This window comes from Colias philodice, chromosome 23, assembly GCF_061535455.1.
Source record: "Colias philodice isolate Cphi_HAF_F1 chromosome 23, ilColPhil1 Martin Lab GWU primary, whole genome shotgun sequence".
Taxonomy (NCBI): domain Eukaryota; kingdom Metazoa; phylum Arthropoda; class Insecta; order Lepidoptera; family Pieridae; genus Colias; species Colias philodice.
In genome coordinates this window covers 761,527-833,615 of record NC_143108.1, presented here as the reverse complement: position 1 = coordinate 833,615, position 72,089 = coordinate 761,527, and the positions used below count along the sequence as shown (strand labels likewise).

General features: G+C 33.8%; 6 protein-coding genes and 2 long non-coding RNA genes across 9 annotated transcripts in view; 5 read left to right on the top strand and 3 right to left on the bottom strand.

Annotated features, from left to right (window-relative positions):
• Positions 1-3,778: 3,778 nt before the first annotated feature.
• LOC149477855 (protein glass-like) lies at positions 3,779-13,326 on the top strand. Its single transcript, XM_089709780.1, has 9 exons — positions 3,779-3,901; positions 6,045-6,244; positions 7,478-7,589; positions 9,754-9,888; positions 10,205-10,606; positions 11,021-11,235; positions 11,751-11,834; positions 12,091-12,195; positions 13,254-13,326. The coding sequence occupies exons 1-9, from the start codon at positions 3,779-3,781 to the stop codon at positions 13,324-13,326; spliced, it is 1,449 nt and encodes a 482-aa protein (XP_089565906.1).
• A 1,543-nt stretch (positions 13,327-14,869) lies between these two features.
• On the top strand, positions 14,870-37,928 carry Oga (O-GlcNAcase). Of its 2 annotated transcripts, XM_089709759.1 has the most exons (22): positions 14,870-15,169; positions 15,273-15,324; positions 16,026-16,254; positions 17,090-17,194; positions 17,781-17,943; positions 19,939-20,067; positions 20,454-20,597; positions 21,061-21,175; positions 21,511-21,590; positions 22,173-22,324; positions 22,968-23,313; positions 24,345-24,451; positions 24,862-24,941; positions 25,507-25,675; positions 26,153-26,327; positions 26,619-26,672; positions 27,764-27,969; positions 28,754-28,842; positions 29,171-29,310; positions 29,625-29,773; positions 34,831-34,996; positions 36,338-37,928. In XM_089709759.1, exons 1-22 carry the CDS (start codon positions 15,103-15,105, stop codon positions 36,460-36,462), a joined length of 3,042 nt encoding a protein of 1,013 aa, XP_089565885.1. In that variant the 5' UTR covers positions 14,870-15,102; the 3' UTR covers positions 36,463-37,928. The 2 variants fall into 2 exon arrangements, with proteins under 2 accessions (XP_089565885.1, XP_089565884.1); XM_089709758.1 differs by lacking the exon at positions 36,338-37,928 and having other exon boundaries at positions 34,831-35,550.
• On the top strand, positions 30,072-30,794 carry LOC149477854 (uncharacterized). The gene is made up of 2 exons (XR_016317481.1): positions 30,072-30,306; positions 30,610-30,794. It is a non-coding gene; the product is annotated as an uncharacterized LOC149477854 (long non-coding RNA).
• A 5,002-nt stretch (positions 37,929-42,930) lies between the features above and the next one.
• LOC149477852 (uncharacterized) lies at positions 42,931-45,685 on the bottom strand. Its single transcript, XM_089709783.1, has 4 exons — positions 45,498-45,685; positions 44,563-45,248; positions 43,673-44,009; positions 42,931-43,074 (listed from the first exon to the last, which is right to left on the bottom strand). The coding sequence occupies exons 1-4, from the start codon at positions 45,609-45,611 to the stop codon at positions 43,009-43,011; spliced, it is 1,203 nt and encodes a 400-aa protein (XP_089565909.1). The 5' UTR covers positions 45,612-45,685; the 3' UTR covers positions 42,931-43,008.
• Positions 45,686-46,168: 483 nt separating this feature from the next.
• Positions 46,169-56,059, top strand: Nelf-A (Negative elongation factor A). The gene is made up of 11 exons (XM_089709769.1): positions 46,169-46,378; positions 49,078-49,332; positions 49,699-49,876; positions 50,477-50,638; positions 51,213-51,299; positions 51,603-51,730; positions 52,493-52,645; positions 53,465-53,530; positions 54,027-54,176; positions 54,815-54,914; positions 55,310-56,059. The coding sequence occupies exons 1-11, from the start codon at positions 46,169-46,171 to the stop codon at positions 55,573-55,575; spliced, it is 1,755 nt and encodes a 584-aa protein (XP_089565895.1). The 3' UTR covers positions 55,576-56,059.
• Positions 56,060-59,901: 3,842 nt separating this feature from the next.
• Positions 59,902-62,143, bottom strand: LOC149477850 (uncharacterized). Its single transcript, XM_089709658.1, has 4 exons — positions 62,048-62,143; positions 61,374-61,523; positions 60,526-60,679; positions 59,902-59,975 (listed from the first exon to the last, which is right to left on the bottom strand). Exons 1-4 carry the CDS (start codon positions 62,141-62,143, stop codon positions 59,902-59,904), a joined length of 474 nt encoding a protein of 157 aa, XP_089565784.1.
• Positions 62,144-62,466: 323 nt separating this feature from the next.
• LOC149477849 (uncharacterized) lies at positions 62,467-63,798 on the top strand. Its single transcript, XM_089709657.1, has 2 exons — positions 62,467-62,545; positions 62,858-63,798. The coding sequence occupies exons 1-2, from the start codon at positions 62,467-62,469 to the stop codon at positions 63,796-63,798; spliced, it is 1,020 nt and encodes a 339-aa protein (XP_089565783.1).
• A 6,538-nt stretch (positions 63,799-70,336) lies between these two features.
• LOC149477848 (uncharacterized) overlaps positions 70,337-72,089 on the bottom strand; it is a 2,245-nt gene continuing 492 nt past the window's right edge. The window contains exons 1-3 of the long non-coding RNA XR_016317512.1: positions 72,058-72,089; positions 71,873-71,934; positions 70,337-71,798 (exon numbers count right to left, since the gene is read on the bottom strand). The exon at positions 72,058-72,089 is cut by the window's right edge and continues 492 nt beyond it. This is a non-coding gene — a long non-coding RNA (uncharacterized LOC149477848). The remainder of the gene's footprint in view (positions 71,799-71,872; positions 71,935-72,057) is intronic.

Genomic DNA, 72,089 nt, shown 5'->3' with positions numbered 1-72,089 from the left:
TGGATGTTGCAGTCACGTTATTTTTATTTTAGTTTATTAAATTACTAATAAATTAAATTAATATATTATCTATTACAGTGTATCTATTAGAATGCATATCCAATTTATTTAAATTATGTAAAATCTGCATCGACAAAGCGATTTAAGAGTAATAACGATGAAGATTCTTCTCATTAGAAGCGACAATCGTATATAGTCGGGTGCTAGTTTAAAATATGTATTACTATTTTTTAAGATTAAGTGAAACTTATTTAGGCGTTTAGAGAGTAAAATTTCAAGATCGCGTCATGGCTATACCGTCACGTCATGGAGTAAAGCGATGATTTTGGTATCTTCGAATCTTGCCAAAGAAGTTTCACTTCTGACATGTTCCAAGTACACACACGGTCTTTTTTCAGTTAAATTAATAGTGGCATTCAAGAAAGAAATGAATATCTTGTTCATAAGTTGTAAAGATTTCAAGTGAGAGAAAAAACTGAAATTTTCGCACATACACATTACTATTTAGGAAGGCAATATAGATAAATAACATGCATGCAACAGCTAAAACATAAAAAAAAGGATTAAAAAACCGATATACATAATTTACTGAAACGAAGTTTAACATTTTTCAGTATTTTAAATTTGATTAACTATAAAAAATTTCCACCGGAAAACAATTAATTTTTTGGTTACTTATTATATTATACTACTTATTATTTATATTACTTAGTTACATGTTGGTGCTATTTTGTCGGCCATTTCACTCTAGAGTCTAGGTACATAACATTATATTATTATTGTTACCTACCTTACGGGTAATTTACATGAAACGAACATAGAGCTAGAGCTAGAGCAAGCAAGCTTGTTTCGTGATATTTTAGTGTAAACGAAAATTCTTATTCAGTGTTGTTCAGTACATATTAGAACATTGCATAGAATCTTTTCGAACGCATACTAAGAACAACGAAAGAACGCTCTGCGCCTGTTTAGGTACCTACACAAAATAATATTTTGATATAGTGGGGCTAGAATTAACAATCGCTCGTTTGATGTATCTAAATATGTAGGTACCTACACCGTTAGGCGAAGGTAATTTTTTCACTAATTCTAAAAACATGACGTGGGATGGATACATATAATAATTTAAAATAATTAAATGTGCCAAGTTCAAATAGAAATATGGACTATAAAATTGTATTTAATAGTATTTAATTGAACGATCGAAAGTGTACCTTATATCTAGTAATAATCTTGAAATCGAATAAAATTATAAATACAAATTATAAATCTTTACAATGGGGAGTGTTTTGACGAGTTGTTTGAACTGATACCTGCCGCAGAATTCCACCATCGTTCTGCATGACACAAGGCAAAGTTTCATGCTCACCACTTAGATCTTTAGCGAGTACAGTGCGCTTTTCTCGTAACTTTAGGTATATCACGAACTACCAAATTATGGAATAGCCTTTCCGCGACGACTTTTCCTAATGGCTACAACTTGAGTGCCTACAAGAAGAGAGTGTACCTCCATCTCAAAAAGTCGGCAACGCATCTACAGAAACCCCTGTAGATGAATATGGGCGGTGGACTCGCTCACGATCAGGCGCTCCACAAGCCCGTTTGCCAACTCTAATACATATAAAAAAAATCTATTTAATCATATTTTTGTCACTTCTCTCGTTTTCATATCGTGTCTCTACATTGGTATTTTATTACATGTTTTATTCTTAAACTCTCCTTGACACTACGTATTTACAGATAAACCACGACCTACGCAATAATTTTTTTCTTACTGTTATGTAAAATTCGTTATAATTAATATGGTATCCCATTGAGGTATTACTTGTTGCATGTAACGGTTTCATCTGTAAGGTTTCTTAAATTATGTGCATGATTCGTAGGATTAAAAGACTTAGGTAGATTATTGAATAGTTTTATAAACTTGGTTTAAAACTTTAAAATATCAATATAAGTTTATTAATTTTTATATGGTTGATATAAAAATATCTAGCCAACATTAAAAGCGAAACTGTTAAAATTCGTTTATTAGTACAAATCTCCGTGATTTTAAATTCATCCACATTTTTTGAATTTATTTAAATCGTTACACTACCTACTTACAGATTCATAGGTAGTATAAAACAAAGTCGCTTTCTCTGGTCCCTATGTATATGCTTAAATCTTTAAAACTACGCAACGGATTTTGATGCGGTTTTTTTAATAGATAGAGTGATTCAAGAGGAAGGTTTTAGTATATAATTTATTATGTTTAAGACAAAGCGGAAAGCTAGTTTAAGTATATATAATAATATTTTAATTCGACTATTTATAAAATTGCCAGTTCAAATTAGGTATATTATTATCGCCACCATTTTAATCGCGTGGAACACGTAAAAATATTTAATTTATCTTTAGTCTGAGTGGTAATCTAGACGTGCCTAGACTAATTTAATCTATGATTATACGTAAAATACCTATTTTATTAATAGTCTGGCTATTATTTTACTACGCTTTATTGAATTATTTGCGTTTATATGCCTACGCAAAATACTTAATCCAAACATTTTTTTAAATATTTAGTCAAAATATATAGGTACTAGAAGTCCGCCCCGGCTTCGCCCGTGGTACATATTTCGCAATAAAAGGTAGCCTATGTCCTTTCTCGGGTATCAAAATATCTCCATACCAAATTTCATGCAAATTAGTTCTATTAGGCGTGATTGAGTAACAGACAGACAGACAGAGTTACTTTCGCATTTATAATATTAGTATGGATTAATATCTATTTCAAAATAAGTAGGTACGACTTAGATTATCTATTTATTTTATACAAGCGGTCCGCCCCGGCTTCGCCCGTGGTACATATTTACGTTTTCTCTACATAAGAACCATCCCCGTACTTCAAGGAATATAATAAAAAAATAATTATCGAAATCGGTCCACCCGTTCACACGTGATGCCGTGACAACGCGGCACTACTTTGAAAACGTAAAAAAGTTGTTGTAGTAACATAACTACTGAAGATGGACATATGGTATCGCGGACTTTCTTGTAGATATTGATCCATTCTATAATACCGTAGAACATTTTTTTGTTCTATCTTCAATAGATTCCGCAGCGCAGGCGATGACAGAATTTTTATTAAGGAATTTTTTACACCTTGGGTTACATTATTGCATTTTCAGTAAGGATCTCTATTTTTTTTGAAAATGCAATATAGCCTATGTTGCTCAGTGAAGATGCAGCTTTCTAATGGTGAAAGAATTTTTGAAATCGGTCCAGTAGTTTATGCGTGAAAACCATACATACATACATACATACATACTTACAAACCTTTCCTCTTTATAATAATATATATTAGTATAGATTATAATTTATAATATATTTAAATTTCTCGCGGATACCTAGAGATAAAGGTACCTAAGTGAGATCAACAAACGAATAAGCAGCAGCAAATAAAGACATCCTAAAAATACAAAATAAGAAACGAAATGAAAAATTTGTTCCAGTTTTTCATCAACGTACCCCACCCAAAAACTATAGCACTTTGCATTACGTATCTTTTTTATTCTAATCATAATTTTTGTTTTTATAAAAGTAACGATAAAACCATAGCTACACTACTTTCTCATTTCGTACCTCTTTTTATTGAATTGTTTTTCAAAACAGCATCAATCAACCCTACATCTCAAATGTAATTCGCATCTTTCAACTTCTCACCCACCCCCTCAGACATGGCAGCCCGTGACTACAAGCGTCGGAGAGACCCGCCCTCCGTCCGCGCATAGGCGGAGCCATGGACTGCTATGTGCCCAACAACCCGCAGTTCGGGGAGTGCTGCGAACCCTCCCTGTGCTGCGATCCTCTGCAGCCGTGCACCTGCGACCAGCTGAGGGAGTTCCCTGATCAGTGCTGTCAGGTATTGAGAATTAATAATGAGAAGTGTTAATTGTGTGTGTGATTATTCCTTTCAGTGATAATATTCATGAAAGTTAATAAGATGACATATAACTATACAATCGTCGCGGAGAGTAGGTAAGAATTAAAATCGAATTGAAATCATAGACTAACTACCAATAATATGTGATTATTTATGTAAGTATCGATTTTGCAAGTTGAGATGAAATCTTTAATCTTATAATAACCAAAATGGAAGAAATTTCAATAATATCTTATTTAAAGATGCGATAATTTACAGGTTTCAAATTTTTGATTATCTATAGATACAATATATAGGTAATAAAATCTTAGGAAAGCACAATTTCAAATTCATCATGTGCTTTAAAAAGAAGCCATATTGATTGGGAAAAACCATATGATACCTATTCATAAATGTTTGACTTTTAAATAATGTTGTCTATATATTGATATTACAAACGAGACACGTGGTTTTCCTTAACGTCTTGAAATAATTATCTCCATAAAATCTTGATTTTTTACCACAAATATACTGAAATTGTGGATAACGTCACATAAAAAAACCTCGGAACGAAGCAATTAAAATTAATAAATCTGTTCATAAATTAATAAAATATAATTCATGAGTCGCCAATTTCATCCTCTTTTTATGTAGTTTTGATACAGAAATACATTTATTTCACAATGGAATGACGATGATTTTTATTCGTAGCGTTTTCGTAGCACTCGCGTAGTTCCTGGGACCAACAAAACGAAACAAACCAGCTTTATAATATTAGTTTAGATATAATATGAGTAAAAAATTTCCTAAGGATTCCTAACGAAATCCAGAATCCTCAGATTAAATGGTATATAGGTAAAGTTGTAATTTGTTAAATAAAATTTGCCTTATCATCTCTCTCAATCTCTCTTTTGAAAACCAAGTACAAACATAATAGACATAAGGTAAAGCTTTAGTCATATTTACTTTTAACAGAAAATCTATATAGGTCGTTAAATAAAAGTATGAAACATTCATGATTTGAAGGGACATGAAACTGCTATGTTCATTTCAGCCTTTCGTTCAAGATACTTTAACTGTTACGGTACTCAACTAACATACCTAAGTACTATGTATTTGATATAGCGTACTTAAATTCAAGAGCAATTTTCCAAGATTTTTTTAAGTTTGTATTTTTAAGCTATTGCATTGCATAGCTTTTATCTCAGACTTTGAGCGCAGCGATCGAATATAAACATTCCGTAACGAAAAAACCTAACGCCCTCACTACAACCGGCACAGCGATGCGATGCTATGTAATAGCTTTACCGCGGCAGTCCTCGAGTGCCACACAATTTTTTCCCGAATTTTAATTTCCCGTCGGCCAATTCGTCGGTATCGTGAGGCAGTTCTCTTGTACGTTTATTCCTATTCTATTAAAATAATAGGTACCTATCTGCTTTTTTTTGCGAATTATTAAGATAGATATAAAATGTACATTATGTACCTACTCCCCTATAGATCTTCTATAATATCTAGTACCATCTATCTACCTATGATTATTTATATCAGCAATGTGGTAAGAGGCAGATAAGCTAGAATTATTGTCGCATTCATATAATAAGTGATATTCCAGAATTAATTTTAAAAAGATGAATTTCATCTACCTATATGAGAATCACGTATTCTCTATTACCGATACTTACTACGACTTTATTTTTTTTACTATTAACAATATTTGTTAATATTAATTAATGATAGATAACACCTGCACTTCCTTGAAATTTGACCTGACGCATCTACGGTTCCACAGTTAAGTATTCTAAATCTTGGTAATCATTTATTTAGCAACAAATTTGAATCGGCATTTTACGGAGAAAAAGTTCAAATCAGAGCTCCAGTATGGTCAATTAACTGTTACTGTATAGGTAGATATACCAATGACTTTACAAGTAAAAAGATAAAGGTATGCTTCAAAATGTTGCCAATTACCCACATTTAACTTCGGTATTTTTTCGCTCTCGATAGTTGAATCATCTAATCATGTGTAGGTACCTACTACCTACGTTAATGTGCCATCTTATAAGTTCGAATGTGGTGTTGTATTATTAACCTATCTACACCTTTTTATAATTTCATTGGGATTAAGCGTATAAAATTACAGCAGGAGCAAGAAAACTGCTGTCCCGAAAATGGTGAAGAGCTGAACGCGCTCAGCGACTCCATAGCTCCCTGCGATGTCAACCTTGGCGATGTGAACGAGCCGGGCTGGCCCGCGGAGGACATGGGCTCCTTCTCCCTTCCCTCGTTGGAGTTGGACCCGCTGCCTTCGCTGTTCCCGTTCTCGCCATGCCCGGGGTATAAGTGAGTGATGAGTAGAAATACATATATAGAAATAAGCTTTTCGCCCGCAGCTAAAAGCCAAAGGAAAACATAGTTATGCGCACAGTTCCCGGTCTCGTTGGATTTTCGGCATAAAAACTATCCTTTATGTTAAACGAAGTTACTCTTTATCTGTGTGCCAAATTTCATGGAAATCGGTCCAGCAATTTTCGCGTGAAGGAGTAACAAACAAACATACAAACTTATGTAATTATTATATAGGTAAGATATGCGTGAGTGACCAAGAGAATACATTAGTAATAGGGATTAGGTAACTACTTAGGGAATAGTTCCCATCTTACTTATTAGCTTACTAGCTTTCCGCCCGCGGCTTCGCCCGCATTTTCAAAGATAAACCCGCATAGTTCCCGTTCCCGTGGGATTTCCGGGATAAAACCTATCCTATGTGTTAATCCAAGTTACCCTCTATATGTGTGCTAAAATTCATTGTAATCGGTTCAGTAGTTTTTGCGTGAAAGAGTAACAAACATCCATACAAACTTTCACATTTATAATATTAATAGGATTACTTATTACTGATGTTATTTGTTACCTACACATGAACTTATTTGTTACTAATGTTATTAAAAAGTGAAAGTTTGTAAACTTTTCACGCAAATAATATAACTGTAGGTAATTCTAGTTCCTATAGGTATAGGATCTATATAACATTTTGTATTTTTTAGATATACTTAGAGATAAATTATTGCCAGGATTAGTAGGTAACGACGTAATACATAATATTATGTACCTTCTTAAATATTATCTTATTGTCGAAATATTTTATTCTGGTGTGCACTGCTGAACTCTTTTGTTTTTGCAAAATGAGTATGAGTAGGTAATAGATATTTTTAATTCTGCCGGGTTGTAATCCGGCGGGATTATTATTGACCTACCTACAGGTGTAGGTACTTAGTGTCGATATTACTAATTAAAACCAAAAATTTGGCAAACCCCGTGGTAGAGCAAAATGTAGAGTCATTAATTTATATACTTTAACCAATGTCAAAACAATAGGTACATTTTATAATTGTATAGGTGTAATCTCTCAACCTAATGTAATCTCATCTAAAACATTCAAACTGAAAACCGTCCAAAACTGAAAGTACCATGACTCGCCACAGTAATAATTGCCTATAACCTCCTAAAACGTAAGGTACTCATAATTCAACACAATAATTGCCTATAACCATATCTATAACATCAAACCCCTAGCAGGAACAACACCGGTGAATGCCGGGAACGCGGCGGGGAGGCAGCCGACGTCCTCCTCTCTCTCAAGCACGCGGTCGTCCACGGCGACTGCTCAGAGGGCGTTCACCCACAGGTATTCATCTCCCTCACTCCTATCTACGTAAACAGGGGAGAAAGAGATGGCCGCGATTCGGAAATGAAATATTAGGGGCGGTATGATTAATCAAATTTAATCCAAACTTATGTACTTTTGCGGTTTCATTTGATTAGTTGGTAGGGTTGTATTGACTGGTTTTGTACGGATTTGAATGGTTTTTGTTGAATAGAAATTATTCGTACTTATATCGTAATAAATTTAGGTCTTTAGTAGATTGTAGATTACTTTCTTCGTAAATAAATAATTTTATTATTTTAGCATTGTTTATAATTTTGTGTCAAAAATTATTTAAATAAGGGAAAAGGATAAAGAATAATCAGTTTAGTAAACATAACTAATAATTTAAGTGAAATTAGAACGATTCTGCGCTATTACGTCATAGTTAAGTAGTTAATTGTTTTCACTTTTCAATAAATTTTCCTAAAATTTATATTATTTACAATTATAATATATGTCGGAGAATTTAAATAACTCTCCATAATTAATTATAATTAGGTAGATATGTGAAATAATATTAAATAATGACTCAGTGCGCACACCTTGCGCGGTCGATGGTAGTACCTACCGAGACTATAATATCATCGAGCTATGCATTTCATATCAATTCAATATCGACATTATGTACATATACAGTACACTATAGAGTACATTATAATAGGAAGGTATAGCCACTTAACAACTACTCTGTTATGATTCTCTCACATATATATCTAAACATTTCACAGTACCTAACCATATACATAACAACACACAGACATAATAACATTTAACATACTCTAATTATAGATTTTATCAATAGGACGCTTCATTATAGGGGGAACTGGGCGTGCCACCACACCCACCCATGATAGAGAATATGCAAATTCCAGCTATAGTCGAATGTCGATACAGTTACATTAGTTCACCTATTATTATTCTAGAAATTGCTAGAACTTTCTATAATTACCTAGTGCATTCAATGAACGACATAAGACCTCAGATAATATAATAATCATTATGTAATTTGATCACAGAAGGCATGAATTAATATTACCTACTAAAAAAGTACAATTTACGTGATAGTTTCATTACGTGTACAAACGTGTGTAGATAAACATTTAACAAGCTTTAAAACGTGACATTGCTCGCTCTCTTTACCAATATTGTTGGAACTTGAAAGAAGTCTAGAATTTAAAAAAATGTATAAAAAATCTGTTTTTTTTACATTAGTTGCATTTCGGTGCTATTAAAATATCTTTGCTAGGTACGATTTTTTAAAGTTTAAATTCATCTTGTTTTTAATTAATAAACATGTTCAACCCAAACCACGTTAAAAAGGTCTCAAAATTACTTGTCAATAGGTATTATATTTTATTAAATGTTACGCGAAATAACAAACACAGAACAAATTGGTTTACGTTTTTGCAGCATTCAAAAGAATGAAACATTTCTCTTAGTACCTACAAGAACAAGAAAAACACCAACACGTAGGTACCTTTATGCCTGTTTATATTTTCAACCGACCTAAAAAAGGAAGAGTATCATAATTTGACTTTTTTTGAAGTGAAACTTCTTTATCAGGGTTGGAAAAAAATTTAGTATACCTAAGTAACATTTTTTCGTTACGCGTAACATTTTTCCGTTACGCGCCATCTTTTTCTTATCCCTACCACGCGTGATTCGACGTATTTCTGTAAAGTTGCATACAGTAAATTATTTTTTGAAAAATAAGGTCATAAAGAAGTTTGACTACTTACGACGTGTGTACACTAGGTAGTACCTACACGCACACATTTTTTTATTTTAACTTTCAACTGGGATAACATATTTTTATGATTTGTTTTTGATTGAATACCTTCTGGTGTATCTTCCGGTCGGTAGGTAGGTACTTGGTTGGCCCTGTTGAAATATAACGTTCTAAAAAGTTCAGTTTTTTTGTAAAAAATAATTATGCTCTCCTTAATTTCATCTTCATCTTTTAAAAACCATTGCCCCCTGTAGTTACATATTGTTAATTCCTTTGCTCTAGTTTTTTTAATAGGTACTGTATTTAGTATGCAAAAGAGAATATTCCATTCATTCAACATCATTCTATTTAACCAGTTCTATAGCCATCTAAAGGCAGTTTAATATTCTCTCCTAAATTTCTTCCTAACTCCAGATGATGGTGAACAGCGGCAGCGGGTACCCGTACTACGAGCACTACGGTGGGGCTCCTATCTTCCCCACCATGAGCGTCAATGTCTCCATGAACATGACGATGCATGGCTGCCAACCAGATCAGCTGTGTTCACAGGTAGATCATGTATGAATGAACTTGGCTTTAGGTCTGGCTAATAGATAAACATTTTAAATTTCAATATAACTGAAGTAGGTATTATTAATGATGAAGATGAGATTAGCTGAATAATTGTCATAACATCGATACGCAATACTTAGGAAAGCATAAGAAACAAAGAAAGAAAAATAAAGTTAAATAATGTAATCTAAGTAGAATGTTCAGAAACTCTTATTAACCAAAATTATTTGTTACCCACCAATATAGTTTTGAAAATTCCGATATTGGAATGCTGTGAGCATCATCCAACTTTAAATATTATTTTTTACACCAGGTACAATGGAACCAGAACACAGCCGCGCCCTCCGTGAACGTCGTGTACCCGCCAGCTCAAAACGTGATCCCCACATCCTACCCATCAGCCACCTACTCCTTCACCGCAGACTTCCGACCCCCCAACCAATCAGACCCTTTAATAACAGCTACATCCACCTTCAAACCAATTCAAATACAAAATGCACAGAAAAGTAATCCCAACTACGCCATATTCCAGCAGAAACCAAGTTTTTCAGCACAGAAATCTTTAGGTACTGTTTTAAAGAGGTCCCCCGGGAAGATGTATTCGCAAGAAGGTCAGAAGGACATGCAGAACGGGTATCTGTTGAACCACCAAGGGCAGATGCATCAGCAGGAATACGGGTATACCTCGTGTTTGAATGGATCGGGGAAAGTTCAGGTTTGTATAGAAATGATATAAGTAATTTATCTGCCTGTGTTATATTTTCGATAGTTTATGAACATTTACGCAAACTTGAAGATGATGCATACAACTTGTAGAACTATTACAATCATATCATAATAAGCAATAGGTATCAATTTCTTTTCTTTTTACATACAAAATGAACGTAGACGTACCCGTACGATAACTATAGATTAAAAACAAAAATTCAAGCGCATTAAAGTCGTGGATAAAATATACCTTTTTTGTAATCCAGACTAAAATCCATGTCTACGTCAAAATATCCACATCCAATCGACTATAGCAAAAGTATTCCCATACATCAACCCATACACCTATCTCCACAATTTTTCGATTTAACTGTAGCAAAATTACATAACGTTTCATTTACCACAACTAAACCTCACACAGGTTGGCGCGCTCAGTGGTTCCGACGAAGATGAACAAAAGCCCAACCTCTGCAGGATCTGCGGTAAAACCTACGCCCGACCCAGTACCCTAAAGACACACCTCCGTACGCATTCTGGTGAACGGCCGTATAGATGTGCTGATTGCAATAAGAGCTTCTCTCAAGCTGCTAACCTTACAGCCCATGTACGGACGCATACTGGCCAGAAACCTTTTCGGTAAGTATGGATACTGGGTAAAATATGTAATTATTATTAGAATCGCATTATACATTTGTCACATAGTTTGAGTATGTTAGGAGAATCATTATTTCGATAATTACAATATCATGTTAATATTGGTGTTCCTATAATACACTGCATGTAGCGACACCTCGCTATGAATCGCGCAAGCGAAATGTAAATGTAAATTACAAGTTTCCAACATCATTTATCGGGGCCTTAACGGCCGGCCAGTCGAGTAGACTGGTCGAGGATCCTCCCTTTTTCTATGGAGGAATTCCACCTTCCTTCCTCCACACACAAATAAAGAAAAGAGTAGAATAAATTCGATGGCACTGGCGGGATCACAAGTGGCTGAGTAGACAGGCCCCGGGATGAAAAAAGACGCGTGTTTGAGTTTCAGTCCCGCCTCGTGATCGTTTTTTTTTCAATTCTTTAAAAATGTAATGTAGTAATGTAGTTGTTAAAATTTTCGAATTTATTCATTTTATGCCCTAAATATTTTGTTCTAGGTGTCCTATTTGCGATCGAAGGTTTAGCCAAAGTTCCAGTGTCACTACTCATATGAGAACGCATTCTGGAGAACGACCTTATCAGTAAGTAATGTATTTTTATTTAATGCATATAATCTAAACATAATAATTAATAATGCTATTTTTCATAATATACCTACCTGCATTGTACCTATATAGCAAGAAAGACGAATTTCAAAGTTAAAACTACCTACTGAAATACAACTCTTCACCATATCTAATTGTATCTAAAATAAATATTTTTAAAACTATATTTTTATTGTTTCGTTCCATATGATTTTTTAATAAAAATTCTTAATAATTGTATTATAAAATCCAGGTGCAGATCATGTAAGAAAGCTTTCTCAGACAGCTCCACGCTGACGAAGCATCTACGAATCCATTCAGGGGAAAAACCTTACCAGTGCAAATTATGTTTACTCAGGTTTGCTTGTTTCACTATTCATATAAATAAGTTTTAATTTTTGTATCTGAACTAAAAAAAAATCATTTTCATAGTAGGCTTATGTAATGAAGAAAAAAAATTGTTTAAATGATTTTTTTGTTGGCAATCTTTATTTCCAACTAACTGTGCTTCGCGGTTTCACCCGCATTGCTCCGCTCTTGTTGGTCTTAGCGTGATGATAATATAGTATAGCCTATAGCCTTCCTCGATAAATGGGCTATCTAACACCGATAGAATTTTTCAATCGGACCAGTAGTTCTTGAGATTAGCGCGTTCAAACAAACAAACAAAATGCGGGTAGTATTGAAAGTCGAACTACTTTAGAAACAATGACATGCATTTTGCGTAAAGTCATAAACAATCACAATATCCTATTTACACAAAGGAGAATGGGCATTTTACTATGGAAGTTGGGCCTGAACCCTTGAGTTGGACCAATACACATGAGATATTGTTTTTATAATAGATCATAACACATACATAACGGGAAAAATATATATAAAAAAATAATCAACCGGGTTTTTGTACAGTCACATCAAGTTTTATTTCTTTGTGTTTAATATTTTTTGCAATAAATAACTGTTATAAGACAATGACAATATCTTTATGTTACTCCAATTCACTTTCACTTACAAATACGTACTAATCTTAAGCCTTCTAATAACCGAAATACACTAATATTATGTTTTGTAACAGGTACCTATACCGTGTTTATTATAATTTAACGTAGTTAGACGTTTTTTGTGGTTAAACTCAGTCACTCCAGTGACATTTAGATTTATACTTACTTCACTCGAATTAAAAACACCGTTATTGTGCGCAAAATAATAGCCAAATAAATAAAACTTTTTGCCTTGACTGTACAAGAACCCGGTTGATTTATTTTTTTATTTTATTTTTTTCGTATGGTATGTGTAATGATCTATCACAAAAACAATATTTCGTGTGTATTGGTCTTAGCCCAAGTTTCAGGCCCAATTTGCCCATTCTCCTTTCATATCTTTACGAATAAAATTCTATATTGCCTTTATTTTCAGATTCTCCCAATCCGGCAATTTAAACAGGCATATGCGAGTGCATGGGAACATGTCTGGCGGCATGCTCGGCTGACACATGCATTGCTGCACGATGCATGCATGCAGGCTAAATATTTAATTGCTATTGAAATTGTGCCAAATTTCAGCGTATCGACGAAATAAGCGAGTGTGGCTTTAAAGAAGCGAGTTCATTATTTAAATGAGACTTTTAAAGTGACGTGTCATAGACTATTCATCGGTGTACGCCTTGTGTAGTGTGTACGCTACTTTTGTGGAAAAAGACGTTTTTATAGTTAGCTTAATAAAGCGTTTATATCAATTTATAACTGATGTGATTTCAAAATCGTCTTTTTCCACAATATTATAAAATTCTCATTGTTAAATTTGTAGTTGTATTAATTATGCCAAAATGTAGATATTCGTATATTGTATGTAACCATATTTTATAGATCTCATTTCATTAGATTGTATTTTAAGATTTATACTCTATTCCATGGACCAAATATTCTATAAATTGGTTTCTCAACTGTCAAAATGACGTTTCCCGCATATCTGTGTGTATTTTTCTTAGTATTTTTACATCGTTTAGATTCCAAACTAGATTCATTTAAAACAAATATGCCATGGATAAAGATGTATTTTCAGGGAATTATTGGGGAATATAATATTATTATATCATTTGTATCTATGTTAAACATAAAGTCGGTTAATAAAAATTTTATAAAATTGTCTGCAATCCTTGGGATTTCGGCGCATTGTAACTGTTACTTTCGTGATTTGGATTAAGCATTCCTAAATATATTTTGTTTTAAGCATATATTATGATGCATTATATTATTATTATGTTTCTGGTCAAGCATAACCATCAGTATTAGCAATTCTAGTATTACTACGTACATAGTACAGAATAGTGAATTTTGAATAATTTTGTATATATTTATATAAGATGTAAATAACGTTTGAAGTATTACATTCTAGTCACTTTTAATATTAAGATTAGCACACTTGGTTGTATAGATTAATATGATACTCATTAATATTGTTAAGTTATATGTGAATGCTGTTTTTAAATCTATCCGAATTTATCAGTGTACAACATCAACATAAATAGACATACGTAATTTTCGTAAAGTGGATAATTGAGTGACTATATTAAATTAATACTCATATTAAAATATAGCATGCTTACAACTGAATCAACGCTTAAAATGTAAAAATGTAAGTTTTATTTTAGACGTCTTATGAGATGCAAAATAAAATAACCAAATAAATAAAATTATATGTACTAAATTGTTCAATTATTTTTTACACAACCTTCCTCCTCCTCCAATAATTATTAAATATAGCCATGCATTGGAAACCTAGGTAAATTCTTAAAATGTACATGCTAAACTGGTGATAGTAAGGTAGTGTACATAAAACAAGCATAAAACCATAAAACCCAAAAACTACAAAAACAGATGCATTATTGCCAAATTATTGCCATAAACATGTAAAACTAAAAGGCTTGTATCTAAGCTATTTATTATTTTGATAGATCTGTGGTTTACGTAGACAGTAGACAGTGGTTTATTTTATTCTATGATCAATGGATAATGGATATCGTTTATGGTTTGACACATCCTATTTGAGTTTTCCTATTTCCACTGAATCAGATTTTATTCATCAATTTACATGTTATTGTTACGCATTTAGTTCTTAAATTCCTCTATTTACTTTAGTTATTAAGTACCATTAAAGTAATTTAGATCAAATAAAGCTATCCATTAAGAATTGTTGTGTTTCTCTAAGGTTTCCCTCGTTAATTTCTGCAATCGTTTTGTTAATTCTTTTACAAAAACTAAAAAAAATGACGGAAAGTTCGGTAGATGATGGGGATTTTAAGCGCAAAGACTTTATTTGCGGTGTTGTTGAAGGTATGCTTGTATATAGATGTCTTTTTGTTTTATCTATTGAATAATATAGTAGTTATAGGTGCGTTAGAAAGACCGGTGTGAATGACCTGATGTTCTATTGCAGGCTTTTACGGTCGACCGTGGACGACTGAGCAAAGAAAAGATCTATTTATAAAGTAAGTATTCAATTTTAATTATTACATTTTTATTGATTATTATCCAGTCCTAATGATATAGGCAGAACTTTAGCAGTAACTACTCTGAATATTTTACACTGCTATCACTAACATGTTTTTTTATTATTATCAAAGTGTATTTATGATATAAATCCATATTTGTAAACTTTCTAAATGTTTTTTAAAATTAATGTTAAAACGAAAGTTAAAGCTAACCATTCTCTTTTATAATATGTATAGTGATATCAATCTTTTGATATGTCTTAAAAAAATTGTAATATATAATCAAATAAATTTCATAAAAAAAGAAAGTACATTATATACCTCATTACTGTCAATCGTAACTCAAAAACTCAAACTAAAAGATTTATTTGTTCAATTAGACTTCTTCAGAAGCACTTTTGAAACATCATTACATATTTTTAACATTTACCACCGATTTGGAAAGCAGTATCTACGGAGAAGAACCAGCAAGAAACTCCATAGTTGCTAAAATAAAAAAATTTTAAATCATGTCAGTTTTACAATTTAATTTTACAAAATAAATATGTAACATCATATATTATAATAATATGCCAAAGAACTGTCCTGTGGTTTTTATGCGACAACCCTCCATGGGTTTTATCGTCCATATATCGTCATAACTCTATTTCTACTAAATAGTAGTTAAATTTCTACTATAATCACATTCTACATTTTAGGCTAAAGAAATGGGGTCTAGACATGTATGTATACGCTCCGAAAGACGATTACAAGCATCGCGCGTACTGGCGAGAGTTATATACAGTTGAGGAGGCTGAGCACCTAACGTCTCTGATCTCGGAGGCCAAGTCGCATGGTATTACCTTCTGCTATGCACTTTCACCGGGTTTAGATATCACTTATAGCAGTCAGAAGGAGATTACTATATTGAAACGGAAATTGGAACAGGTATGTGGCTTGATTTGTTGGCATTTTCTTCTTTATCTTATATATAAAAATGAATCGCAAAATGTGTTGGTAAGCGCATAACTCGAGAACGGCTGAACCGAATTCGATAATTCTTTTTTTATTATATTCCTTGAAGTGCGAGGATGGTTTTTATGTAGAGAAAACGTAAATATGTACCACGGGCGAAGCCGGGGCGGACCGCTAGTTATTTTATAAAAATGAAAATATATGAATTTGAAACCAGGCCATTTTTGTGTGCGCAAAAATTGTTTTGCTATTATTTTATAACTACCTACTTATATGCTCAATAAAAGTTCAAACTGTTTAGAGTGTATTGAATTCAAACAGTTTTCCTAATTCTCAGACATTAGTAGACATGCAAAAAGTATTTCATCTGCAAAAGTATCAATAAATTTAGTTTAATTTTTCAGAAAATAGACTATATTGTAATAAGATTCTCTTTTTCTCTGTAATCTATCTTTTTAATTCATTTATCATTAATATTATAAATAAGTTACAATTTCACTTATGTGTCATTGGGTCAACTGACCGGTTGGCTTGGTTGGTAGTGGCCCTGCCTTCGAAGCCAGAGGTTGTGGGTTTGATTCCCACCCGGGGCAAATATTTGTATGTTGAACATAGATGTTTGCTCTGTGTCTGGGTGTTTAGATAATAAACACTATATAAGTATTTATTTAAATTTATATATGTATGTTTATCTGCCATCTGGTTTCCATAACACAAGCGAAAGCTTAGTATGGGATCAGATCGTGCCGTGTGTGAAATTTATCCTGAAATATTTATTTATTTATTTATTGGGTATGAATTATTCTAGGTTTCACAATTTGGATGTACCTGCTTCTCTCTGCTGTTTGATGACATTGAACCGGAAATGAGTGAAGCTGATAAGCAAATATTCCAGAGCTTTGCTCATGCTCAGGTAAGAAATTACTGTAAAATTATTTATATTGATATTTCATATTATATTTAATTATATCTATTGGCAGATATTGATATATTTTTTCCTACATTGCTAAAATTGTTAAAGTCAAGCATCTTTTATATGTAGAAAAGAATAACAATATTTGAAAATGCTGTGTTTTGTTAAAATGTGGTTTTTAAGTACTTACTTGTTTTAGTATAGCAGTATTCACTTTTAAATTGTAATCAAAAGGAATCTTAATTCTCATACAAGTAGATTTTTAAACTTCTACCCACATTTACTGTGTTTTTACTTTTTACAATTTTGACGTGAAATCTAGACATTTCACAAAAAACCTCTCTGGAAAATATTTTTCCTAAAGTTTTACATTATTTCATTTATTAAGCTATTGCATAGCTTCTATCGCGGGCCTTGAGCGCGGGGACCGAATCCAGAAATTCCGTAACGAAAAACCTCACGCTCCGCACTCCGACGGGCGCGGAGGTGTGGCTTGAAGGCATAGCATGCAATAACTTTACCGCGGCAGTCCCCGAGTGACACACGTCTTTTTTTATTTTATTATTTATTATTATTATTTCTGCAGGTATCAGTAACAAACGAGATACACCAGCACCTCGGCTGTCCCCGCTTCCTGCTCTGTCCCACTCAGTACTGCTCCACTAGAGCGGTACCCACTGTGAATAGCTCGGAATATCTCAACACCCTGGGCACTAAACTGTCGCAGGAGATTGATATTATGTGGACTGGTAAGAGGTTTATATTAGCTGGCATAGTATTTATTTAATTTGTTTATAACTAGCTTTCTGCCCACGGCTTCGCCTGCTGTGTCTAAAACCTAATTAATTATACATATGAACCATTCTCTGCATTCACCCTAATAAAAAACTGCATAAAATCCGTTGCGTAGGTAGTTTTGAAAATTTAAGTAAGTATACACTACTCCTAACTATTCTCTGTCCCAAAAAGAGAAAGCGACTTTGTGTTATCCTATGTAGTGATGAGGAAAAAAACAATAGTATGTAAAAAGAAGCAGTATTATAAAAAATACATAGCTTGCACAAAATACAGCCTTATTGCTAAACAGCAATCTCTACCAGGCAATCTGGCAGGAAAGGAAATGCAAGAAGATTAAAATATAGTGCAAAAATACAAAAAAAAAAAGTATTAATTGCAACATAAACTTAAAAATAAAATTTATACATAATACCATAAGTATTATACTAACAAGTACATAAAATCCATACTAATATTATAAATGCGAAAGTAACTCTGTCTGTCTGTCTGTTACTCAATCACGCCTTAACTACTGAACCAATTTGCATGAAATTTGGTACAGAGATATTTTGATACCCGAGAAAGGACATAGGCTACTTATTACCCCGAGAAATAGGATAGGTTTTATCCCGGAAATCCCACGGGAGCAGGAACTATGCGGGTTTTTCTTTGACTGCGCGGGCGAAGCTGCGGGTGGAAAGCTAGTATAATATACATACACAAACTAAATAGCATTGTGGTGGTATTTAATATCAGGGCAGGATCAATATCATGGTATCAAATATCATCATCACAGCTATACTAGACAATATTATTCATTGTTATCATAGATTGTGGCTTTATTCAAGAAGTATGTCATGTTATTATGTTGCACCATTTTGTGATAAAAATTAATTCAAAATAGTTTTAAAAAAATATGTTATGATTTTGAAGTTAAACAAATTTAACAGTCTTAAATGACCTAAACTTTATTACGATTAGAGTAAGAAATATAGACTACTTGATAGTAATTCAAATTTTGGTTTACGTGCTGTGAAGGAATAAAATTCAAAATACATTTAAAACAACAATCCCATATATCCCTACTAATATTATAAATGTGAAAGTAACTCTGTCTGTCTGTTACGCTTTCCCGCTTAAACCTCTCAACCGATTTTGATGAAATTTGGCACTGACAATCTTTAGACCCTGTGAAAGAAAATAGGCTACCTTTTATCAAAACACCACACGGGCGAAGCCGCGGGTGGAAGCTAGTCTATCATAAATTCCAACATAAGTATGTAAGATCAGACATAAACAAGCTAGCAATTCCTTTCAAAATGTATGAATCATATCAATGGAAAATCTGTTATCAGCAACATGTCAATGACCTTACACCGTTAACTGTTAACTTTATTACCACATGCCAAAAGTGTTTGGAAATATGGTTATGCAAAAATGTACTTTAGGTAAATGTGTGAAGGTTTGATTTTGAATGTCACTTATAGTTTGATTGAATTTGTATAGTCCTGGGTTTCACTCCTGTTATATGCAAAAAGAAACAGTGACTTGGGCTATAATGTTAAGCTGATTCACTTCATTAATTTAACCAAAAATATGTCTTATCACTTATCTGATGAAAACGTTACACAAAATTAATAACTAAAGAAAAAGGTTGTTTTTTTTTATTTATTACCAGCGGTCCGCCCCGGCTTCGCCCGTGGTACACATTTCACAATAAAAGGTAGCCTATGTTCTTTCTCAGGGTCTAAAGATTGTCTGTACCAAATTTCATCAAAATCGGTCCAGTAAGTTATGCGTGAAAACCATACGTATACATACATACATAATTACAAACCTTTCCTCTTTATAATATTAGTATAGAAGTATAGATGATATGTTTTTCTTACAATATTTACTTAACTATAAAATTCGTACAAAACTTTCGTTAATCGACAAGCTTGAATACACATTGAAAATTTTTTCAGGTCCTAAAGTAATATCAAAAACGTTGACAACAGAATGCATTGAAGAAATAACACAAGTGTTGAGAAGACCACCGGTCATTTGGGACAATCTACATGCCAATGATTATGACCAAAAGAGAATATTTCTGGGTAAGACATTTCTAGAAGATATTTTATAGTGAATAATATTTAATAACGAATGCCTGCGTGATTGTTAAATTTTACGATATCAGATATGAACTGCTGGATAATTACTAAAGAAAATAGTATGAAGATAAAAGAACTGAGAAAGAAAAAACTGCTTCTAGATTAAAATTACTATTGAAGAAGCTGTTTTTTTTTCTCTACAAAGTTAATATAATGGTACCCAATTTATTAATTTATTCATGAATTTAAAAATTACTTTGTTAAATTCCAAACTTGTGTGATAGTTCTACAAAAGAATCTGTAGATTGTTAAGCCATGCAATTGAACAGAAAAAAAAACATAATTCACATGTACCAAGTATTATTTTTAAAACTACCCTTACTTTACAGGTCCCTACTGTGGTAGATCACCAGAACTGATTCCACTATTACGAGGAGTTTTAACAAATCCAAATTGTGAATACAACGCGAACATGATAGCGATACGAACTCTTGCGCATTGGGCCAGCTGCAGAATGGATGCGCCGGCGCATAGTGAGATTTTTTTATTGATTTTTTATTATTTTCATGGTTTTTTTTTTGCTTTCAGGGTAATGTTAGATGAACTTCTTAATTTTGGTTATTATCGAAATTTTGAAATATAATTTATGGTGATAGGGTATACAAACATCAACAGAATCTATTTTATATGTTTCATAAAATATCATAATTTCTATACATATAAAAAAATATATAAAAATGGAGACTATTAATTTTTGAAGTGAAAACTTCTTTAGCGGCGTTGGGTATAAAATCTTAAACTAGCGTCAGGACACGTGACCTGATCGAAAAAGCGTAAGACGGATGGATATCAAACATGCTGAACGTTAATAATCAAGTTTTCACTTCTGCCGGCATTCCCGGAGTGCAACCCGTCTTTTTTTATTATGAGAATGATATTAGAAAACTGATGAAAAAAAAATAAAGCATCAATCAATAAAAAATATATCAACTATAGACGAAGCTGTATCCTGGGACATAAAGTTGGAGCGTGAAGGTGACCAGGGTGTCTGTGAAGATGAAGTGCCTCTGGCACTCGGAAAGCATGTTTATCATCATCGGCAGGCTTTGAGGTGAGCTACCTATGATTTATGTCATTTATTTATAAATTATTTTTTTATGTAATATGTTATCTGAAATATCATTTTTAGGAAACTAATAATCTTGTAAAGCATAAAAAATATTTGGAAATATTATTCAAGTTATTATCAAATATTATCAAGTTGAATATAATTTAAAAGTTTCACGAATCAATCAAATCAAATCAAATCGATTAAATACTAGTTTGAAATATGTGGCAAAATTTATTTAAAAGAGATGTCTATTTATGTAAAGAAACTATGTGCAATCTATGTATTTATAGCGACATTCTTTATTATATAATATATTAAATTTTACTTAATTTCAGCCAAGCAATAAATGAGTGGCTTCCAGAGTTCTCTATACCAAAGACAGCTCAGGGGCCGGTCATCAAACCTCAACCTACAGGTACTAACTGTTTTATATCTAAACTCAAATTCAAACATTTATTTATTCAATTAGACTTCTTATAGAAGCACTTTTGAAACGTCATTACATATTTTAAAATTTACCATTTAAGTTTAGTTAGGTAATTGAATACAGTAAATTGAAATAGATATTTTTCTAATTAATTTTATTATACTTTCATTGCTATTAAAAATTATTGATAAAGCTTATTTCTCTCTGGCGCTCAAGCGAAAATTGTCCGAAGCTAAACTCTGCCTAGTAGTGGGCAGACTTTTCTAACAAGCAATACTTTTATTTTATTGAATGTTTTATAGTACGTCGCTCGCTCCTTTTTGGACGATAATTTCATACACATTTGTGACATCATAGATTTATTATTAAGTTTATTGTTTACCATGTTCTTTATTGTCTGATGGTTGTATTACACCCATTCGGGTAAAATACACCCATTTAGGTATTTCACACGTGACATTTTTGCGTTACGCCATACTCGTGACATTTTTAAGGTCATAAAGAAGTTTCACTTCTTACGTGTGTACTCTAGTACACGCATACATTTTTTATTTATTATTGTACCCCCAGAGGCAGCGATCATCCCCATAGTGCCCTCAGTGAACACTTGCATGTCGCTCGTGGGTACGACCAGTACCACTAGTGTGAGCGTCGCGCAGATACCGACCGTCACTACTACGCACTTGCAGGCTCTGCCCGATATGTGTGCACAGCCGCCAACGGTATGTGTGTGTGTGTGTATGTGTGTGTGTGTGTGTGTGCAAAATAAGGGCCGATTTTACAATGCTTGGATAAAATTTATCCGTCCAATGAAGTATTACACGATGATATTAAAATGTCACGTAAACTGTCAAATACGGGCAATTAGAATACGTTTTTAAAATGGTAGTTTTATATATTATTCGACGAATAATTTTTATCCAAGCATTGAAAAATCGGCCCTTAGTGTAATATAATATTTGTGTGTAACTTTAATGGCTAATATTTTATTATTGACTAGCTGTGCTCCGCGGTTTTACCCGCAGTGCTCCACTCCTGTTGGTCTTAGTGTGATGATATATAGCCTTTAGCCTTCATTGATAAATGGGCTGTCTATTATCTAACACCGAAAGAATTTTTAAAATCGGGTCGGTAGTTCCTGAGATTAGCGCGTGCAAACAAACTCTTCAGCTTTATAATATTAGTATAGATTAGTTTGTAACGTTAATCATAATGCTGTTCGTTTTTCTCATTATCACACAAGAATGACTGGACCGATTTGGTTAATATTGATTAATATTTAAATATTCGTTGATATCAAGTGAAGATTTGAATGATTCAATCATCTATATCTGTTAGTTTATAACGTTTCATTCATTTTTCCAGATGTCAACATCAGAAAACTTCAACCCCGTGTCCAACCCGGTCATGAATTCCCTCGTATCCCCGACCAAAGTCATCCTCAACGAGTCCATCCCCAACCCGATCATCCCCATGGCGAATTCCAACATTGCTGTACCATCGGAGATACCAATCTCGACTTTACCCGTACCTATATTAGGTCTAAAACCACTTGAAGAAAAGATAGATGAAGCTATGGAGAAAATAGATGGTCACGATACGCTGTCGAATGATAGCGTGTTGGAAACAAGCTTTAGGGATGTTAGGAAGGACGATGATCAAATTATTGTTGATGATGATGAACAGAGGAATGGGGATATGAGTGTTGGTGGTAAGTTTCTTGTGATTTTGTAACAAAATATAGTTTTACAGGGATTCCAAAGTGTATAATAAATTAGCAAAATTGTTAAAAGGTCTATTACTCTGCAATTATTTACTAAATTAACAATTATGTAACATTGAGTTTTATCTAGACCCGTTAAAATATATTCTTTTGTGTCAACTGCCAAAATTTTTTATTGCTTTAAAAACTTTAAAGTACAAACATGTTATTTTTATATTTAAAAAAGATAAAATTCCACCAGCACAATGCCATTGCTTTAACGATACAGAACAATCTATCAGTTTAAACTCCAAACATTTATTAAACGTTTTGACGTGACAACGTCTTATAATTCGATAGAGCCGGCTGCACGCCCGAAAAAACATGACTCATGCGGCGTTACCTCGCTCTGAGGCGTTCCATAGGCTTGAAGTGCAAGCGAGAGCGCGGAACGAGCGACAAAGAAGCACAATCGGACGTTGTCACGTTCAACTATCGTCAGTAAACCGACTTTACAGACAACCAAATTTTTATATACGCTTTTTTATCGTCAAAATACAGTAAAAGTTCTTTATTCGCGGGCAATAGGTTCCGTAAATGTGCCGCGAATAGAGAAACCGTGAATATGGAATGGTAATTTGTATGGGGTTATAGGGGATACGTTCCTAGGTGACGAAATAAGGAAGCAAATACATAAAGAAATCAGTTTTATTGAAATTTTTGACCATACATATTTATTAATTACCATTTAATTAGGTATTATCTTCAGGTTTAGGCAATGGCTTCGCACTTTTTACTCGTTTTTTAGTCGACATTATAAATTCGTAGTTGTAGTTCAGGCGTTTTCGAAGGATAACAACTGATTTTTATTTTGGTAAATACATATATGTATGTACCGATGTACCGATTCGATCCGCGAATAAAGAATTTTGGGCCGCGAATATAGAAATTAGGTCGCATTTTTTCCACCCGCGAATAGTGAAACCGCGAATGAAGGAAGCGCGAATAAGGAACTTTGACTGTAACTAATTTCTCCGCAGACACACCCCAAACGTTGTCCCCCAGTCGGCCGGTAGAGCCCCTGGATGTGGACCCCCCCTCAACACCTGCAGACTCCGATGTGGTCATGAACGAGCCCTATAGCGAGGTGATTATTTACAGACTTGATAAATAATCGTCCGAATCAAAACTCTGCTTACGTGTCAATTAGGCAGAGTTTTTAATGAAATTATTCGCATAATGAATGCATTTAATCATAATAATCGATTAATCAAGTAGATTCATGTGAAATTGTCCGAAGCAAAACTCTGCCTAACGCGTCAATTAGGCAGAGTTTTCTAATGAGCATTACAATGCTTGGATAAAACTTATTCGTCGAATAATGTATAAAACTACCATTTTAAAAACGTATTCTAATTGCCCGTATTTGACAGTTTACGTGACATTTTAATATTATCGTGTAATACTTTATTGGACGGATAAGTTTTTTTCAAGCATTGAAAAATCGGCCCTAAAACAATCAGATTTATTTCATGTATATTTTGTAATAAATTTCAGAACGGCTCAATGCAAGTGGAGCCATGCAATAGTCCACTGAGTGCCGACATGATGGTAGAGCCTGTGGAAGTGTCTGATGAGTGAGTCATTATTATTTATTTATTTATTATTGTACGATTACCTAATCGTACAGACAATAGGTACATGTTCCCGGAATGCAATGCGTCGATGGTGCATATTTTATTATATTGTATTAATTATTATTTTAAGTTTTAACACACAGTTCAGTTCGCATTCGGACTCCGTACCGGGCGGAGCTTCACCATCTCATCCCATTACAGTTAAAAATAAATATATCTCTTTATCCCAATCTCATATCTTATCTTTTACCCCAAAACTCCCCCTTACAATTATTATTTAAACTCTTATTGTTCTGCCAAAATACAAAAAATACAGACAAAACTTATTCTAAAAGAAAAACAGCACAGAAGGCGGGGTCTTATCACTTATTTACTTTTTATAAATGTACCAATGTAAACTATATTTAATTGTATCGTGTCTTGATTACGTTAATACTTTTTTATTATAATCTCTTCTACAGAGCATTCGAACAATCAGCGAACGCTTTAACAACAGACGACCAGCTTTTTGTTTTATAGCTTTAAAATGGTCACTTTTTTATATTTTTTATTATCTCTCTCATAGGGCCCTAGAACAATCGGCAAACGCGCTAACAGCAGACGATCTACTTCTCCTGTGCGATCTATTCTACCTGCCGTTCGAGCACGGGTCCCGCGGGTTGCGGCTGCTGCACGACTTCCACTGGCTCACTGCACACGCAGCCAGCATCCTGCCCAGGGGCAGTAAGCCGGAGGTGAGTGGGATCCTGCGGGATTCCGGTCATATAGTTAGGATCCTGCTGCATTTTGGTTTAAAAAAAACTTTTTACATAAAAACGGGTAAAAAATCCTAAAATACGAAAAACACCTTCCTCATTGATTCGAAACGATAAAAGAGTGTGAAAGTCGGTTAAAAAAGAGTGTGAATTATTGTTCAATTATTTTAATACAGGACGGCAACGTCGCAAGTCCCATAGGGATGTCAGAAATGCAATAAAGTATCGATATATATCGTATCGTTGTTTTTTGAAAATATCAATATCGATATTGATATTTTTATTAAAAAATATCGATATATCGGTACGATTTGACAGAATATTCGTGCTCTAAATATTACGACATTCGACACGTGACATTCGATACACGTGAAATTTGACACGTGACATGGCATTTGAGACACGTTAACTTTAAAAAATATTACAAAATTAACAAATTTATAATGCTCCCACCAGACTAGCGAATGGCGTCGTCGTCTCCGCCGCTTCTCGTGGTGGGCACACCGCTGTCGGCGTTTAGCTCGTCGCTTAGCTGTAGCTGCTAATAAAGAGCTACATGCTGAGTTACGGCCCTACGTGTGGGACCTGTGTGCTGTGCTCGCGCTGCTAGCGGCCTTCCTGAAGTGGCTCGGTTAGTGTGCACACAGCACTTGCTCAAATAAATGAGGGTAGTTTTTGATTTTGTTAAAATTGAACGAATTGGAAGTCCAATGAAAATATGTGTTTCTGATACAGTTCAAGTAATGTTTTTGGAATACCAAAAAACATTACTTGAACTGTATCAGAAAAATATTAAAAATAATGAAAAATCAAAAAAATATTTTTGATTTTTCATTATTTTTAACTTCAATAAATTGATGTAAAATTATTTATATGTGTAAAAGAGTAATAAGAATGAAGTTCAAATATTGATTTGTTTCAGAGCTCGGCAAATTTCCGGCGAATATTGCAACAAATATGCAAGGAAGTTATACATGTAAGTAATCTTAAAAATCACTTTTTCAATAACAAATAATCAAATAATCGCATGAAACGTGACGACACGCTTTGATATCACAAATTTTTTTATCACAAACTTTAACTCTTTGTCGTCGTTAGTTTTGACAGCTTTTTTTCACTAGAATTTTAAATTTTTTAAATTGATCAATCAATTATATGAATAAAGTATAAAATTGGCCCTTTTATGCCTCCTTGAAGAACACCTTGCTCTTCTATACAGGTCTATCATATCTACAGAAATAAATTTATTTTTTGTTATTTTATTTCATTGTGTTGTGCGATACAATATAAAGTGATTATTATCCATTAATGGTATATTTTAATATCTCGGTTAAATTATATTCGATTCTGTACATAGTCAAATGCATAGGCTAAGTCGTAATATTTGATAACATACATCCGAACTTTTGGTTGATTGCCATAATCTTATTTAATGCTTACGTGCTTGAGTAAGACATTCCTGCAATGTGCATTTTTGTGTGTGTTTGTATGTGAATGTGTGTGTGACCGGTCTTGTTTGGAATTGAATGTACGTGGATTGTTTGTAATTGTGTAAAGTTATTTCCAGTATTATAAAAAAAATTCAAAATGTCATTTTTGAATGTACGTAGAGAGATTTCGATAAATGTGTGTGTGTGTGTGTGTGTGCGTATGTTAGTGTAAAAAGAAATATGAAATATTTATTTTTCAGAATTGATAAGAAAATTACGTCCGCACAATTCGCCATTACGATTTGTGTGTACGATCTATAGATTATGCATTTATTAATTTTGTGTGTGCTACGCAACAAATGGAACGTATTTCGTCGTACGTATGTTTTTGAAGTGAAACTTCTTTATCGGGGTTGGAAAAAAATTTAGTGTAACATTTTTTCGTTACGCGTGACATTTTTCCGTTTCGCGCCATCTTTTTCTTATCCCTACCACTCGTGATTGGACGTATTTCTGTAAAGTTGCGTATAGTAAATTATTTTTTGAAAAATAAGGTCATAAAGAAGTTTCACGTCTTACGTGTGTACACTAGTACACGCACACATTTTTTGTACAATCGTTGCGTGCTTACGCGCAGGGTTCTCTAAAGGCTGGCGGGAGGCGTTCGAAAGCGGCGCGCAAGAGCCGTGGGTGTTCCGCGGCGGGTTGGCGGCGGACCTGCGGCGGCTCGTGCCGCTGGACTGCGGGCCCGACCTGCGGCACGCGCTGCCGCACCCCGCGCCGCCGCCGCACACCACGCTGCCGCACGCCGTGCGACCGTACGCGGCAAGGGACGAGCTGCCGGTGGGTTGTGTACAATAACAGGGACCCTACGCACCATTCGACACTTTGCAATCTTCGCAAAATATAATAATACTAGCTGCATTCCGCTCCGCGTGGCTCCGCTCCTGTTGGTCTTAACGTGACGATGTAAAGCCTAGCCTTCCTCGATGAATGGGCTATCTAACACCGAAAGAATTTATCAAATCAGACCAGTAGTTCCTGAGATTAGCGCGTTCAAACAAACAAACGAATTCCTCAGCTTCCTAAATTACAAGCGTTAAATATATATTTAATTAATGTGGCCAGTTCAAACGATCAATAGCTTGTGTAGTTTCACTAATATAAGAAAAGTACTATAGTGTGTCCTCCGCCTAAATCTAGTAAATAAAAATTTCAAAATTATTAATAATATCTGTGATAAACTATATAAGTAGAAGTGGCCCTAATATCGATCCTTGTGATACCCCTCTTATGAAAATAATAAATTCAAAGAACTACTTGCTTCAATGGTCCTTTCCGACCGTCACCGTCTGTTTTCTGTTACTCAAGTTGGTTATTTGTTTTTCATTTTTGTACTTATGCAATAGTAGGTCAATTATGATATTAAAAAAAGTAATATATATCTACAGTATCGAAAGCATGGGAAAAATCAAAAGTCATAAAATTGCATAAGATGCTTTTTATCAATTTTACAGAGAAAAATCCTGAAGGTTTTTTAATTATTTATTTTTGGATTACCACAATAACCAATATAAATAAAAATAGAAATACCCTCAAAAAGTTATCTATAAAATATTTATTCCAGGTATGTACGATATGTCATAAGACATGTCGTGACGGTGCGGATTGCAGTGATCTGTTCCCGAGTGACTTGCAGAGTTTGCCTGCTGATAGGTACGTATATTATTGTTATTTATATTTAAAAAATACAATTTAAACCACATGAATAATACAGGTTGTTACCCAAATTAGAATGCCTTATTTACCCATATATTATGACTATATTTTTTTCAGAATATTCACATTTGTTATATTTTGTTGAAATGTTATTTAAGTTAATTCAAATTAGCCTCTATGTTTGGGAAAAATTTCATGAAAATCGGTTCAGCAGTTTTTGGGTGAAGGTGTAACACACAAAGAAACAAACAAACTTTCGCATTTATAATATTAGTCAGATTAAGACACTATTTTCAAATCGTTTATATACATGCACTTATCACAGGTTAGTGATGCCGTTCCTAACACTCACACCGGAGTTGTGCATGGTGATAGAAGATGATGGTGATTGCTTCACGGATGATGCGACTGAGGTTGATGATGACTCGGAAGGTGATAAGCCGGATGGTGAAGTTAAAGTTAATGGTGAGTGCGATTTGTGTTCTTAGTTAAGGTATAGTTTGTAAATTTGTGTTACAACTTCTGGTATAGAGATTTTTTTTTAGTAGAAAAATGTTAAGGTTTATTTGTGAATTTATTCCTTGTTGTCTTTAAGCTAATTCAGATGTTTAATATTTGAAATCCAAGGATTACATCTTTCTTCATTAAATTGTACTTCGCAAGGATTAAAAATTGATTTTGTTCTGCAAAATACATTTCACAATCTTCAAAATATTAAAAGGCAAAATTTTGCCTACTCTTTTCACACACCACATTGAAAACAAAAACATTTTCCACAGGAGTAAAACCAGAAATAATAGGCTACGCATGCGCGGCCCTAAATAGCAAGGAGTTTTACAAGAAACAGGAGATCGCGTGGATACCGGAAATGTGCATTAAGTATCCGGAGGAGCTTGTGCAGAGAGAGGATCTAAGTCAGGCTGCTAAGGTAAGGCTTTTTTTTAGTTTTTTAGGTGGTAATTGTTAAAAATTTGTAATGAAGATTCGTAAGTGCTTCTAAAAGAAGTCTAATTGAATAAATAAATGTTGTAACAAAATGTATGCAAGTTGACCGCACTCACAACTAGATGGCGCCAGCTGTCGTATCACGATATTTAGATCTCGCTATCGTTTATCTCACTAAGAATAGTGACCTTCGGTCGCATACAAATATTTGTCGTTCCGTCCCGTTCGGTTCCGTTCCGTTCAGGTTAGGGCCTGGATACACGCACGCTATACGCTTTCACCCACAGAACAGTAAAGTAGATAGAAGTGTGATGTGGGCGTGGCCCACGTGTCACTAGTAAGGTAAGATCACCTAACTTGCTCTCAGTTGTGCGCAGAAAAATATTCGAGTCGGTTGTCAGCTGTCAAACCTTTTTTCCATATTTATTCATTAATTAGGACGTGTTGTTCGGTATTAGAGTGCAAAAATGATAGCAGACGAAATAATATCAGCAATGGAGGCATTTCATACCATCGGTAAGTCTTATTTTTATTTATTTTAATTATATTTTATGTTATAACTTCGCTTGTCGTAATTTGTCAAAATTGTATACAAATATCTAGTCAAAATGAACCTTAATCCGTAAGAAATTAGTACTATTATAGATTGAACAGCAAACAAGACTTTCTGGAATATTATTGCAATAAACAAACGAATGTCGCTTTAGTGATGATTGTGGCGCATATCGACAGTATCGATACTTTAGAAAAGACAAACATTATAAATATTAAATTTTATTTTATTTTTCCTTAGCTTTCATTTGTCCAATTTATTTATAGATTTCCCAAAGAGGCTAATTTAAAAGAGAAATGGATAAATGCAACGTGACGAGTTAACTGGATGCCGAACAGTACTAAGCGGTCTAACAAAGGCCACCGATACAGCAAACCTACGGCAGTTCCAAGATTTAAAATAATGCATATTTTCTGTTTGTATTTTGTAAATATAGATTAATACTATTCTATTCCGTTTTTTATTTAATAATCTTATATATAAAATTCTCGTGTCACAATGTTAGTCTGCATACTCCTCTGAAACGGGTGGACCGATTCTCATGAAATTTTCTGTGCATATCGGGTAAGTCTGAGACTCGGCCAACATCTATTTTTCATATGTACCACGGGCGAAGCCGGGGCGGACCGCTAGTAATAATATAAAAAGACGTACTTAGTAGTAATAAACATACTCCAAAATGTGACACATTATACTATACTCATATAAAAGAAAGAAAAGAAAAATACACAAAAAATATTTATTTGTGAATTATCGATAACAAGGCTGACATCCCTCAGGGCATAGCATCAGATAAATATCAAGTAAATGTCATTAATGTTGAGTGACACAGATTTCAACCTTATCTCTATGTGTTGAGGTTCAAAGTTATATTTATCGAAAACTAACGCCCTCTGTTGTGGAGTAGCTGAATGTTTTCGAATTTGGAATTTCTGTGCAATGAGAAACAAAACAGCTAATATACCTAGGGATGTTATACTAAAATAAACCGTAACATGGTGCGTTAGGGTACATATTGAAATGCTGAATTTATAACCTAAGTCAGTTTTTAGTCAAATTAAGCTGTCCAATCAAAGGCAGAGTTTACTTGTAGTGTACTGTATAACTATCGGTTTAAATGTGTGGGTTTGGCGACACTGGTTTTCATACTAATTATGACATTATCGCACTTCTATATGTTTTTACTGTTCTGTGCTTTCACCTTTGTTGAGACGTTTTAGTGTCAAGTACCCAGATATTCCCGCTGTTATCATAGTGGACTTCCACCCCTGTTGGGATTCACTTTGATAGCACGGCGCGCATCACAGTTATTATTGTCAATAGTCTGTAGTTACGTTTACTCAATAAATACTGTAGTATCAGTCAGCATTTTCTGTCACTCCTCACCCCCACCCTTTACAACTGGCGCCCAACGTGGGGCCCGTCGACGTGACGTCACCGTGCTACGACGTGCTACGAGATCTGTAGAGCATCTACGAGACAACGTTCGCCTGCGCTACGACGCCTACGAGACGAGACGACCTACATTATTAATTAATGAGTGGAAGAGGGTTGGAGATTGAGAGGACAAAATCATTTGCAAGGCTTCGAGAGCTTTTGGTGTCTTCCCCAGTTTTTGCCCAAGCGGATGAAACCAACGCTAGTAGCTACGCTTTGGATGCAATTTTGGTGCAGGGGGAGGGTGCCCGCTGGTTTCCTCCAGACCACAGCCAGCAATCAAGGATTCGAAGTGATCGCTTTTGATTTATTCAGGCTATTGCCCCGAACTGCCAAGAACCAGAACTGGATCTTTATCGTCGAAGACGTTTATCAACGATAACGGCACGCAGTTCGTGAGCTCTGTGATGCAGCAATTTATCGTATTGCCTTAATAATCAACACGGATTCACACCAGTGTACTGGTGTACCATTTGTATTCAAACAAATCCGGTTGAGCGAAGGAACCGTGATCAGAAAACGCAATTAGCCATTTTAGTAGAGGAGAATCATAATACATGGGCAGAGAGGCTACCTAGTATACGCTTTGCTATGAACACGGCATCATCCTGTTCCACTGGGTACACGCCTGCGTATCTAACATTCGGACGTGAATTGAGGACGCCGGATGATGTGAATCATGATCTCCGTGAGATAATACAAAATGATAGCTTTATCAAAGAAGTTACCCCGCGCTTACTCGAGATGGCAGACACTCTGCTTAGGGCACGGGAAGTACAAGAAATGAAGGAAGAAAAGAGGAAGGAGTACGTGGACAAGAAGAGACAAGCTTGCCCTGATTACCAACCTGGTGATTTAGTATTGGCTTCTACCCATGCATTGAGCAAGGCCAGCCAGGGGTTCAGTTCGAAGTTTGCTCCTCGCCGTGATGGGCCTTACATTATACTACGCCGACGAGGTCCTAGTTCATTTGAATTAGCAAGCACTGACTCCAAGACTCCTGTTGGTGTGTATCATGCCTCGGCTTTAGCGAGATATCGTTCTGAAGATGCCGTAGTGCCAGAACCCACTCTACCTATTAGAAAAAGAGGAAGGCCTAAGAAGCAAACCATAGACGCTAAGGTTAAAACGACAAAGGCTTCTAGACCTAGAGGAAGACCACGCAAGAATCATCAATAAAGCTACATTCCTGTTCCTGTCCTACTCGTCGGGTCGACTTCATGGACAGAGGGGGAGAATCTGTAACAAAATGTATGCAAGTTGACCGCACTCACAACTAGATGGCGCCAGCTGTCGTATCACGATATTTAGATCTCGCTATCGTTTATCTCACTAAGAATAGTGACCTTCGGTCGCATACAAATGTTTGTCGTTCCGTTCAGGTTAGGGCCTGGATACACGCACGCTATACGCTTTCACCTTTGTTGAGACGTTTTAGTGTCAAGTACCCAGATATTCCCGTTGTTATCATAGTGGACTTCCACCCCTGTTGGGAGTCACTCTGATAGCACGGCGCGCATCACAGTTATTATTGTCAATAGTCTGTAGTTACGTTCACTCAATAAATACTGTAGTAGCAATCTGCATTTCCGTTCACCCTTCACCCCTCTTCCCTTACAATGTATGATTTTGAGTTTTGTAAGATGCCTTGTTGAGTTATTTTGCAAAACAAATTGCTTTAATGAAGAGTGCAAAATTTGTGCTTATTTAATGTATTTTTTACTGTGAATAAATAAATTATATTCTATTCTAATTATAGTGCTTCTAAAAACTTAATTGATTAAATGTATGATTATTTGAGTTTCGAAATTTTATTAAAGCATTTGACACTGTCAATCATAGCAAGGTACTGTATAGACTTCATAATTATGGTAAAAGATTACATGTATACAACTCAGTGCATTCATACCTTAACAATGCACTGAAATTAGGAAAATAGATGGGAAATGAACAGCACATACTGCTTTAAAAACAGAAATATTATACGAGGTGTGCTTCAAGGTAGCATAATAGATCCACTTTTATTTTTGTCTTACTGACTTAACAGGTGTGATACTTGTGTACGATATTTTCCGTTATTATTCCGGTTCAAAAATTTTCGACAGTTTTAACTCTTGATTCTTAAATATTGGTTTTTATATACATCTTGAAATAAAATAATAAATCCGCAAAAATAAAACCATTACAACAATTATTTATGATTTCTTATTCATGATTTTAATGTTCTTTGTTCAAGAATGAATAAAAGATTGTCAGTTGACAACTTGACTTGTCTAATGCTTTTGACTTTGTAGATCGCTATTTATTCTTTGAAGTTGTAGACTTTTATAAAAAGGGGTTTCGAATATCGTTCGTTAGTAATAGAATACCAGTAATAGAGATTAACAGACTATTTATACGAAATAAAATAGAAGTTTTATAAACATTATCTGTTCGGGCTATGAACGGAGTTCCCCAGGGAAGTGTTCTGGGACCGCTACTATTTCTTATCTTCATAAATGACTTGCAAATGAAATGCAACCAAGATTTTTATGATTTAATCATAGAACATATAACATAACACTATTGTGTGCAAAGACAGAAGTGAAACTATTGCTAGCCTTCGTTCTATCTCTATTGTGTGCAAAGACGACTGAAATGATTGCTAGCCTTCGTTATATTCTAAAACGGATTAAGTCCTTAAAAAAACACTTTCCTTTCAATCTGTTTGGTGTTTTTCAACCTTCTTCCCTCCCTAATTCTGTTTTGACGTGATAACGTTTTTAAAATCGTTTTAGTTGGGTGACACGTTCAGAAACTTGTGTCACACCAAAACCTCACGAGCGCGATCGCAGATATAACGAGGGAGAGACGGACCGATCTCCCGTCTCATCTCGAGCGCTGCCACCAATAAGACGTTATCACGTAAACATCTCGATCGTAAACCTACTTTACAAACAACCAATTTTTTTTTGTCTAGTCCATCTTACGATCCGGTGGTGTCTTTCAACCTTCTTCCCTCCCATATTCTTCTTTTGTCTTCTCGATTTGACAATTCTGCCCAATTCCAGGAGTGCATCAGCCACTTCCACCAGTTCAGTTCGTTAGAGCGGGCACCCGCAGCAGTGTCGGCCGCTCACCCCGCGCTGCTCACGTGCTGCGTGCTGCCCGCGCCGCGCGACCCGCACGCGCCCGCGCGCCTGCTCACCTGCCTGCTGGCCGCGCTACGGGCCAACGGTAGGTCACACAGCACACAGCACACAGCACACACCCCGCCTGCTCACGTGCTGCGTGCTGCCCGCGCCGCGCGACCCGCACGCGCCCGCGCGCCTGCTCACCTGCCTGCTGGCCGCGCTACGGGCCAACGGTAGGTCACACAGCACACAGCACACAGCACACACCCCGCCTGCTCACGTGCTGCGTGCTGCCCGCGCCGCGCGACCCGCACGCGCCCGCGCGCCTGCTCACCTGCCTGCTGGCCGCGCTACGGGCCAACGGTAGGTCACACAGCACACAGCACACAGCACACACCCCGCCTGCTCACGTGCTGCGTGCTGCCCGCGCCGCGCGACCCGCACGCGCCCGCGCGCCTGCTCACCTGCCTGCTGGCCGCGCTACGGGCCAACGGTAGGTCACACAGCACACAGCACACAGCACACACCCCGCCTGCTCACGTGCTGCGTGCTGCCCGCGCCGCGCGACCCGCACGCGCCCGCGCGCCTGCTCACCTGCCTGCTGGCCGCGCTACGGGCCAACGGTAGGTCACACAGCACACAGCACACAGCACACACCCCGCCTGCTCACGTGCTGCGTGCTGCCCGCGCCGCGCGACCCGCACGCGCCCGCGCGCCTGCTCACCTGCCTGCTGGCCGCGCTACGGGCCAACGGTAGGTCACACAGCACACAGCACACAGCACACACCCCGCCTGCTCACGTGCTGCGTGCTGCCCGCGCCGCGCGACCCGCACGCGCCCGCGCGCCTGCTCACCTGCCTGCTGGCCGCGCTACGGGCCAACGGTAGGTCACACAGCACGACACGACACACGACATGACGATACTTTAGGTCAAAAGACACACGACATGATACACGACATGACACACGACACGACACACGACACGATACACCACACGACACACGACACCATACACAACACACAACATAACACAATACACCACACGTCAGGTCAAAAGACATAAAATGAACACACAACATCACATGTCAGATCAAATGACACATCACATCACACTTCATGTCTCACATTACACATTAATATGTCACATCACGCATTGCAACACACCTCATATTAAATATCGCATCACACGATTGCAAAAAAAAAAACATTGACCACAGCCGCATGACTAACACATATCGAGCGGCTAACGCGGCGTTGCCGCTCCGCATGACTAACATTTATCGAACGTCTCGATAACGAGGCGGGATCGATTTATTTTCTTTTCTTAAAAAAATATAAATTTTTCACTTTTAGTTGATTCCATCAATAAAACAATTTTTCTTGAAATTTTTTTTACCTCCATGTTTTTAAATCTATATTTTCTAAATTATATTATAATTTTCAGGAGCGAGCGGTGTGCACGCATGCATCAATTCAACAGACCACTATCTACAGCAGTTCTATAGTAAGCTAGGATTTGTCGAACTAGCTCGCGACGGTACTCGCGTCTATCTAGCTAGGTCCTTCTAGCGCTTACATAATAACTACCTAGGTCCGATATAGGACGGATCTAGACTGAAAAACAAAATTTTTAGGTATATTTAGCATTAACGTACGGTAAATAACTCGACTCAAAACTGAAAAGTGTCCGAAACTAAACTCTGCCTGAGTATGTATCAGGTTTTATTGAGCGATACAATAGAATTTGAACGTTATTAACATGAAATAAGGTGTTAAATACAATGATTGTTTTATACAACGCGGTACAGATGTTGTAGTTTTCTAATGAGCGATACAATACACCTTGAACCTTAATGCTACGAAATAAAGTTGTAATTTCAATGAATGTTTTATAGAACTGATCTCCTTTAATACGCGAGTGTGAGTCTAGTGGTTTATAATACGTTAATGCTGTATGGAGATGATCAAGTAATAAAAAATGTGTGCGTGTACTAGTGTACACACGTAAGAAGTGAAACTTCTTTATGACCTTATTTTTCAAAAAATAATTTACTATATGCAACTTTACAGAATAACGTCTAATCACGCGTGGTAGGGATAAGAAAAAGATGGCACGTAACGGAAAAATGTCACGCGTAACGGAAAAATGTTACACTAATTTTTTTTTCCAACCCCGATAAAGAAGTTTCACTTCAAAAAAACTTAATTTTTAAGTGATCGAACTGTATTGTATGTAATAAATAACTTTACTGTTATAACGAAGTTCTTATTTTTAAGATCTCAAAATTCTTTTCGAATTGTGAATGAGCGATATAAATTTTTTTAAGAGAATTGATGTGATTTTTCTTTATTGGTAATTGTAAAACCTGTGAAAATTGTAAAAAAAAATGTTATAAATCGCATTTTTTTAGCAAAACTGAAAACAAAGAAAATTCGCATGTATGATTTTGCCCACTAAACATAATATACAAGTTACACGGCTTTAGTGACATTGATTGAAGTGATTAAATCGTGCTGTTACGAATGTGGCGATTACAATTCCAAATTTGCTTAAAATAAATAAAAAGGATTCACGTTAATTAAAAAAAAAATAATGAAGTCTAAAAATAATAAATACAATATTGAATGAAAAAATCGAAAGAACACCTGAAAGCCGTATTCTGCAAGGCTTAAACTATGTGGCATGAAAAACTTCTAAATCTAATGGATATAAATTTTTGATACATTGCAACAAAAAAAATCTTGCTTTTCATAAAAATATGATTAATAAATAAAAAATATAACCATATTTGCTATCTGCTAGCTCCTCATAATGCTGCTGGACGATTTCTTCTTAGTGATAAGAAACTTAAAATGTAAAACTGCGTAAACGTTATAAGAATAAAAATAAAAAAATGTCAAAAAAAAGCTTCTCTCATTTTAATTTCGACATCAAAAACTTTAATTTATTACGTAATTCTAAAATAATGTTACGTAGTAATAATATTGTTTTTTTTGGTCGTAAAACCATAAAGGATAAAGACCCAGACTGAAAAACTCAATCTCTTTTTAAGAGATATAAGTTTATAATAGTTATTATTATATATATTATATTATCCGACTACCCTCACAATCAATAAATTAATAAATCCTAAAAAATTCTACACTTTACTGCCAATGCTCCGTCACTGTAGATAGACCGATATATCAATGAATATTAATTATACACAAATATATATGATAATGATAATAAAAATAAAATCGCGTATATTGATTTCATTCATTTTAACCAAAAAAAAAATCATAAAAAACTGTTGAAATCTATAAAACGATAATATAACATGTAAGTATTTAATCTCGAAAGTCGAACGGGCAAAATTATCGCTACCTATGCATCTAAAAAACAGGATTTTAAAACAAATTAAGGTGAATGCAAAAAAAATGTGTGCGTGTATTAGTGTACACACGTAAGAAGTGAAACTTCTTTATGACCTTATTTTTCAAACAATAATTTACTATATGCAACTTTACAGAAATACGTCGAATCAGGCGTGGTAGGGATAAGAAAAAGATGGCTCGTAACGGAAAAATGTCACGCGTAACGAAAAAATGATACACTAAATTTTTTTCCAACACCGATAAAGAAGTTTCACTTCAAAAACTACCAAAACAAAATATGTAAATGGAAAAAACTACTAGGTATGTATAAAAATTTTTAAATAAAAATCTTCTGCGAAGATTAATCTAGTTCTTATTTCTTTATAATTAATAAGTAGTTCGTATCAGAAATAATTGAAAAAAAAAATTAGGAGTTCACAATTTTATTCGATTTAATATTGAACTAAATGGGGGGAAAGTTCCAAGATTTTTGAATCATTTGATAATAATCATCGTAAATAATGATAATTATCGTCTTCAATTATTTGTAAATATCCCACTATTCTAAAGTGTTTTTCCTACTATCGTAAATGGTTGGCGGTTTTGTATTCGATCGAAAATGAGCCTAGTCATCATATGTGTAAAGACTGAAATCGCTTGACGGTATTGTGATAGAGAAAGTGTTAGTGATCGGATTTTGTGCGTAAATGTTGTAAATAACTAAATTAATGTTGTGGCGTATTAGGAAACGAAAATGAGGATATTTTAAGTAAAAAGGTATAGATAGGTTACGAACACAACATTCTTTCAAACACATCTTTAAAAACGACAGACATTATTCACGTCGTAAGCAAAAGAGGTTAATTAGCCACATTTTTACGTGCCAATTCCGCAGCGTATAAACCTATCTACATCTTTTTATTTATAATATCATAGTTTATACTTTAAGATAATTCAAATTTGTTCCGCTATTTGTATTTATTTTCTTCCCAAATATATCCTAAAAACAAAAAAAAAAAACTTAATAAAAAGGGTATTTGCATTAGAAAAAGATGACAGAAATTGATAATAAATAAGTCTGTATCGTATGTCACTTCACTTCACACACACACAGCACTTCTTTTATTTGAGTTTATTGTAAGACAAAACACTCGAAAATAATATAGACACCCTTAATTCTTTTCACAAGTTCATAATTAATATAATTACATATTAACGTCGAATGTGGTTATTTCACCTGTGCAAATATTCTGCAAAGGCCCCTGACTCATGCACCTACGTATAAATGAACGTTACGTAAATTTGAAATATTACCTACGGAAAAACGTCTGAAATAATGACTGACGTCAGCGTATTATGGTACTTACTACTTACTAATAATTTTTATTATGTTATAATTTACTCATAGTATTTTTCTCTCTTTTTTTGAAAGTATTTCCTAGTAAAATTGTGTAGCTCTCTAGTTTAGACATCAATATGATAAAAACAAGCTATCTTTCTCGCTTCAATGAGAACGTAAGAAAAGAGAAAGAACAAAAATGCAGTAAGAAAGATATTTCAATTTATATGAGATAATGTTTTGAGCAAGTAAAATCTTCGTGTCGTAATATTACTTCAGAAGAGATTTATCGAAAAAAAGAGCATGTGTGCCGAGCACACCTGTCAAAAGTGAAACGTCTTTGGCAAGATTCAAAGATACTGCCGCCTTGCTCCATTAATAGACCGGGAGATACTGACACAAAATTTCGAGTCATTTGTAACAGGATGGCGGTTCTACAGGGGTCTTAGTACGCAATGACAAAAAGAAAAACGATGGCGTGAACGCTGGTACCGGCGGCTTAGTCGCGTGGGCGTTAGTCGAACTCGTCGGAAAATAGCGAAAGTCAAACGATTTGTAACAGTATGGCACTTATTTTTCCTGTAAGTTTGAGGATCAACAAATATAAATACAAAATTTCAAAGATCTAAGTGTTGGAAATCTTCACTTATATAAATTAATAATAAATTAAGTTTTCAAGTATGACAGCACTTTTTCCCCCTACTAGAAGTATGGCAAATATAATAATGGTCACATTTTATCAAATACTCTCCAAAAATCCAAATGCAATACTGGTACAAAAAGTTTGGCGAAATAAAAATTTTTTGCAGATTTTCGGCGGTATGGCGACCATTTGGAATCGTCCGAAAAGTATGGCATGGCAATTTTCGTAAATGGCTGCACGACGATAGTTACCTGTGCAAAAGCTAGCCTGGTACAAATGGTTGAATGATTGTTTTATTTAAATCAACACATTCGCGTCGGTATGGCGGGCTGTAAGTCACACCGGAAAAGTATGGCATGACACTACCGCCTACTACTTTTTTATGGGCTATCGGTAAATTCTAAAATTTTTGTGTTACAAATCGTTTGACTTTCGCTATTTTTCCGACGAGTTCGACAAACGCCCACGCGACTAAGCCACCGGTACCAGCGTTCACACCATCATTTTTCTTTTTGTCATTGCGTACTAAGACCCCTGTAGAACCGCCATCCTTGTTACAAATGACTCGAAATTTTGTGTCAGTATCTCCCGGTCTATAAGTGACGGATCTTGGAAACTTGCCAAAGAAGTTTCACTTCTGACACGTGTGCTCAGTACACACGCTCTTTTTTAATTACCATCAAATTGGAATAAATTGTATTTATCTTAATATCTATATGAAAATATCAGATCTTTTCAAATTTCATCTTTCTTTGACACCCTAGAAAAATTGTTTAGTTTTGTTTTTAATACTTTTGATAACAATAGACATTGCATCGATAATGGAAGTAAAGAAATGTATCAAATGTTATGTATGCTCCGTTAAAAAGTAATTAATATAGTAATAATATTATATTTAGATTAACTTGTAGATAGGAAAGCTAGACATTGAATAGTTTTAAGGATCTTCAATAAGCTTGCTTCAAATTAGATTTTTTAAAGTTCTTTTTTATTGCTTACATACGCTTTATCTTTTTGCGGACTACGACATTTAAATATTTTAAATTGTCTGTGCATTTTCTGTTACCTTTTTACCTAAATTTTCAATTCAATAATTGTATGTAGCAGTTTTTAAATAGAATTTCCACCTGTCTCTTTCTTTTATATTATTAATATGTTTTATCAGTGAGAAATGGAAAGTTATGATAGAATTGGTGTCTCTCTCTAATCGGTATATCAAATGTTTAAACTTCTCTTAAAGTAATTCTCATGTGTTTTACAAACGATAGAAAGAGACAACTATACTTTTCACATATAGGTCTTGCAATATCACAGTTTGGTCCTAATTGAATAGTTTTTCAAAAGTAGCAATTATATTTTTGGTTTTATGGCATTCAAATGCTTTATAAATATAAATTTATAAATAATAGAAAAAATTCGAAATTCGGTGTGTCCCTTAGACACATAAAACTGAAAGAATAGAATAAATTCGATTGCTCTGGAGTCTGGCGGGTCACGAGTGGCTGAATTGGTCAGGCATCCGCCCCGGAATGGCGCGAAAGGATGCGGGTTCGAGTCCCGATCGATTTTTTTCTATTCTTTATAAATTTATAGCAATTATATTTTCAGTCATGCATATATATTATAAAAGTATTATTTCGTATGTAATTATTAATCTTCCAATGTTAAAAGATAGAACATCACTAATTGTATCTATTGTATTATAAAAATGTAGCTATAAGTTATGTATCCTGGTTTGCTCTGTATCTAAATGATATAATTTAAAATAATTATAATTATATTTATAATTTTAATTTATATAATTTTGTAAGCTTGAACATTTTATTTGTATAAAAATAGAAACATATAACCATTTTGTTTATTGCTTTTATTATTTTATAACAATTTTATTATAGGTTAAGAATCCATAGATTTTCGTTAAATATATTTGATTGGCAAATAATTCCAATTTTTGGCATTGTAATAAATGCTACTAAGCCCGGCCGTACACGGACTGCTCGAGCAGTTAACGGCTGAGCGACGTCCACGGACTGTTCGAGCGGTCGGTCGTTGACTGCTCGTGCTGTCGCTACAAACCGGCTTGAAGCAGTCGCGACGGCTGGAGCAGTCCGTGTACGGCAGTGAATAAATGTCTATAGTTCTCCGCGCGGTTGCGGCTTCAAGCCGTCGGTCTCAACTGCTTGAAGCGGTCCGTGTACGGCCGCCCTAAGAACTACCAGAAACCGAGTGCTATAAAAAGCAATTCAATTTATTTGCTTGCATAGAAAAATAGAGACTACTTTATTGTATTACGTATTACATATAATTTTTAATGTAAAAAATTGAGGTCTGATTCAATAGTATGGTTGTATGTATTTTAAAATTTGCTTGCTTTTAATTATGTAATAGGGTTATAATTTATATATCACTTTCGGGTGCCGGCCATTACATTGAAATAAATCTGTTTATAAATTAAATGAACGTGTTTTATTTATTCCTTTATCCTCCTTCACTATTTCTACCCAATTTAATAAAGTTAAATGGTATTTTTGGTCTTAATTGCAATATTAAGTCTTGTAATATTATTATTGTAACTTTGTAGTAAGTCCATACTTGATAGTTCAGTAATTGATAAACATTAATCATAACTTTTAGCTGATTTACAACAAGAGCTGTATAGGTAGATTACACAATAACAAGAGAAATAAAAATGCAGAAATATTTAATAATGTTTTATTACAACCACATTCACAATAACTAATAAACAGCTAAAAGGTTATTGAATAATAACGATATTTTAATCTAAAACAGATCTTGCGTTGGATAAAGACAACTCTGTTAACTTCTGCTTGATTTCCGTGATCTGAAATGAAAATAGCCTTTTAATGGTAATGTACATCTTAGTATGTATAGGTAGTTAGGTAGGTACTATATGAATACGGAAAAATAGAGGCTTTGACGAGCACTCTTGTCAGAAGTGAAACTTCTATGGCAAGATTCAAAGCTACTAAAATCGTCGCCATGACGCGGACGTGACTGTATTGCCATATCGTGACCTTGAAATTTTAATCTCAACGCAACTAAAGAAGTTTCACTTCTAAAACATGTTTCTTTCATCTATTCAAACAACAAAACGGTACTTAAAAAATTATGGTAAAGGAAACATGCTTTAATTTCTCGTTTATGCAACATGTTACACGTAAATACTCTCTGGAGGACTTCCCATCACCCTCCTTACTAAACCTTATCTGAAATTTATTCACCAACTACGCTACTATTTCGAAAACATATTATCTAACCACAAATAACTTTAGACTGGGTTTAACTTTAAGCGCGGGTTCTCTTTAATCTGGTTTTCTCGTATTTCACATAGACAACTATTAAAGTGACAGATCCCTGGTTTAAAGTTAGACTGTGTTTATTGTTTCATGGTAAGACCAATAATATCTTCATACACTCACTTTTTGTATTTCATTTAACAAAACTCTCTGTTCCGTACGCGGAGTCATTTCTCTCTTCTCCAAATCAATGGCTTCTAAATTCTCAAATAATTTCTTTATTTTCATTGCCAAGTGAACATCATTACTGCTCTTTCTGGGCACAGTCGGTTTCGACTTTCGCACTATTTTCTTCCTATATTTATCTGGTAAATCTTTTTCTATATCTTCCCTAGTTAGGAACGTCATATATTCTGCACATGTATCGTAAGGATAATTGATGTCTGTTTGTTTGTCACGAGTCATGAATAATTGGCGAGTTTTGTAAGTGGTCCGCCAGTTCTTGAGTAGCTCCATGTTCCTTGGAGAGATGAGTATAATTAGTTTTGTATAGTTTTTTTTAGTTTAAAAGTTTAAGAATTTTAACGGATTTTAAACGATTTATTCAATATATTATTTAAATCCAAATAAATCGCGTTAAAAATCCGTTATTTTTTTTAATTTCTAAGTGTATAATACCTATTCGCGTAAAATCAAACACTAGAAAATAATTGGTATGAGTTGTTACATGCTTGATATTTTGTGAAATATAATAACAAAAATCTTTACTGTAAACATGAGGTATAGTATAGAGTATATTATCAACTTTTACCAAATTAACCTAACCTTTTAAGCGATTTACTTATATACGATCAAAATAAGGTATCTCAGATCTACACATTAGGCATACAAAATATTATGAGAATCGGCCCAGCCGTTTTATAAGCGGTCCACCCGTGGTGAGACACGATAATTTTACATTTATACCTATAGATTATGGCTTAGATACGGCAAAAATCATCCTCTATTCAATCCTAATCAATAATACTTAGGTATTACAAAAAACTATAAACCCTTATTAAGTTTTATCTTACTTTTTATCTTGAATAATTTTCTCTGCTCTCGCTAAGAAATCCTTTCGTTTTTGAACAGCAATATCTCTCAAATGACTCTGCAGTATTTTTTTATCTTGCACCTCTTTACCAGACGTCCGCACCGGTCGGAGGTATTTAGCGCTCTGGCAATGCGGCGACAAAATTTTATGTCGGCTTACCGCCAATTTACGACATTTTCCCTTTGCTCTATCGTAATATTCACTTTCCTCGTCCCTATCATTAAATTGCACGCACATTTTACTGTTTTTAATTTCACTACCATCTAAAACTGAATTATAACTTCTAGCTTCATGAGAAGTTTCGTTTGATTCGCTCACTTCTGAGAGAGATTTTGAATCTAGTAAAAGTAGATTCGCCATGTAGTTATCGTATAGAAATGATAAAATTTTCGACGTTCCCGCGCTTATGATATCTTTTGGCGGGTAAGTAAGCGGATTTCCGCTCAATTGAAGCACTTTTAATGTCATTACGGTGCCCAGTTCATTTGGCAAGGTTATAATTTTATTATTTTGTAGTAGCAAATGCGTTAGTTGAGGGTGGTTTTTGATTGATACAGGAATGCTTTCGATATAGTTATCACGTAAATCGAGCCATGTTAAATTTGGACAGGATGGAAAGAAGTCTTCAGGAATAGCTTTGATGGAATTATTCTGTAAATAAATTGCCTGAAAATGATTTACAAATGATATTTTATTAAAAAATGATTAATGAATACATAAAATAAGTTAAGATTCACGTATCAAATTAGTACCTAGGTCCCTAAAAGTTCTTAGCCTCTGGTTATAGTAGGTTAATAACTAGGTAATATAACATTTATATTTTTATTATAAGTAAGTATTGCATTCTAACTATAGCTCAAGGAAAATCTACGTACGTAAATCTACTTGTTGTATTATAAACTAAAATTTACTCACATTTATAAGTTTATAGTCGAGCTTTGGAAACGTTTCTAAATTGTTTGAATGTAAATCTATAGATGTTTTATTAGGATCTTCTTCATACATATCACAAGAATAATCGTACGACATACTCTGAAAGAAGAAAAGAAATTAAATATAAAAGAATAATATGTTATACGAAATTGTGACTACAGTTTTGTTGAATCGATACCATGAAAATTGTCTTTGTCATAGCAATTTTTTTTTAAATTTACCGCCATTCAACAGTTGTGTTTTTTTTTATGTAATTTATGTTGTCCGAATACAAGCTTTTTGGTTCTATAAAATACGATTGACTTATCATGTTTATTTCAAAAATTAAAATTTATATTGAAATAACAAATTATATTGCTTTATTATGAGAAATAAATAAGATTTAAAAAATGAATAACAAAACATATTATATACGAAATATTAATTTATGTAAGTTCTATTTTTATTTTATAAAGTCAACAATACACATGATATATGAAAAATGTATATATACACTCGAAACTGTGCATATTTTTATATACATTACGTTAATAATTTTTAGAATTTTAAAATGAAAAAATCGACATTCACAATAATCGATAAATCGGTAAAAGCACACGTTGACATTACGACAACAAACAACATGGGCGATACGTCACTATTTCAGTTGCAAGATGGCGAACGTTCGGGATAGTGACACATCTTTGTGGCTCCACAATAAACTCGGAACTTCGAATGATTCGTGGACTACCGGTTCAATTTGCACACAATTAAATGCGGAAGTTTTAAAAAATATCAAGGATTGTTTTCCAGATTTGCAAACGCAAGTGAAACTCAAATTGTTGCTTAGTTTCTTTCATATCCCGCGCAGAAATGTTGAAGAGGTAACTTTTCTTTCTATTCTATGGTTTTGCGTAACTGTATGACGTTTAATATCTCTTTCGTACATTATTGAATAAGAATAAGTGGAAGTGAGACAAAAAATGCGTATAAAATTTGAACTTTGTTGTCAATAAATAAATACTATAATTTATCGATGATATTATTAAATGCTAGAATGTATACACGTTGTTTTCTGGCTAATATTGACTGAAATTGTACGGAGCCTTGCATTGATCAATTTCGTTACATTTATCTATTAATTAATCAATTGAATTTGATTCAAACGCACTTACCCTATGTTTGTTCATGTAGAAATGAAAATAAAAATAACTTTACATTTGTAGCCTAATATTATCATGTTTTAAAGGAGTATATTATATTTATTTGGTATAAACAATTTTAATGTTGCCTAATATAGGTTATACATTGCATGTGTTTATCATAAACATCTAATGAATTGATAAATTCATATTGGAAATTGTTATGTTATTTATTTATTATAAGAAACTAATACTACTCTTTTTATACTTACAATATTGAACAACATGATTTAAAATGTTTGCATTTTTAGTTTTTCTTCTTGTGTTTGCAATAATATTCAAACCCAGAAATGTAATCGTCTCTTAATTACCACAAACATTTATTCATACAACTATATTTTATTCAGAAGTGCTTTTGATTTTCTAAAATAGATTATATTTTTCACCAGAATATAAAGCATTAAAGATAATTTCTACAAAGAGGAGCCACCAAGAAAATGTAGTTTTTATTTATTTTCATACACATGTGGAGAATTAATAAGCACATAATCCATACTAATATTATAAATGCGAAAGTAACTCTGTCTGTCTGTCTGTTACTCAATCACGCCTAAACTACTGAACCAATTTGCATGAAATTTGGTATGGAGATATTTTGATACCCGAGAAAGGACATAGGCTACCTTTTATTGCGAAATATGTACCACGGGCGAAGCCGGGGCGGACCTCTAGTATGATATAAGAATAAACTAATGGTTCTTTTAGATTAAGACACTATTTACATTTAATTTAAGCCAATTGTGTACAGATATTAAGGGAAGGAAATTAGTAAATTGGCTATCTAATATAAATAATTGAGGAAAAAGAATTTATAGAATGTAACTCAGTACATGGCTCTTTTGTATTTATAATAACAAATAAGCTTTTATACAGATTATTTATATAAAAACATAATATTAATAAAACTAATATTATGTACTTACACACTATTATTAACTGACCTGAGAAATATTGTAACAGCCTAGTAGTGGTATCTTCTATACATCTATACATCTATACAAATATTATAAAGAGGAAAGGTTTGATTTTTTGTTTGTTTGTTTGTTTGTATGAATTGAATAGGCTCCGAAACTACTTGGCAGATTTGAAAAATTCTTTCACTGTTGGAAAGCTACATCCTTTCTGAGTGACATAGGCTAGGTTTTATCCCGGAAATCCCACGGGAACGGGAACTATGCAGGTTTTTTTTTTGAAAACGCGGGCGAAGCCGCAGGCGGAAAGCTAGTATATACATACTTTACAATCTTCCGAATATAAACAAACAAAAAAAATTCAAGGCATTTGGGATAAAAAATTGTTTTCTCTCTTTCGTATTATTATTTGAATATAATATCATATTATTATAAGTGGTGACTTGCATAAAATTTGAAAGTACATACCGTACACTTTAAAATACTAGTTAAATATCAATTTTTCAGATGCATTATGCATACATCTGTTTCACTGATCGATTTTCTTTAGGGACAAGTAGGTGATCAGCCTTCTGTGTCCTGCCAGACCGAGACAATTTTTTTTTCTTCGTCTCCACCGGGAATCGAACCCAGGACCCCACGGTGCTACGCTCAAGCGTCAACCACTGTACCAAGGAGGCGGCAAACAAACAAAACAGCCTAGTAGTGGTATCTTATATACTTTACAATCTACTGAATATAAACAAATAAAAAAATTCAAGGCATTTGGGATAAAAAATGTTTTCTCTCTTTCTTAATATTATTGGAATACAATATCATATTATTATAAGTGGTGACTTGCATCAGATTTGAAAGTATGTACTGTACACAGTAATAACTCAGGCCCCGGAATCACAGACACAATAGAAAATCTATTGTGTCATGGACCGATTGGGCCGTTCAGGGCTCAATGGGTTAAAATAGTTAAATATCAATTTTTCAGATGCATTATGCATACATCTGTTTCACTGATCCATTTCCTTTAGGGACAAGTAGGTGATCAGCCTTCTATGTCCTGCCAGACCGAGACATTTTTTTTTCTTTGTCTCCACCGGGAATCAAATCAGGAGCGAGGGCTGAGTGAGTGTAGAACCGAGGGGTTCTATACTCACTCACTGTACCAAGGAGGTGGTCAAATGTCATCATGACCATCAATTAAATATTATATTAATAAATTGTCATCATGACCATTAAAAATAATTGATATGCTAATATGCTGCTAAATCAATTTGACATATTGAGTAACACTATTTTATTACCTACTAAAAGTTTGCATAAGGTAATAAAATAGTGCATTTTGATAGCTACATAATATCCCAATCCAAACAGAGTCAAATTAAACATACAATGCATTAAGATCTGTAGATTTTCTAAATAGATATAAAATATTTATTTTTAGTTGTAAAACTAAATAGTTTTTTATAATTTCAGTGGAAAAATGAGCTGGAAGAGATTATTGAAGTGGCAGCGGTGGACTCTGACCTCTGGGTGGCGATGCTCGCCGAGGTCCTCAAGACATTTCCCTCTGCGGGCACTCTTAATACCGAGATAGCAGAATTCGACGAGACCAGGCCTATATTCAGTGATATGATCAATGAATTGAGGAAATCGTTAGCTAAACATTCAGATCTGGGACTGTTGCCACTTGAGTGCCTGTATTTAAACAAAAATGCCTTAGTTTCAGTGGTGAGTGGTTATTATAAATTGTTATATGATTTAAATTATAAATAATGAATTAAATAATCTAATTTGAATAATTATAAATACATATAAAATTATTGTAAATGTGTGTGGTCTATGTAATGAATTAATATTAATAAAGAGTGTTACTACATTTAAAGAATGATAACTTATATGATATGTAATTTTTTTGGAAAATTATAATTTTAATATTTTATACTGATTAATCTTGTCAAATCTAAAAATAAATATGTCACAACAAAAATGTTCTTTCGCTGTGGTAGATGTCAAGGTTTCATACTGCTAAAACCAAAATAATATATAATATTATTGTCTTTACTATTTTATTATTACACATTATATTTGTTACAGGTGGGCCAGCAGCCCAACCCAGTGAAACATTTTACGCTTAAACGTAAACCGAAGTCGGTAGCGTTAAGGAGTGAACTGCTAGCGAAGGCTGCGGAGGTTCAAGCTAATCAAAAGAAGGCACAAACGCCAACAGTGCCTGTGAGGAGTCGAGGCATGCCGAGGAAAATGACTGATACAAGTATGTTATAGTTATAGTTTATTTCATGTTATATGAATTGTTATAGTTTTCTTCGTATTGTTGATAGTTCTAAATTCTAATCTGTCAACAAACAAGTTACAAATTTATCTAATAATCCAAGTTGGGCTACATTGCAAATTTTATAGCTATTAATACTTACAAATATTTATTGCCAACACTGTTGTCTTTCAAAAAATTTACATTGTTCTAAAAAAGAATCGTCAATTGATTTTATCAAATGTATGCATGATTCCATCAACTGAATGGTTCGTTTGTGTACAATAATTAAAGAACAATACATATTAACTGGACCAAATATTTAGTCGTAGGTATTATTTTAATAACTCCGGCCCCGGAATCACAGACACAATAGAAAATCTATTGTGTCGTTTTATTTTTTAAAGTGAAACTTTTATTACATCGTCTCAAACTTTTTGCTCTGTGTAGCGCATGTCGCGTGACGGTCGAACCGTACGATAATTATCGTACAAATACGATAATTTTGTGCCTAAGTTTCACTTTTACCGTGGTTTCATAAAACCACACAACATTTTTTATTGTTACCCATAAACATTCCTTTAACAACATGTCGTTTCTCAGCGCCGCTAAAAGGCCTGCCGTCCCGCTGGGCGGCCCGCAGCGGGGCCCGTGCGGTCCCCGCGCCCCCGGCGGGCCGCCCGCCGCCACGTGCCGGTATCAAGCTGTTAGATATCACGGAACAGCCCGCCACGCATGCGCAGATCAAAAAGAGGAGGAAGCTTGGTGAGTGGGTATAAAAGCCAGAAAAACGCCTGGTGTTGACATAAACAAATATGAAATGTGGGGGTGAAAGTGGTTTGTATCAAATGGGAGGGTTGTTTTTAAGTCCACCAAAACTTGGCGACGGCTTTTCAAGAAGTGAAATATCTGTTATTGAAAAAAATGTGAAATGTGGGGTTGAAATTGGTTTGTATAAAGTGGAGGGGTTGCGGCGTTCGTGCGGTACCATAAATTTATTACGTGCCGATCGCCACCTAATTAACGATCTTCCGACCTATTGACAAACACACAAACATTATTTCAGTAATTATACAAAATAGTGATGAGAAATTGTCACATCACTATTTTTCATAATATAATTATTAATTTGCATTATCTTTTCAATAAACGATTTTTAATTGAATTATAACAGTTGGATACAAAAGAAGAGGGTAGTTGTCAAAAATATTAAATCAGTGATTTAATGAAAAATATTAAATCAGTGATTTAATGATAATTTTAAAAATACATTATTTTCCGTTATGAAAAATGCTTATGAATAGATAAATGCTGATCATTTTATTATATTTTATGACAGAAATGGAAGAGGGTGTCAAAAAGGCTCCCCCCGCTTCGCCGCCGCCACCTGACTTCAAAACCGCGAAGACTGAAGAACAACCTGCAAGTAAGGTTTTTTATATGTTTGTACATGTATTTATTAACTGACACATACATATGAATAACAAAAATGTATTTAACATATTATTGCAAATACGTATTGACAAACATAACACGTACTTATTTGAAAAATAATATCCGTAAATAATCGCTTTTTAAATAATTAAATAAAATTTTCGTTAAAGAGCTTATTTCCCAATAAAAATATATTATTTTTGACGAAAAAAAGTGCCTATCCACATGACGTATGTATGTTAAAACGACGGCTTTTTTATTGAAAAAAAATTATGTTATTTATTTATTTTTCCAGCAACGAGTACAGACGCGACAGTGGAACCGGAAGCGGAACCGGCGGAATCCGCGGGATCTCCGCAACCCGCCGCGCAACCGCAACCGCAACCTGCGCCTGCGCAACCGCCGCCATTGCTGTTGCAACAGGTTAGTGTGTGTGTGTGTGTGTGGTATAAGTTACAGTAGTATAGATTACTAAAACCGTTTTGTGATGAGCATAGATGATATTTTGTTTAGTTTTTCCATATTTTTTTTGCAGTGTATTTATTTGTTTTTTTGTTTTATACCATCACAATAAGTTGATTATTTCTTCATGTTATATTTTTTTCCTTATAAGACTTCAATATTTTTTTGAATTGTCAGTTGTAATGACTTACGATGAAAGCGTAAAACTCAGCAATTTGCCTATCACAGCCAATAACATCTGAATTCATGTTATTTTGGTAAAGTACAATTTTCACCTGAACAATATAAAGAAACGTGTAAAAAATATGTTGCAAAACGAAATAATAAATGTATATATGTAATTTTTGTAATTGTTTATTAATGTATTTTGTATATAATTTTGTAATTGTCTATTAATGAGTGCTGAGGTATTATGCCTCAGGTATCCTGAGTGGCTTCCTTTTTTAGCGCATGCAACCACACATATATATTTTATGTCTTCTATTACATATTATTTAAAATTTACAATGCTATTTTATATGTGTGTTGTGTGTGTTGGAATAAATGTTTTCTTTCTTTCTTTCTTTCTTTCTAATGTATTTTATAATTTGACTGTATTAATTTGTAAAATTTGCACGCCATTTAAAATGGCAGTATATGCGATAAAAAAAATTTGTGTAACACCCTTATGAACCATATACGAGCAAATAAATTTATATTTGAATTTGAATTTATCTTGCGTAGGGCGGAACGAACAAGGGGCTGGTGGTGGGCGGTCCGCCCAAGCTGGTGCTAACGGGCAAACCGGTGCTGGTCTCCGCGCAGAACCTGCTCAACACCTCCGCGCTCATCCTGCACCAGGGCGGCAAGGCGGTGCTGCTGCAGAACATCAAGCCGGTACGTGATGCTGCAGAGCATCCAGGTCTGGAGGAAGGTGGAAATTTCCGGAGGGGAAAAAGGAGGATATTCGACCAGTCTACTGCTGTATGCTCTGTACTCTTGGCAGCTGGCAACGCAATTGTGCATGTTAAAGACATTTTTTTCTTTTTTTTTTATATACATATTCATAATTATCACATGTCGCCTTGCCTTGGAAAAGCAGTTTTTCTGGATATAAATGTAAGTACACGTCCGACTCGCACCGCGTCTTACGACATACTGACGGATCAGTCGATTTTCAACCTTAAATACGTATGATATATGATTCACTTTGTAAAAATGTGTATTTAAATATTCTTAATATATAGGGTGACTTGTTATAAGTGTAATAGTTTTAAAGGGGTGAAGGTATAGCTTGGAGTAAACAACATAACATTACCTAGCCGAATCTTATTAGTTTCAGAAATATTTAACAGAAAATTTACCAAATTCTTAGGGAAACAACAAACCCTTTAAAACTATTACAACATTAATAAATCACCCTGAATATTACGATTAACCTGTTCATTTAAGTAAGTGAAGTCCCATGTCCCCAAGTGGGGTAAGGGGCAGATGCATTATACATACATCTTGACCGCCTCCTTGGTACAGTGGTTGACGAGTGAGCGTAGAACCGAGGGGTCCTGGGTTCGATTCCCGGTGGAGACGAAGAAAAAAAAATGTCTCGGTCTGGCAGGACACAGAAGGCTGATCACCTGCTTGTCTCTAAAGAAAATCGATCAGTGAAACAGATTTATGTATAATGCAAACTGTTCATTTAATTGTGTTTAATTCTAGGTGACGCAACAAGTTGTGCAACAGACGCCGCAACCGATACAACAACACACGACATTACCGCATACGGTCAGTATATTCATTAACATCTTTATTTATAACAGACTAGCGGTCCGCCCCGGCTTCGCCCGTGGTACATATTTCGCAATAAAGGGTAGCCTATGTTCTTTCTCAGGGTCTAAAGATTATCTGTGCCAAATTTCATCAAAATCGGTCCAGTAGCTTATGAGCCTATTCATTACAATCAAACAAACAAAGTTTTCCTCTTTATAATATTAGTGTAGATTTCTTTTGAAAAATGTCAAAAAGGGTTTGCAATAAATATAAATTATTAGGTTTCCGCCCGTGGCTTCACCACATTGTCTAAAACCTTTCTTATTATATAAATAAATCATTTATTTTCTCAAAATAATACACTATTTAAAAAAAACCTCATCGAAATCTGTTGTGTCATTTTAAAGATATAAGCATACAGACACACAAACGATGAAAAGCGACTTTGTTGTATACTATGTATTGATGAAATATAATAATATAAAAAAAATAATAATATTATAATTCGCAGGTGCAACTCCAACAACCGGTGCAACAAATACAACAGCAACCGGCGGCGCCGCAACAACCGCAACAGCAGCAACAACAGCAACAGCCAGCAACGACACCGGCCAACCAGCCGGGACAGCCGTTGTTGCCAAGACGTGGGCTGTCGCTTACGGTAAGATAATAAAATAAATAAAATAAAATATCCTTTATTGAATTATTTTTTACATTAATGGACCGCGACTAAGATCCGATAGGCAAAAATAAAAAATACAAGAGTTACTATTACATTACACAGTTATTGAAATAATACAAAAGTAGAAAAGTTTAGAATTCATAAATATTAACGCAGAAGCTGGGCAAAAAAAAGCCAAGATGCTGCTACCAAAATTCGTTAAAGCATTTATTATCATAGATATAGATAGTAAGATATAGATATAATATTAAACCGGCGCAACATATACAACAGCAACAGCAACATCCGGCAATAACGGCAACATGCAACGACGCTGGTCAAGTTTTTTCCCCTTTTTTTCATCATTGCTAATAAATTAAATGTTTATTATAAGCTTTTGGACCATTGTTCAACATTTTTATTATAATCATTGGTCTTGTAGAATATAATATAGTTGTTTATTTTAACATTACAAACAGACTTGTATTTTATTTAACTAAAACTAATATTAACAATTGTTCTATTATCGGTACCCGTAATACAGATTATAGTCTAGTACGGGACCATTGTTTTTGTATATTTTGTAATTGTGGTTGTGAAATAAAGATATTTATTATTATTTACATTATTATTTGCAGCGCGAACAAATGTTAGAAGCCCAGGACATGTTCCGTAACGCGAACAGAGTGACGAGACCCGAGAAAGCGCTTATTTTGGGCTTCATGGCAGGATCCAGAGGTATATACTGTATTATTTATGTATTTTATAGCTATTTATTGTGTTTATGGAAGAAAAATAGAAAAAAAAAAGATGTTCAATAAATTTGCAGTCTTTACATTTTTGATCTGTTAATACTTGATTTAGCGGTTGAAAAAATGAGAAGCATTACAAACATTTTAAGTTTGAAATGTTTAAAATAATTACAATAACATTTGGTTTGTAAACTCAACTTTTGTATTAATCATTATGCTCATTTTCCGCATGATAATAAATCTTTGATTGTTCAAAAACCGTTAAGATAATAACACGATTAATTATTAATTATGAATTATGATAGATATATATATTATATATCACTATTTTTGTTATAAAATCGGAAAAACCATGTTCTTATATTCTATCATTTCTTTCAGACAACCCCTGTCCGAACCTCGGCAACATAGTGACAATAAAACTCTCCGAAAACATAGAAAACGTCCTGCAATCAGACGACACATACCTAACCATGCTCTCAGAAATGCATTTCCAAATGAACTACAATAATGGACAGTGGACAAGGCTCAAGAAGTACAGACATATAGACGGAATGGTCCCACAGAAGATCCCCCCAGGATCCACGGTTATATCGGCCAATAATCAACAGCCTGTTGTGTCGATAGCCAATCAGAGTGTTAGTTAAGTGACTCAGTGTAGTGTCTAAAGTGTTAAAGTGACAGTGTTGCCATGGAAACGGTGTAGTGTATTGATGTGAGCGAACAAGTGTAACAATCAGGTAATTTGGAGTGAAATATGATTTGTAATGGGCGTTCACAATGGGCAGCGTTGGCCCAACAAATGATCATTGCGGTAGAAGGAAGGTGGAATACCATAGAAAAAGGGAGGATGCTCGAACATTCTACTGGACTGGCCGACCGGTCTAGGCCACAATGTATGATATCGGAAAATTGTATATATTACTAGCTTCCGCCCACGACTTTGTACGTGCATCCCCGTTTTTCCCCGTTCCCGCAAGAATTTCGGGAAATCCTTTCTTAGCGGATGCCTACGTCCTAACATCTACCTGCATGCCAAATTTCAGCATGATATGTCCAGTGGTTTGGGCTGTGCATTGATAGATCACTATATCAATCACCTTTGAGTTTTATATATATAGATGATCTGTAGCGAAAATATTTCGCTCGCTTAAGTTTGATTCAGAGTGAGGTGTCGCTACAATAGTTTGCCGCCATTACGGTGATAATATATACATCTACAATGACGGGCGATCATAGACATTTAGGATCTACACTATCGTGATTGCCAGTACTCGCCCTACACTGCCCAGTGTGAAAAGGGCCTAAACTAAACGGTTATTAGCTAGATGTTTTGTGTTAGCGATTTGGTTATATACAATATCAACTTATACTATTAAATCAGAAATTATTGAAAACTAATATGGATAAATAAGTACAGATTTTTTAAGCTATTGCATAGCTTTTAGCTCAGACTTTGAGCGCGGCGACCGAATGTAAAAATTCCGTAACGAAAATGATGCGATGCGATGCTATGCAATAGCTTTACCGCGGCAGTCCTCGAGTGCCTGTTTTTTTTGTGTAGTCTATGGATCTCAAAAGATAAGATTAGACTTTTGGTTGAGTTTGAAAGGAATGGACTCAAAATGGAACAGAACAGTATGTCTGAATATGAAATATTAATAAGTGTTATATTATGATAGAATAGGCAATGAAAATGGAACGAGAATTTTAAAAGAATCGAAACGGAAGGATATGTTTTAACTGAATACTGAAGTTTATTATCTAGGATAAATAATATGATCCTCTCAATGTAATTAAAATATTCTTCTTGGCAAAAAACATTTGAAAAAATGCTTAGAATAAAAAAATTGAATGTCAATGGGTTATAAAGACTCTAAAAAATGCTTTTGAAATCTTATAATGTTTGTTTAACATTATAATTGATTCTTGTTAAATATGTTAGTTAATTTTTTTTTGTTTCACTGGATTTTGCAACTAAATTAACTTAAAAAAGATCACACTTTCTGAAAGAAATATAAAAAAAAAATTCAGCTTAACTATGAATATTTTATAATTTAAATTTTGATGAAATTTGAATCTAAATTATGATTATGAATTTTAAATATGACCAAGGGCGTACTATGACAATGTTATCGCAATTATTACAAGCGATACTATGCAGAAATTTTTAAACTATTGCATAGCTTCTATCGCGGGCCTTGAGCGCGAGGACCGAATCCAGAAATTCCGTAACGAAAAAACCTCACGCTCCCCACGGGGACGGGCGCGGAGGTGTGGCTTGAAGGCATAGCATGCAATAGCTTTACCACGGCAGTCCCCGAGTGACACACGTCTTTTTTTTCTTTTTTTTATTAGAGAATATCTCTGTAAAAATATTTCTTATTCCTTTGCTCATAAAATGTCAAAGTACACCCCAAACAAACAAGGTGTTTCACCTTACAATTGTAGAAAAACTGAAAATTGTCGGAAATTGAAATGTGTCAAAATACATATTAAATATACTTGTGTGTAATTGGTTTTATAATAAGGCTTAAAATAATTGTTATAGTTAAATATATAAGCTATTGATGTTGACCAAATGCGCTGTGAGATTTTGTATTGCTTGTTTTTAGTTTAACCTGTTTAAAAATAGGTTGGGAATTGGATTTTTTATTTTTATATTTTATATTTCTTAGGTACATTGTTGAAACATGCACCAAATTTTTGCGCATACATACACACAGATATACAAAAATAAATATTAAAAAGTAATACTTACAATAATAAACTATGGAAGTAACAATAATCTTTACAAATATATACACACTTAAATTATATGTTCATTTTCTAAGAAAGAAAAAGAAACCAATTTCCAACCTACATTTAAGTAAAAATGCCTTGGCGAGCAATATGTATTTGCGTTATATATAAGATATTTCAAATTTATAGTATTAATATATTTTGTGAATATAAAAAATAGGATCTCAAATGGTTTATAATAATTATAATGAACTCTATTACATTGATAATTGTCTTTAACTGACTATAGTAAACCAAGTATATGTTGTAACCCTTCAATAGACTGACCTCACAGTAAAATTACCCTGTAATATACTAATAATTTTATTTTTCAAGATAGAAAAAAGTTAGGAGGGTAGTTGCAATAAACAGATACAAATACGAATTTAAAAAGTTTACTGCCTGAATTTAACAAACTATTTAAATATTTCCTACAGATAATGGTGGTTTCACTTGAAAATAAACCATTTTTGATCCTGTTTTTTTAATATATTCAAAGAAAGTTACATGTACATACAAAATATATTAGGGTAACACTGGATTAAACATTTTTCGTTTATTTCTAATTATTCTATCTTCACTTGCTTCGCCAGCGACGTTACACGAAAAACATTTTATACTTATCTATCTCTTTATCAATTTTATTGAGATTTGTTAAGCCTTTCTAACTTGATTGAGTAACAAACATCCATCCATCCATGTTAGTTGGATGTATAAATATTATATAGGTCTATACCTAAACCAGTTTTGCCCTAGTGTATAATTATTATATGTTATATGTATCATACAAAAATATGACAGTTAAAAACTTGATGAAAAGCACATTATTCTTATTCGTTTATCATTTTCTATGTATAAATGCAAAAGAGACTAAAAGTAAAGAAAAACTTGAAAAATAAAGATACACACAGACTATCCAGTAAGTTGATAACAAGAGAAAAAGGTATCATACTCGACCACTTCAAAGATATTCATAGCTTTCGTAATTCATAAAATTAGGATTATATCCGTATGTACTCTTAAATCATGTCAATTGATGTTACTGTTTATATATTTATATCTAAACTATGTATTATTTATTTATATGTATTCACTTAAATATACAATCTAGTTAGTGTCCCTGTGTGTATCATATTATAAAACACGTTCATGCTGCATGACATGCTCAGACTTGTGTAAATATTATAGAATAAAGAACATGCTTGCAATATCAATATATCATGCATGCATGTCAAGCAGCATGAACGTCTATAGACCACTTAACCCTGGATGAAACTTTTCGGCGCGTAAAGTGCCTTGACGTTATTATTTCTAGAACGTAGACATATAACGTATATATTTAAACATAAAAAAGCAAAGGCTGAATTATTTTCGTTCCATTTACTAGTTTTTGTTTTCCAAGTGCATCGGAAATTTTCAAACCAGACCCTTTAGTTAGTTCACTACGTGTTAATGGCGTTAGACTATTATTTATTTCACGTCTTTGTTTTATTTATAGAACGAGATTGTAAGTGAAAAGTTTTGTGGTTATCTATACTAGCTTCCACAGACAACAAAACTTTACACCAGACCATAGACCATAGAGTAGTCAGACGGTCTATCGTGTCTCTGGTACTACCTAAATCATAGATTAAGTTTTTCATAGATGAATAGAAGAGTTTTCTATACATGTTAAGTTAGTTTTATTTTTTGTTGTACGATTTAATATTCACTTTGTATATAGTAGATAGTACAAAAATATTAAAGGAGAAGCATATTTGAATGAATTTGTTGTTTTATTTTATTGGATGCTGATACATGATTAATTTGCAAACATGCACACTGCACATACCTCTATTACCTACCCTTTAAAACACACACACACACACATTTAGATTGATGAACAAAAAACTATCAAAATTATTTTATGATTCTTCAACTTGTATAGTACCTACACTTAGTGTATTACTACCATTATCATAAGAATTTTCCATCTATTTCATCAAGATTTCATCCCTTGCAAAAGAACATTCTTTTAGTAGACAAGTAGGTAACAAAGCACTTGGTTATTCAAAGAGTTGAAAGGCATGAAAACAGTTTTTCTTAAGTAGGTATAAAAAAAGAACAATTTCAAATACCATTTATTAACACTTCAAATTATTTACAAGTAATTGCACTCTGATTCTGCATAAAAATACATGTTATCTTCAGTTTTAACTGTCGTCATAGGTATACACGTCGATTCGTTTCCGATAATGATCCACTAGAGGGAGACACTGGTACATTACTGAAAATATATTGTTAAAAAATGTATAGAATATTCTACTTGCAAATTATTAATAGTACCTATAACTATATTAAACATAATGAACAAAATATTCTTGGTCAACGAAAGTATAACAGACCATCCTAGACCACGCTAATCGCTTTCCATCAGGCGATTAAGTGATGGTCAAATGCTTGCCTAATCTTGAATTAAAAAAATTAAAAAATAATAATAGCAGATCATTCGAATTTCTCTGTAAAATATCCACTTATTTCACTGGTAGGTACAAAAAGCCTTAGGACTACCGACTACGTAAATATCTAAAGTAGCTATGATACAATTTACATAGTTAAGTACTAGTTCATTAATTAAAAAAATGTGAGCCGTCATGGGACGCCTGGCAGATGTGAAACATCGTTCGGTTTACAAGTGAGCCTATAGATGTGTATAGCGTGGCGACCCGTCGCCATGGCAAGCGTCGCCACGTCAACAATTCGGTTTACAAGTGAGCCTATAGATGTTTCACATCAATATTCATAAATATAATAGTGTTCATTAATTAAATATTTACCAAACAGAAATACAATTTCTGGAATAAAGGCAACAAGACTCCACGCGCCTTCCTCTTGCAGTCGAAATAAAAAGCCCAGTATCGATACGACAAAACCCATCACTATAAAAGCTAGCGTGTACCACAGGTATATTTGTAAAAGCATCGCGTTTTCCTGAGAACACAAACATACCATTAATTGAAATGTATAGACCGTACATACCTATTTAAATAATAAATTGTAGAGCCTTAACTATTTAATCACTACAAACTACACAAAAAACAAAGTCGCTTTGATGAGAAACGAATGCTACGCAACGGATTTTGATGCGGTTTTTTTTTTAATAGATGGAGTGATTCTCGAGGAAGAATTAAGTAAGTATATCATTTATTGGGTTTATACTAAGCGGGCAAAAACGCGAGCGGGTCTCTAGTTTATAATAATTTTATTTAATTGGTAGTTACTAAGAAGTTTATTTTATGATATTTTAGAGATGTTATTTTTAAGCGTAGGTATCTGAATACATAGCGTGAAGTAGGTATTGTACCTATGTATAAGCAATAAGCATTGTATGAACTAGCTCTACGTTTTCTCTAAAATTTTCACTGTACTGTAATTTTACTGGTACCTATCACAGAATACATAATAGTAGCTAAACGCTACTGGTATTACCTATAGAAAAAAAAATAGTTGATTAAAATATGGTAAATGGAAAAGACCGAACAGGGTATCGTATAAGGCAATGGAAGTTTTAGCATATCTATTAAAGATTAGGTAAGTAGGTATAGGATATATTATACAAAAGTTTTTTTTTATTTTTCAAAATAAAGGTTAAATCCAAATTTGATATTTATTATAAGTAACTAACAACAATAGACCCCAACAGCAGTAACATATTAGCCATTTGGAAGGCCGTCACCAGCACACTTCTGAACGAGTCTACGTGTGCGCGCGTATCATAACACACCACGCACACATCCCCGTCGTCGTTGGATAGGATTTCTAATAAACAGCCAACCTGAAAAAAAATCGATAAAACACAGTATCGAAAAAGCATCGTATTCATATACGCAGATATTATAATCTGCTAGGTCGATAAAGATGCTCCTGCAACTTCTCCTAGATGGCGTAGAATATTCTTATAGACGTTGTCGAATATTATTATAACATATTTTTTCCTTCTGCTGTAGGTACATACCTACAGCAGCAGGCGGGCAAAAAACATTATATAAATAGAAATGTTTAACAATTTTTATTAAGCTGATGTACCTATAACTTAGGTACAACTTACAAGCTTAGTTACAATTGCTACATTATTGTTAAGTTTCATCCAAATCCGTACAAAATTTTTTTTCCTAAAAATGTAACAAACATCCTCAAACGCTTTCGCATTTATAATATTTGTAGGATTTTCCTCCCTCATTCAAATATTTTATAATCGCGCCTTGCATCTTAAAAGTGCGAACACTTTTATACTAACAAGTTTTCATCCACAATTCCTGTAAGCTTAAAAGCACGAAAAACTAAAAAAAGCTTACTTACTAATCCTATAATAGATATCAAAGCCACGCTACTCCGAGGTGAGAGGCAGAAACACTCTCCGTCCTCACATGGATTTAATTCTGATAAATTCTCCATTACACAAACAGAGTAATTTCTGACAAATGTCACTCATAGCTGATGAAGACAATTAAACATTTACATTTATTACACACTGTACGTTTTACCTACGCATAGGAATCAATGTCTATGCGTAGGGACCTATTTGTAGACCTATTATTTCGATTTTATGGATATAAAAATAAAACAAGTTAAAAATCAATATGACTCTCGAAAGACAGACCTCTTTTATAAATTGCTCTATGATATTTACTCTTCTTTAAAAACATTTCTATTTATTCTTCTTTGACCAATGTCATGTAACTGCTGTCTTCTTTCTGAGTGAAATAATAATTTGCAAAATGGTTCGCTCATTTGCTGTATCAGTGTTTGGTATATTATGTTTGCTGACATGCGTCTTTGCGGATGAAGATGTTACAGGTGTGTATTATAAAATCATTTACATTTTTATATTATTAAAAGTATGTACAATCATAACACCTATATTTATAGGTACTTTAAATCTATTTACTCTAATACATATAACGCAATCTCCAAATCAGTCCGCATATGTACTATTGTAGTAGATAGGTATAATTTATCAGTAAAAACCTGAGTAGTCCTACAAATCTTAAATTATTAATTATTGTAGGGGTATGTTGTCATTATTAGTTATTACCTAGGTACTCTTTAAGATGTCTTCTCTACATTATTCTATACATTTTATCCACTAATACCTACTCTTTTCTGCAGAAACCTCCGCTCAGCCTGAAGAACTCACCGTAGAAAACGTCATCCAACAAATTGAACATCTCACAGCATTAGCGGAGAAATCACGACGTGAAGGAATCTCCACCGATCACACAGAACAACTTTTTGACAAAATAGCTTTATCTTTCAACGATTTGACTGAACTTATCGATGCTAAAAACTACACGGACACATTCTTTACTCTTCAAGGCATAGATAGAGTAATCATTCCAAATATTAGAACGACATACACAGCACTACGACTTCAATTAATTTACCTACTCAAAACATTGTTTAAAAATGCCCCATCGACTGCCAATACATTCATACCTTTGAATGTAATAGATATGTTGCTAGATGTATTTGAAAATGACGATAATCTTGCCCTAAAAGCTCACGCGTTGGATGTTATGTACCAATGGTTACCTAACAACCCCAAACTGCAAGCTAGGGTCATGAAACTAAAGGGACTGGAACCGTTCTATGAACAAATATCTAAATTGGACTCGAACGTTGTACAGAAGCTTCTAGATCTATTCAATATTATATTGGAAGAACATTTGCGCGCTAGAACTGAGAAACAAAGTAAACCAAATGAGATGTTTAAGTTTTATCAAATGATTGGTTTGGTGGAAAGAATGTCTACACCAACAGTTTGCTATGGTCTTCTTAATATATTTAAGGATACAATTACTTTTAGTGGTAATAGCAGGGAAATATTCGTTCCGGTTGCTAAGCTTTTGAAGAATATTCAGCCGTTTTGTTTAAATCTATACAAGGGTAAGAATACAGCGATTGATATATTTCAGAATCTTCATGATTTCTTCAAAGAATCTGTTGAGAAGGAATTGTTTAACGACGTGCAATTTAATGTCACGGATATAGATTTAATTTTGACTGAATATAACGAAAAGGTGAAGGAACATTATAAGGATGAATTTTAAAATATTGTTAGTTTATATTATGCTCTATGAAATAAAAAATGTGGAATGATATTGGTTTTTTATTTTCCTAGTAGGTAAGTTAGATAGAGTTATTACTCTCATAACAAAATGAAAGTTTTCTTTGATCGATTTTAATTGTCATGATGGTTATAATTTTACACCGTCCGTTATCTACAATTTTAAACTTCCACGAAGTTTTAAATACTTTTAGTGTACTTTACTCAGATTACGAATCTTTTTCTTTATTGTAAAGAAAGCCAGCGATTAAGGTTATAATTCCAATCGCTTGATTCTGTAGAAAATTGTAATTCCTTGTGTAAATATTTCTAAATATTTATGACCAATCTAAATAGTTAAAATAAGTGTGGAGAGATTTTCAAATTAATCGCAATAAATAGCTAAGTACTTATAAATATCCTGCATCCATAATAGCTACAATTGTAAAGAACCACATTGATAAATATCATTACATATCACATAATTACGACCCTCTGGTGTGGTCTACACACCGCAAATAATTTTGATTCCCCGACCCATTGTGCAATGATTCCATAGACCATAGAGTAAAGCATAGACAAGGATACAATACAAATCGAAATGTCAATTGTTGGTCTATGATTTATGGTTAGGAACGCTGACTGGATCTGTTGCTACTTAATTTATTATTTGGATGCCAATTTTATATTGCAGTGTTTGATTGCAGTAATAATAAGAATTGTGTTAACGCAAAAAATTAACTTTGTTATAATTAAATCTTTTGCACGCCTCATAAGCGAAGCGTTGAGGTGGGTACTACTGTCACTTCGCGCAAAACATCTGATTTTTCAAACTTAAAATGTCTTTATGTATCATACATTGCACTTGTAAGATAATACATACACACACATATTAAGAAAAAACACTATTTTTAACGTTCATGATATTTTTGATGTCATTTTTGTTATTTAAACTAGTTAAAAAACAGTTTAAAAAAGTTCTGTCTTGGACGTCCGTGTGTCTGTATGTGCGGATCCTTTTTCTTGTTAACACGATAGCGACTGAAATACTTTACTAATCGAGTCTTTTTTTTTCTCTTACGCTTGAGTATGCTCAGGAATAGAACCCTTTCATTTTTCAGGGTCTGATTCGATGTGGTTTAATTGTTATTAAATAAACAAAAATAATAATTAATAAATATTTATTAAAAAAAAATTATGAGGCGTGCACTTTTGGATTTTCCAAATTATTTGATAATATGTCCTCCTCCTGCTTATAATAGCTTATAATAAAAAAGTTGGAATTAATATAATAGATTGAACTCAAATATTTTTTATGTAAAAAATATGCCCTGGATTATTCCAGGGCATATTTTGTTACATAAAAACACCGGGTATTATGAAAGTGAAACTACATATTTTTTTTTATTTATTTATATTGAATACTAAGGCCTCTTGAGGCGCTTGAAGCTGTGAAAAAATCAAACTTATAAGCCAATACAATCAAAAGATACAGCTTTTTATGTTGCAAATTTTGGCATATTTCGACATTCGCAAGGGAATCAAAACCTACAGGGAACCCGAGAACATACAGTCTTGAAATTTGGTAAAAAGCAACGTCTTATAGCACAGATATAGGAATAATTGTTAAAAACCTAAATTTAAAGTAACAACATAATAAAAAATGGGTTTGGTCGGAGCCTTTTCTGCGCGCTCTATGGCTGGTTTTATTCTTTACAAGCTCCAGTTGCGGCTCCGCTTAGGTTGACCTGGGATAAAAGCTACAATAAAATATAACATAACACAGTATTTTCTTGTCTTTGATTTTACGCGAGATTTATACATTTAGAAATTAAAGATTTTAACGGATTTTAAACGCGATTTATTCATTAGGTATCCCGACGTTTTGCACGGGGAGACTGAAATTAATTAATCACGTTTAAAATCCATATCATGCTACTTAGGATTTAGGAATATATGTTTCCTTGGCTTTTGCTAAAAGTTTAGTATGTACTTCCAAAAAATAATTACTATTTTAAAAATACATAACTATACTTTGCATTAACATAATGCAGTGAGAAGAGTCCCCAAAACCGCAATTTATTTATTGATTTCTTTCACACACTATCATTAGGGTAATGACAAATCGCGCGCTGGGTGGCCGCCATTTTATATCTTTTGTGTGCTTCCTTCCGTTTTCTGCATGTCAATTTAAATTAATTGAATATTTGATTCCGATCGTCACCATTCATACATTAGGTGCCTATGAAAAAAAAGTTACTTATTACAATTTGATTTTTTTGTAATCTGTAATATTTTAAATAAAAACGTTGTAACTTCTCAACCTCTTGGCCTCTATTAATTGGGTTTCATCGTATTATCTTTTTTGTTATGAATGTAAAAATCTTCGTGTAAAATAGGATTAACATTTATTTATTTATTTATTTTATCATAACATCAAATTACCATTACAGGCTTAACCTAATGCGGTATTGACTTACACTAAAAACTTTACACAGAAAAACTAAAACTAATAATAAAACAACTTAAACTTACGAACTAGATAGTAATCTAAGGAATAAATTAACACGATAATAATACAATAATTAATAGCTAATAATATACAAAAGAACCTTTACTAATTCACCCAATGGGCACGTAAAAATGTCCACTTTGCCATGGACGTCATTGAGAATGCGTAGTGCTCGCACGAGAGGAGACTTCGCGAGCAGCATGGCCGTTCGCGCCTGAGGGACGTAAAGTAGCGGCGGCCTGTGACGCTTCTCAGTGTACTTGTCCGGCACACATAAAGAAAGGGATTGCAGCATTCCAGGGTTATGTGCAAATCCCCGCAATAATTTAATTAAATACAGCGCAAGGGAAAATTCCCGTCGCACTCTAAGTTCATTGTACCCTACCATACCCAGTATGAATAAGGTAGGATACATTAATGGGTAAAAGGGGTATACCCCGTAAAGTTTAAAATAAAGGTGTCTAACGAATTTATTTTGAACCCGCTCTAACATGACATTATATATTTTTCTTCGTGTGAAGACCAAATAATGGAGTTGTGCTCCATGTGGCTGCGTATTAACGCGTTGTATAGCACTTTTACAGTTGCTACATTTGTAAAGTCCCTTAACATGGATCATCAAAAAAATGAACACAGCAAATATTATAATTTTCTACATTTTTATACCAGCTTCCTCTTCTACCAAATCGTGGGAGTATACATAAGGTGTTACAAGTCCGTAGGCCCGGATAAACAAATACAAATATTGCATCGAATCGATCACATTTTTCGCGGTAAATAAAAAAGTGGCGGCTATTCAACTGTCAAATGTCAAACACGTAAAAATTGGCGGGCTATGATACAACCTGCCAGAACGAATTAAAAAAAAATCTTCAAGTGCTGCCCGTGAGAATAATCGCAGCCTTTTTTGTATTTTTAAAGTCATGAATGAGCATTGTAGTGTAATGGCCACGGTAAACGGCTATTTGTATTGTACACGCAATCCTTAGCACTCTATTTGAACAATTTTAGGTTAGCCATGAGATTCTAAGATAAGAAACCGTCTCATAAAAAAATCAAAATATAGTATTACTTAATTAAAGTTTCGATAATAGTTGGTTAGAAGCCTGTTCAGAGTTATTAAAATAGTGGTTTGATAATGGCTATATGAGATTTTTATCAAGGTGTCCATGTAGAAATAAAAGATTCATCAACTCAACACTAACTAGAAAAACTAAAATTAATCAAAAATCTTCTTAATAAAATTATATACCTACCAATATCTCCTAATTAATTACGATTAATTACATACGTCGTAGTTTACTACTATCAAAGAGAATAAAAATACAACGTAACTACTATTACTTGTGTATGGGCTGCTGAGGTGATATGATATCCCATACACAGAATAACCAGCACTTATACATTCATATACATTATACATGTCATTTAGTTAAAATTATAAGCATGAATAAACTAATAAATATAACAAAATATCGCAGTAATCATGGTGTCACTACTATAATTGGCATGCAGTAGCCAGGTAGTGAAAAAAACGTAAGCGTAGGCGTGAAAGACCACCTGACTAAAGTTCCCAGGGTCTGCTGTTAATTGTTGCTAATTTATGACCCTGGGACAAAGAACGTTTATAAAATAATCCTTACATTAAATAGAGATGTTAGGCATGGAATATTATTGGGTATTTCTGAAACTTTTGTAATCTGTGTTTGTTGGGATTGTTATTTGTTAAGACGTAAATATCTACTAGTATTTATTCTTACAGTACGATAATACATATCAATATAAACATTATTTAAGAAATAGTAATAATTATTCTAAAATTTTATTTTACTGATGGGGTGATGATTGTCAGTGCTACGATTGGTGCTACGGATATAAGTACATCCCACCAAAAAAATTTTCATGTAAAATGTTGCCAAGACGAGCCCATATGACTCGCACTGTCAAAAGTTATCAGATCTCATGTAGAGCCAAGCTTCTAACACTACACGCCCCAACTCTACAAGGCCTAACTTCACAAACTCTACACCTTAGTCAAAATATGTGGCTTGGCCATTTCGCTACATTCACATCGGCGTAAGGTGAAAAATTAATTCACTGTTCATTACTTTTGTGTTATACAATAGTTCTTGTAGTAACGAACGGCCAAGCCCCCCCAGATACATATTATAAGTATTTCTTAAACGAGTAGTGTTGGGAATACTTAATTTTACGTAATTTTTATGTTTACAAACATTGTTTTTTCCGAAACAGAATAATTTAACTATTTTAATATGTAGAAGCTCACTCATCTGTTACAAGTTACATCTCCTCTATCTTACTTATACTTACTTAATTTTTACGTATGTAATCGGTAATAAGGTATATTACGTAAAATGTTGTATTTCAATATGTAGTACTAACATAAAGTTATGCATACAACTAAAAAAGATAAAAAACTATTCACATTCCAAAATCTTTTTGCCAAACTTGAATGAAATGGACACAAAATACAAATCCTTTGCACGCACAGAACCCCACCTTCTTTATTCATATTTGTAAAATAACAATGAATGAACGTATTTTCCACAGACAATAAATGTTTACACAACTTCGGTCATTAATTTGGACGAAAAAAAATCATTCATTCGGATCACCTGCTCTCGATCCGCCGAATGTAGTTTTTTATTAACTGATTCATCTAATAAATTATCTATTGAACAAATTTGTAGGATTGTAGGCGGGTTGGTGCTGAAATAAAATTTATAAAGGACATTTTTTAAATAACTCTAAAATTCTCATAGTTTATCTTCACAAAAATTTCGTGTTATATTTTAAAAGTTTGATTTCGTGAATGAATAAGCATGCCATTAAAGTACATGTAGATATTTAAATAGCTTTTTAAGCTTAATAGAGAACTTTATTCTTTAATCTACCTTTGGCTTAGAGCTATGATAGCTTTTATTCTACCAGCAATTAATATAACAATAGAATTCGTTGTATTGCTTCTATCCACATATTTGTATTATGTACATAATACATTGTACTTAGTGTCAATGTTTACCTATGTACCTATCAAATTTATTGTAATTCTAAACTTTTACACTACCTAGAGCTTTTATTTAATAATTTTATCGGTATTTTTGTAATATTAGTCATAGGTTATGGGCTAAACCGACTACAATTTCGCAGTATGTTGAAAACTAATACATTACAAGAAATATATGGGCCATTTGCCTTACACCTCAGAAATTATTAGCAAAAGCCCATAAATATCTCCGTATCACAAAGTATTGACATCTCATTCAACAAGACGTTAAATTGTATAATTTTGTGTTGATATCACGCTGGGAAGACGGACATCCGATTATCATTACACACGTGGGAACGACGATCATTTGCGCCATTTTAATATTTATGGCTTTTCAAATTGCACTTACTTTGTCACTACCTAGTTATTAATTTATTTATTCTCAAAATCAAAAATGATGGCCGCCTAATTAGTTCTTCTTCAAACGTTCTTTGTAAATGTTGTGGTAGCTGTAGATTGAAGGAAATATGTAGTTCAAAGCGAAATGTAAAGTTTGAAATTTTTTATCGTCGTATTACTCCATGACGTGACTTTATTGCCAAGACGTGACCTTGAAATTTTACTCTCAATGGGCCTGAATAAGTTTTACTTCAAAAATTGTAAGGTTTAGGAGCTAGTCAACATTAGCTAGTCCAGACAGTACAGCTAACTATTATACAAATCTCCTGAAATTTTTATACACATCACACCCATAAAGCTGTCAACGGTAAATAATGATTGATTTTTTAAACTATAATAGACGCAAGTGTGCTTCTCATGACACAATGACACAGAGTCAAAATATTTTGCGAATACTAATTGTTTATCTGTTCCACTATAGACCGGAAGTTCGTACTTTGACGTTTTGTGTTTTTTTTTCTCAAATGAATTGCGCATGTGAAGGCATTTTGTTGTCCATTGAATTTAAAAATGGAATTTGATTGATATGAGCGCTTTTGTAGTGGATTTTGATTTTTAAGACGATACACGAAAAAAAATCCACTGCTTGGCGGGCGGAGTCTAATAGCTCGCTATCGCGAACGCGGGTGTGCGCGAAGTCATTCTTGCAAACTCGCCGTGCTGCCGCTGGCCGACTCGGGACAAACATGTATGGAGTCGTCATACAGTTATAATATTGTTATACATTTATTCAATTGTTGATTTATTGGTTTTATTTTCTTGCTTATAAACAAATAATCTTCTTTCCAACAACTACTTAGACATTATTAATAATTATTATTATTTCGTAATGTTTACTTTATTACAAAATAATACAGGTTATAAATAATCTTTAAAATAACAAAAAATATTGTTACTCTGAAAAAATGAAATAGTAATCAATAACGCGGACTACTGAATTGATTTAGATAGAATTTGATGCTGACGTAGATATTACATCATGCCCAGAAATGAAAGGTACTATTTCTGAAAGAAGTTATAAACCCTAATTCTTCTCAGTCAAAGTCAAGAGTGGAAGATATCACTAATACAGTAAAACTGATGCGAAACTTTGGATGTTAATTTGTATATTTTTTTGTTAGTTGTTACTTAATCACGTCAAGACTACATTACCAATTTTGATAAAATATAGCTAATAAAAAGTATCCTATGTGTAAATCCAGGCAGGATTTACACATAGGATACTTTTTATCCGAACTGAACACTTCTGTGGGATAAAACAGGATTCACGATATAACCTAATTCCAAGCGGGCAAAGCCGCGGTCGGAATGATATTTTTTTAAATAGAAAAATTGTTTAAAAAAAAAACACAAAATATATTGACGCATGTATTTTTTTTTTTGCACTCTATTATAATTGTAATTATTCATTACAAATAATCAAAATAAAATAGCCAGAACAAAGTTAGGCCCTGGTAGGGTAGGTAGGCAGGTACAGCAATGTGAGACGAACACTGGCTTATTTATACCAATAATAATGTTTTATAAACATTAAATTAAGTTTACAACAAAAATACATAATATTAGCTAATGTGAAAACGAATCAACCAATCATCCCACAACAATGAAATGTGCACACAAATATTCATCCAAATCGGTTCATGTGATTAGGAGGAGTGACTGCAGCGCCATCTTCCGGGCCCAATTGTGTTTCCAGATCACCCAGGAACTCAATTTAATATACTTACACAAAATTTTTCGAAATTAAAACTCACATTACTATGTAAATATGAATATAAACCTGTTTTAGTACTAAGCAATTTCCCGCACAGGTGTAGTAAGTATAAATGAAATAAATATCAACATCAAATTCTTTATACAACATACTTATCTACCACCTACTAAGAAATGTAATTCTTGAAATTTTTTCGTATTTTTTTTAAATATAATACTACTCCAATGAGCTCCTGTTCCATATCACGTCCGCCATACTTCCACTAAGTTCACCATGATTTTTTATTTCTTTGCACTTTGTTGCTTTTTGCTAAAAATGGAATCATGCGATAAAACCAGTAGAACGTTGATAACATACATTTTTGACTGAATAAAGGTACTTACGAAGGAGTGGGTTCACATTGTGAACAATCAGTGGGTTTATTTTCCTTCTGGATTCCGGATTTCTGAAAAGATTATCTATGCTATAAATGAAAAAAATCTTACACATTCGTTATGTACTTAAAACAGGGGTACATATCAAACATCGTCTATAATACAATTATCATCAAATTTAAAATAAAACCAACTTCTTCATTAATTTGTTCCAATTGTAAGCATT

Coding starts and splice junctions, on each gene's coding strand:
- Nelf-A (XM_089709769.1), top strand. CDS start 46,169: ATGGCGAACGTTCGGGATAGTGACACATCTTTGTGGCTCCACAATAAA. Junction 53,531..54,026: donor ACACGACATTACCGCATACG/GTCAGTATATTC, acceptor TATAATTCGCAG/GTGCAACTCCAACAACCGGT. Junction 54,915..55,309: donor CTTCATGGCAGGATCCAGAG/GTATATACTGTA, acceptor CATTTCTTTCAG/ACAACCCCTGTCCGAACCTC.
- LOC149477850 (XM_089709658.1), bottom strand. CDS start 62,143: ATGGAGAATTTATCAGAATTAAATCCATGTGAGGACGGAGAGTGTTTC. Junction 60,680..61,373: donor TGCTGTTGGGGTCTATTGTT/GTTAGTTACTTA, acceptor TTGTGTTCTCAG/GAAAACGCGATGCTTTTACA. Junction 59,976..60,525: donor AGAAATTGTATTTCTGTTTG/GTAAATATTTAA, acceptor ATATATTTTCAG/TAATGTACCAGTGTCTCCCT.
- LOC149477855 (XM_089709780.1), top strand. CDS start 3,779: ATGGACTGCTATGTGCCCAACAACCCGCAGTTCGGGGAGTGCTGCGAA. Junction 6,245..7,477: donor TCGCCATGCCCGGGGTATAA/GTGAGTGATGAG, acceptor TCAAACCCCTAG/CAGGAACAACACCGGTGAAT. Junction 12,196..13,253: donor TGCAAATTATGTTTACTCAG/GTTTGCTTGTTT, acceptor CTTTATTTTCAG/ATTCTCCCAATCCGGCAATT.
- LOC149477852 (XM_089709783.1), bottom strand. CDS start 45,611: ATGTCGTACGATTATTCTTGTGATATGTATGAAGAAGATCCTAATAAA. Junction 44,010..44,562: donor AAAATTATTCAAGATAAAAA/GTAAGATAAAAC, acceptor CATCTCTCCAAG/GAACATGGAGCTACTCAAGA. Junction 43,075..43,672: donor TGTTAAATGAAATACAAAAA/GTGAGTGTATGA, acceptor TTTTCATTTCAG/ATCACGGAAATCAAGCAGAA.
- Oga (XM_089709758.1), top strand. CDS start 15,103: ATGACGGAAAGTTCGGTAGATGATGGGGATTTTAAGCGCAAAGACTTT. Junction 15,325..16,025: donor AGAAAAGATCTATTTATAAA/GTAAGTATTCAA, acceptor TCTACATTTTAG/GCTAAAGAAATGGGGTCTAG. Junction 20,598..21,060: donor AATGGATGCGCCGGCGCATA/GTGAGATTTTTT, acceptor TATCAACTATAG/ACGAAGCTGTATCCTGGGAC.
- LOC149477849 (XM_089709657.1), top strand. CDS start 62,467: ATGGTTCGCTCATTTGCTGTATCAGTGTTTGGTATATTATGTTTGCTG. Junction 62,546..62,857: donor TGCGGATGAAGATGTTACAG/GTGTGTATTATA, acceptor TCTTTTCTGCAG/AAACCTCCGCTCAGCCTGAA.